We start from the raw sequence: 69,351 nt of genomic DNA on the forward strand, positions 1-69,351 counted from the left end.
AAGTGTGTTTTATATCCTCAGTTCTTCTCTTGTAGTCTTTTAAAGGTTATTTTAAATACAACAACAATATGGTTTAATTTTACACAATTTTTGTAATATTTGCTGCTTTATTATACTGGTGGAGAAAATACTTTCAGTTTCACTTTTATTTTTAATTGCAGTGCCTGGAGTACTATACAATAAACTTAGATTGGTTAAAAACAATACTTTCTATTTTTATGCTACATTTATATACTATGATGCCTTGTAGAAGTATAGACAACCTTCAAGATTTTACACTTTGTCACATAACATCCAAAAACGTTTGTGAATAGTTTTGTGATTTTTCCCCCCCTTTTTTGATAGAGCATTCTATTTATTACAGAATTAAAATGAATGCAGAAACCTGGTGAGAAATAACAAATGTTTTACTTAAACATAAAACTGTTTATGTTTTATGATGGATTGATGGATTTTGATCATTGAACATTCATGATCATTGATGCTCTTTGTCAAATCTAACTGGACATACACTAGAAAATTAACTACTGGTTTTTGTAAATGTATGTATTTGGAAAGTAAAATTGTGAGGAAATTGAAAACACTCCTTTTACTGTTTTTTTTTTTTTTTTTTTTATCTCAAAAATGTTTTATTATGCATAGAACTCCACTCCGGTGTTCTATGCATGGACATTAATATTTTCCAAGGCACCAAATCTGTGATTCTGTTTATTATTTAATTGTTGGCATTTATATACTGATTTATATTTTTAAACATGTTTTTTTTTCCAGAGATTATGTAATGGTGCAGCTTTTGTGCAAGAAAATATATACGTTTTTCGATAAATTCCAGAATTACGTCTCCATCTCACAAATGTTATTGGTTTGTTTATTTAACAGTATGAAAGGAAAAGTGATTGAAATGTTAAAAGTGACTTAAAAAGTAATAGCAGGATCTAAGGAATATTACTGAGTGTGAAACGAGTGGATAAGTTGCCCTCTGGCTCTCTCCATGGTGCTGATCTCATTGCAGCTCTTCTCTTATCATTCGCCCTCTCCTCCTCCTCAAAACCATCACCGTAAGGGTTTGTTTCCTAAAATACAACGTGATTCAGATGTGTGTAAACTACCGGAGCTGATGAAGCAGGATCGCTCCTGACACATTGTAAGGCTCGCTGCCAACCCCGAGCGTCGTGGGCGCTCCGAAATGTGAACAACCTCTCGTGTCTGATTGGAGACTCTTGAAGATCGCTTTGAGTCATCCTCTCTCTCGCAGATGGTCTCCATCCCACGCTCCAGGTTTTTTTTACAACCATCAAGTGAGCTTGCGTAAATCATTTTCACATGCTCATCGTAATCGACAGAATATTTGATCACTGAGAGGAAAGGGAGAAAAAAATTCAAGCACGACATTTTAAACAAACTTTTAATAAAGGATGCAATTACAGAATACAAAAAAAAAAAACAATCTAAATTAGTTGCACCGGTCCGGCCAGGTGCTACAGAGTATAACTCCTTACATTGTATGACATTGCAGCATACTACTACAATTTTGTTTTGTTGAGAAGTTTCATAATTCATTGAACCTGACGCTTCTCGGGTTTCTTGTGTTGGGTGCTTGATCCAAGCACCAGCCGCAGGTCGCTGGTGAAGCTCGGGCGGCGCGCAAGGGGGTCCACGGCGGCGCAGGGTGCGCCGAGTCCCCGGGAGTGTCTCCTCATCCTGATGCCCCGTTTGCCCGCGCACAGCGTCTGGTAGGTCAGCATGGGGATGATCTGATGCCGCGACGGGCTGGTCTCGTCGGGCAGACCGCCGAGAGCTGCGAGAGCCTCGAAGACATCCTCCAGACCGGCGCCGGTTTTAGCGGAGGTTTCGAAGGACTGCGCGTCCTCGCCCAGGATGTCCACCACCTCGGAGTTGCTCAGAACTCTCTGTGCGTCCAGGTCTGCTTTGTTGGCGCACACCACGACTGGCACCCTTGCTGGGTGGCTGGACTTTTGGAGTTTTGCCTTTGCGGCTTTAATTTCGTCGAGCAGCTCACGGACTTCATTCAAAGACTCTCTGTCGTCCAAGCTGAAGACCAGGAGAAAAATATCACCTGCAGAGACAAATTCAGTTTAAGGACATCGACTCTTTTTCTTGGTAAAACTAAGCCATAAAGTGTCCTTACCTGTCAGTATGGACAATCTCCGTTTGGCTGGAAAGTCTTTCTCAGATGCCGCATCCAGCAGATCAACCTGATATGTTTCCCCTCCTATGTGGAACATCTTACGATAAAAGTCCTCGACAGTTGGCTCATAGTGTTCTTCATAGTTTTCCCCTAAGAACCGCCGGAGGATGTTGGTTTTACCCACTTTGGGAGCCCCGAGCACCACTACTCTGTGACAGTTCTTCGACTTGGTCGCACCCAACTCTGTCAGGTCCGTCGGCTTTTTGGGTACTCGATCAATCGACACCTGCCGACGCCCAGAACTTGAGGATCTGCGGGAGATCACTCTCTTATCCTGCCGTCTCCAGCAGCCTTTGACAGTTTTGATGATGCCCATCCCCGTTTTGATTCTGTTGGAGACTTTGGGGAGCTGGGATCGCGGGATGAGAGCTGCACTCTGCAGTACTTGGTGCCCAATTCGTGAATGCTGATGCCCGGTGAAAGAGTTGAACACTTCGAGGATGCCATCAACGGGAAGGTAGAACTTCTCAGTTGTGTTCATCCCTTTTGCTCTTGCCACCGAGAAGCTTTGGGTCGAATCAGCGATCGGTTCCTCTCCCCCCTTTATGTATGCTCCGCAACCGAGCTGAGTGCTGTCTCTTATACTCCTGCTGAGAGCTCATGCAGTCTCTGCGTCATCGCTCTGGCTCAGAAAGTATGCCTTTTATAGAAGCATGAGGCACTTGCATAATGTCCAATAAAAAAAAATATATATATATATATATTTCTCTTTGGAAAAAAGTCTAGATTCATCTAGAAATATAGATGAATACATTACCTGCTGTACATTTGCTTCAATGTGATTAAAATCAAGTTAAAATGATGCATTTGAACAATATGTTCTGAGAAAAACACTGGAAGATGAAGGGTATCTTCCAGTCCTATAATTAGACGCACTCTATCTTTTTTCAGTTTCCTCTCTCATGATGGATAAATGGATAGTTTATAGGCTAATGGATGCAGAGCACTCTGATATCCCCAAATCCCTGCGGAAATGTCACTGTGGATTGTGGAGTGCTCAGAGTGATTAACAATGTTCTCATGTAATTTCCTGCAGTCGTGATTTAGTAACAAACATAATTTGCTTTCATATCAGTTTTTTCTCTCCACATGGTTACTGCATTTCACTGTGAGAAAACATAACAGACTAATACATTGACAATTTTGAACACATACAGCACACCCTGCAATAACAGCACCAGGGAAGATGTATAGATTTCCAGTTCTGTTTCTGTGGAAGTCCTCCCCCCCCTTATATTATATTACATTACATTATAGTGTCACGACTAGCTCTAAAGCACACTCCCTGCTCTGTGATTCACACAGCCTGGGGAAAAACGATTCCTCTGCAGTACTCCCAGAATTTTATGATGGAGGATTTTACCACTGTATAAAACCAAAGCCTAAACTTCTGTAAACTGGTGCAGCAAACTTGCTTTTATTCATTGTCTCATTCAAGCAGGATAACCTAATAAAACTTAATATTAACATCACCACTCACGAATTGCTTTGTAAACTGAGACATCCTTGAATTGCCTTGAAATTCTTGCATTGATTTGAAACAATCAAGCTTCAAGAGTTTGGACTCCATGCAAGATTACCACCCACACACACTCTTTTCCTGCACTCTCCGTTGTAATGGGCACAGAATTTGAAAGGGATCTTTCTGTTAAAGTTGTGCATCTGCTTGGCAAAATATAGCTGTCATTTGAAAACCCTCCCACACTGATCATCAATAAAAGTGTTCAGACACGAGCAAGTTATACATCCTATTGATGAATGCAGTTGGAAACGTGTTCCTCAGGCGAGCTTGATGTTATCTCTCTTCCATAGGCTGGAAGATGAGCTTTGTTTGGCCTCCACAAGAACTTATTTTAAGAGAACTTTTAAATTCTTCATTTCGGTTGACAAAGTGTTCCAACTTTCTTACTGAGGGGGCTGCACTTATATAAAAGAACAAAAATGAATGAAAACATAGACATGGTAGAGTGAGGACAGCACAATGGATGCTGAAGGACATTACCAAGCTCTTTGTCAGTGCAGCACAGAAGCCAGAACATGAGGTTTTCTTCGTCAATATGCCTTTCAATGAAACCAAGGACATGCTGAGTTGAAAAATCACAGAATGAATTCTTTTGAAAAGAAAATGATTTGAAAAGAGCCTATCTATCTATCTATCTATCTATCTATCTATCTATCTATCTATCTATCTATCTATCTATCTATCTATCTATCTATCTATCTATCTATCTATCTATCTATCTATCTATCTATCTATCTATCTATCTATCTATCTATCTATCTATCTATCTATCTATCTATCTATCTATCTATCTATCTATCTATCTATCTATCTATCTATCTATCTATCTATCTATCATCTATCTATCTATCTATCTATCTATCTATCTATCTATCTATCTATCTATCTATCTATCTATCTATCTATCTATCTATCTATCTACTATCTATCTATCTATCTATCTATCTATCTATCTATCTATCTATCTATCTATCTATCTATCTATCTATCTATCTATCTATCTATCTATCTATCTATCTATCTATCTATCTATCTATCTGTTCATTGCTTAACAGCTCATGTTAAGTGGTATATTTGAAAAGCATTTTTTATTCTTTAAGCCACATATTCAATATGATTGGAGTCTAAAGTTTGACTGGGCCACTTTCCCAGTCAAATGTTTCAAATCTAGTCTCCTGTTGTATGTAACAGGTTGCTAACTCAGGGTCGGGTGAACCTCTGACACAGTCACAAGTTTAGCTGCCTCTAACAGGTTTTCTTCCAGAGTGATCCTGCATTTAGCTCCACCCTTCTTCTCATCCTCTCTCCACCCTGGATTTGTGGAGTGTGTTTTACAGTCAACACATTTTCCCACTTGAGCTGTGTCTCCTTACACGCTCTTCAGAGTAAAAATGTCTTTTTTGTGCTTCTATGATGAATGCACTGTAGTTCAGGCGGGTGGTGTCTATTCTTTAATGTTCTATAATATATGTCTGGGTTTTTTTCTGTTTACCAGTGGACAGTGTTTTTCACTGATCTTTCTGTAACCTTTATATTTCATAACTACTAATTACACTCACTCCCAGTCTTATGACCATAGTCTTTTTTTTTTTGTTATGATGCATAACTGATTAATTTCCAACTTACTACTCCAAATTAACAACCATTTACTAAAAAGGTTCTTTTAACAAAAGTAGGTTCATGCAAATATGTGCAGTTCTTGCAAAAGTAGCAAAGATATTTAGATTATCCCTTAAATGATGTCTTCTAGTCTGAGCTATCTATTCATTCATGCTCCTGTTTGTTTCAAAGTCTTTTAGGTGGGGAATGATAGGTCATATTTTCCTCCAGATTTTTGTTCTCCTCACCTTTGAACTCTGTAAGTTTGTGTTCGGCCAACATTGAAGATGACGTGAGTGGAAATATTTGCCAGAATAACACCAGTGAGCTCTTAGAAAAGATTTTGCTGTGGTTTAACAGAAAACACGTTGAACTACCACCACTAGAGGGCAGTAATAAGTAGCAGTTGATTTTACAGGTTTTTAGTCGTTTTTTGATGCATTTCTCACATCATATTCACACGACAGCAAGTGTATTTCTGAAAACATTACAAATTTCAAAACTTAGTTATGAACCTGAAAAATGCATTGTTCATTCCTTAAAAGCAAATACTCATGTCAATGAGTGTCACTAAAATGAAAGCAACTGATGCAAAGCATTTGCGATTTGTTGCCACAGGTATGTGAAACTATGAAGCACAAATGACTCAATGTTGTGGACAAACAGCTGTGAGAATTTTAATTCTGATCAGAAAAATGAACCAGAGCAACTGAGAAAAATTGTAAGGTTCAAGTTGATGATTCTTAATCTCTGGCTGAATGTTTGTTGTAACTGCAAGTTATTAGAAATCATATAAGAAGTGATTCACCACATACAACCACAGATATCTTTAAATTATTATCTTTAATATCCCAGGGATTCCCTCCCACTAGAATCTCTTCTGTTGATCTCCAAAGTATGAACTATTTGGTAAATGGTTAATGGTTTGTATAACACCTTATCAAGTCCAGAGGACCCCAAAGTGACTCACACTACAGTCATTCACCCATTATTTAAGTTATGAGTAACTTCAATAAGTTACTTATAAACCTACAAGGAGCTTCATGTCCAGGAAAGCTTATCAAACAGACCCATACACGCCTGCAAACAAGAAGTCATATTTCCCCTTCTGCATGACGTCACTCCTATCCGTTTTTCTCTCTTCCTCCTTTTGCTCCTCCTCCCCTCCTATTTCCCAAACCTCGCCTGCATGTCCTCCCTGCTCTGACCGCATCACGCTTTTTGTTGGGAAACAAAGAATGTCCAACCATCTGTTTTGAGGAGAAATAAAGGCAGAGGGTGCCAAGATAGACAAGGAGGAAGGCGGGAGAAAGCGTGCACAGTGATTGGTATAACTCACACAGAAACAGACAGACCGAGAATTGTAAACAGAACCTGCCAGACTTAAACTGGTGAAGCTGTGACAGTTGAAATGTCACATGTAAGTCCTGGGAGTTTGTTTCGTTGATTTGCTTGTACCTAACCTCTATGCACCTTGGCCTTTTTTTTTTTTTGTCGTCTCAAAGAATGTCTTTGTTGTTTCAAGGTGGAACTGGTATTTCCTGTACATCCTGCTCAGTCAGCAGCAGGACCCACTCATCTCTCCCACAGCTTTATTCTCTCTCACTTAGGTAATCGTTTTCTCACTCAAGATGACAAATGGATCCTCCTAATCGTTCCTGTAAACAATTCAAATCTCAGATTCATAATTTTCGAGATTCCAAACAAACGAGTATACCTTCAAGGAAAAAAAAAAAGATTTTTTCGTAAATAATTAATGCATGGAGATGTGGCTCCACAATATCCCATTAGAGCCGATGAATAAATAAAGAGCAGAAAGGAAAAGATGAGGCTGCTGGAAAGGAAATGTGCTTTTTTTGGGGTTTTTTTCAGGGGACTTTCTGGGAGGTGTGCTGAGAAATTCTGTCACATTTTTTTCTATTTATAACTTCTCCAGGAAATAAGCAGATTCTTGTTAGGGTTAAACTGCTGCATTGTTTTACATCCACGTGAAAGATCTTATCCCTAGATAACCAAATGATGTATTATGAAATATTCAGAGATCCCGCTACTGGCTCCGTGTTCAGACGTTTTATGTAATTATTTGGTTTGAGTCTGCTGTGTGTACTGTAGCACCCCTAATGTTGTGGCGTGCCCATCTAATACAAATATTACCTGGAGATTCTTTTATTGATATACAAAAAGAAAAAAATATACAATTTGAAGTACAACAACTTAATTTATTTATGCCGATGCCTATCATTTCATTTATTACACATAGAGTAATCTAATGATGTTTAATTTTTGATAGAGAGAAACATGAAGACTTGAGTGGGCCATCACCCTCAGATATGATTTCCCTAAGTTATTAATAACCAGCTTCACTAAAGTTACAATATGTAACTTTTATTTTAAAAAATCTATATATAATTTTTTACATATTTGTTGAAATTGTCACAGATTATCTGTGGAAAAAAAATCGAGCTACACTTCCTTCTCTCAGTGCTATCTGGAAACAACCAATCAAAGCCAGGAGGCGGGTCTTAGCGCTGTCAATGGCAGTCTTGTGTGGTACTGATCAACCTTCCCTACCTTTGCCCCCTTGCTCCCTGCTAGCATAGCTTGTCTTGAATGCTCAGATTCATTAGCATGACCATCAGTTATGGCAGATAAACAGTTTGTCCTTTAACAGTAAAATGCTTCTCTACCATTAGCACATGTAGGAGCGAGTACATGTGCTTGATTGACAGTACTAAGACACTCCTCCTGACTCTGAATGGCATTTCTTCAGATTATAATTATAGACACACACGCACGCACGCACACACACACACACGCACGCACACACACACACACACACACACACACACACACACACACACACACACACACACACACATACATATATTATTATATATATTATATATATATATATATATATATATATATATATATATATATATATATATATATATATATATATATATATATATATAATAAAAGTCTCATACTGCATCTTTAATGGCTTTTTGTGGCCTATCCTTATGAAGATTGTCAATAACTGTCTTCCTCAAGACTATGGCGTAGCAAAGCATTCAGCTGCAAAAGCCATGTGTTGTTGTTTTTTTTCTTTTACTTAAAATAATTTGAGATGTCAAAAAACATATGTGTTTTAAATTAAATTGAGCTGGGGGTTCCCTCTGGCCAAAACCTTTTCATTTTCAGCCAGTTTCCCCAGTTTAACCTTGTTTGGTTTTTCCTCAGCAGGAACACCTGCTCCATTCAGACCACATACTTGTCCTGCCGGTCATCAAAGGGTTAAGCCTGACTCTGCATGCACCGAGCACTCCTCCCTCCCTCCCTCTCTGGTTCCCTCCCTTCCCTGTTCTCCATCCATTTTTTTTTTTCACTTTGCGTGTGTGTGTAGGGGTGTGTGTGTGTGTGTCTCTCTTCTGCAGCCCCAAAGCCCGGATTTGAGAAATGCACGCGCAAGTTTAGTTCGAAAACAAACCACCGCGCTCAGTTTTAGATCATTTCCGAGCGTGTTGGGATTTTCCTCCGCGCTTTTTAAACACCCACACTAGTTGTTCCCTATCGGAGAGGCAGCTCCGGGACATGTCGAGAGGCGGGGACCTCTCTCTTTCCTCCTAGATCCCGGGACCCTGCTGACGCGATATGACATGAAGGTAAGAAGGGGGGAGATGGGAGGAATTAGCCAAGTGTTCAAGGGTGATTTTGTTTGCTTAAGGTTCCGTCGATTTTATTTTAACTTTTAAACTCGGAAACATCGCTGAGTCACCGTCACATACTTTTCACCTACGCGATCGTCCCACTTGACGCAACAATGGCACCAATCAGCCGTCCTGGTTTGGGACAGAAAGGACAAATAAGTCAGGTTTAAATGTCTCCACTGGACTGATTTTGGGGATGATTTGATTTGGCTGCTGAACGATCAGGTTGATGAGAAAACCCGTGGCTTCAAGCGAGAATGGTTTTAGACTTCATCATGTTAGAGGAAACTTTTTTTTTTCCCCCCAAAAATTTTTTTTAAATTTCTCATAGAGCCATTGGTTTCACTGTATTAAAATGTGGACGTCTGAATCAAGTCGTCAGCTTTGTCACAAATGCTTTTAATATATAGAAGCACTCAGATTAAAATGAGTCTTTTGCTGATTCATTTCACTATGAAGAATGCTTCTTCTTGCTAGATATATTTCAACACAATTTGTCAACATTGTTTGCTTTGCTTTGAGGAAACGCATCTCCACAGGAAAGACTCGTTTTGAGACAGATTTAAGGCATGTTGTCTGTTACAGTTTGGTGACTTGCCTTTTAGGATTTAACACGAGGCCACTGTTTCACTCTTTCTACAATATAATCTTATTTATTGTCTTATTACACCTTCAATAAGACAGTAAGACAATAGTCACCAAAATGACAACACAGCTCTGCCAGAACAAGCTGTTCCATCTGTTTATGTAAACTGATAAACGTAGGCAAAATAGTCACCGTTCAAGAAAAAGTGACTAATTTGGCTTCTTTAAGGTTTAGTCTCTGTTAAAAGTTTTTGAAACTTCAGAAGCTGGAAACATGTATCTGCTGCTCTCTGATGTAATCAACCCAGAACAACAGGGAGGGTCAGTTTCTCTCCTTTCTGATAACACTCAGAGGTAAAACACAGGTTGTTATATCAGCACATTATGTGGTTGCCTCTGCAAGGAGGTTATTATTGGAGTTTAAATGGAAAGAAGAGTGTGTGGTTAACGTTGCAGGAAACACTGAACTCTTTCAATCGCAATTTGAAAGAGACACTTTAGCTGCTTTTAGCTGATAATTACAAAATGGAGTAATAATTGTCATATAGCAATCAAATTATCGCTGTGTTTTTTTTTTCTTTCTCCCCAGCAGGACCACAGTTGTGGACGCCACTGAAGTTGCCAGGTTGTGTCGACATTCCTGCAGTTGTCTGCTGAACTGAGCATTCACCTCGCCCAAGGCAGTGGGCTTTCCCTGCTGTTCGTTCTCCTCTTTGCCACACGTGAGACACTGCAGCCATCATGCAGAGTTCATCGCTTCGCCGGCAGATGAAAAACATGGTCAACAACTACACGGAGGCCGAGATCAAGGTCCGAGAGGCCACCTCCAACGACCCATGGGGACCCTCTTCCACCCTTATGGCTGAAATTGCAGACTTGACCTACAACGTGGTGGCCTTCACCGAAGTAATGGGAATGATTCTGAAGAGGCTGAACGATCACGGCAAAAACTGGCGCCACGTTTACAAGGCGCTCACGCTACTAGACTACCTGGTCAAAGCGGGCTCTGAGCGTGTAGCCAAATCGTGCCGGGATAACATTTTCACCATTCAGACGCTTAAAGACTTCCAGTACATAGACCGAGACGGACATGACCAGGGTATCCATGTCCGAGAGAAGGCTAAGAAACTGGTGGCTCTGTTGAAGGACGACGGGAAGCTGAAGAGCGAGAGGAGCCAGGCACAGAAGACTAAGTCACGGGTGGGGAAAGGCAGCGCTGGATACACAGTACGCCACAGTGGAGACGACGTCAACAGATGCAGATCACCATCGTATAACTGTGAGTTGCCCCAATTTTTGCAAAACACGTGTATATTTGCTTTAAGATGTCATAAGTTGGTAAAATATTAATTTTCAAACCTTACCACAGATTCACAGCTGTATATGTCCCTGAATTTTTACACACAGGCTATGCTCTAAAATATCACACTGTAGCTATGGCTATAAGATAAGTATTATTACCCTGCTGGAAGGTGACCTTTGTCCGAGTCTCAAGTCTCTTTGCAGCCGCTAACGGTTTTTTTGTTTCCCAGGATTTGACTTGCTTTTAGCGCCACTCTTCTAATCAAGTCCGATACAATGCTTCTTTCCCTGCTGAAGAGCGATTTCCACCACCTTGTTTCACCACACCACTGGTATGCGTAGGGAGAGTTGCAGAGTTAGCTATATGTAGGTCAGAAAGTTCAGTTGTAGTCTCCTCCAACCAGAACACCTTCCACATTTTTGCTGTGTTCACTACAATGCTTGTGGAAAACTCCAAATTAGACTTTGATTTTTTTTTCTTTCTTGCCACTCCTCCATAAAGGGCAGATTTGTGAAGTTCATAATTAGTAGAGAGAGAGACTTAGACTTGACTTTATTGATCCCTTGGGAAGACTCCCTCAGGAAATTATAGTTACCAGCAGCTCACAGGCAAAATGTGGCACACAGTAAGCATACACAAAAGAATACAAAAAATACAAATTAAATACAAAACAAAGAATATAAATACAACACAAAAGGAAATTATAGCAATTTGGTGGATAGATTGACCAGTGATATGGTATTGCACTGTATGGTTTGGCCTGATAAATATGAGTTCACATTTGTAGAAAAACTACTCCTTCTTCCTCTGTCCTGTGTCACCTCCGACCCCCCAGTGAGGAGTTGTACAGTCTGAAGACGTGGGGGACAAAGGAGTTCTTGAATCTATTGGTCCGGCACTTGGGAAGCAGCAGTCTGTCACTGAACAGGCTCCTCTGGCTGCTGATGACGGCGTGTAGAGGGTGGCTGCTATCGTCCATGATGTCCAGCAGTTTGTTCAGTGTCCTCGCCTCTGCCACCGTCACCAGAGAGTCCAGCTTCATGCCGACCACAGAGCCGGCACGCCTGATCAGTTTGTCCAGTCTGGACGTGTCCTTCTTGGATGTGCTGCCTCCCCAGCACACCACGGTGTAGAAGAGGACACTGGCGATCACTGACTGGTAGAACATCCACAGCAGTTTGCTGCAGATGTTAAAGGACCGCAGTTCCTCAGGAAGTACATCCTGCTCTGCACCTTCCTGTACAGGTGGCTGGTGTGTTTTGACCAATCCAGTTTACTGTCCAGCCACAGCCCGAGGTACTTGTAGGAGTCCACGACCTCAACCTCCGTTCCCTCTAGTACGACTGGTCTCGGCTTTGGTCTGGACCTCCCAAAGTCTATAACCAGCTCCTTCGTCTTAGAGGTGTTGAGTTCCAGGTGGTTTGTGTGGCACCAGAGAGCAAAGTCCCTCACCAGACAGCGATATTCATCCTCTCCGTCGTCCCTGATACATCCGACTATGGCTGTGTCATCGGCATACTTCTGTATGTGACACAGCTCCGAGTTGTAGTGGAAGTCAGAGGAGTACAGGGTGAAGAGAAGAGGGGCCAGCACTGTGCCCTGAGGGGCTCCTGTGCTGCTGACCACAGTGTCAGACACGGTGTCCTTTAGCCTGACATACTGCGGCCTGTTGGTGAGGTAACTATGGATCCAGGTGACCAGGTGCTGGTCCACTCCCATGCTGTTTAGTTTGTCCTGGAGCAGAAGGGGCTGGATTGTATTAAAGGCACTGGAGAAGTCCAAGAAAAGGATCCTCACTGTGCCACTGCCCTTATCCAGGTGGGAGTGGGCCCGGTGCAGCAGGTAGAGGATGGCATCCTCCACACCAACATCTGCCTGGTAGGCGAATTGCAGGAGGTCCTGAGCATGTTCCACCTGAGGTCTGAGGAGGCCGAGGAAGAGCCGCTCCAACGTCTTCATCAGGTGTGAAGTGAGTGCCACGGGCCGAAAGTCATTCAGCTCGCTGGGCCTGTTCTTCTTGGGCACTGGGACGATGCAGGATGTCTTCCAGAGGGTGGGCACTTCCCTTAGCTGCAGGCTGAGGTTGAAGATCCGCTGTAGTGGCTCTCCCAGTTCAGCAGCGCAGGTCTTCAGCAGCCTTGGACACACCTGGTCCGGCCCTGCTGCTTTCCTGGGCTTGAGCTTCCTCAGCTGTTCTCTGACCTGGTCTGTGGTGATGTGGGGTGGAGGTTGTGCTGAGGTGTGTGGGGGGGTTGTCAGTGTTTTGTTGTCTGTGGGGAGGTGTGTGGTAAGGAGCAGAGGTGGCTGCAGTGAGAGAGGGGGTTGGGGGGGCACAGACTGGTTGAACCTGTTGAAGAAGTTGTTCAGTTCGTTTGCCCTCTCCATTGTTCCCCCAACGACTCTGGTCTTTGTGTTGAGGCCAGTGATGGTCCTCACACCTTCCCAGACCTCCCTCATGTTGTTCTCTCTCAGCTTCTGCTCCACATTTCGCCTGTAGCTGTCTTTTGCTTCCCTCACACACTGCTTCACCTCCTGCTGTGCTGCCTTCATGGCCTCCCTGTCTCCTCTCCTGAAGGCAACCTTCTTCTTGTTGAGGACAGTTTTGACTTCCCGTGTTACCCAAGGCTTGTTATTAGGGTAACAGCGGACAGTCTTAGCAGGGGATACCACATCTGCGCAGAAGTTCAGATAGTCCGTCAGGCAGTGTGTCAGCCCCTCTATGTCCTCGCCATGCGGGCTGAACAGTGCATCCCAGTCCGTGGTGTTATAACAGTCTCTCAGAGCACTCTCCATCTCAGGGGACCACCTCCTGATGGAGCGAGCTGTTGTAGGCTGCTTTTGGACCAGGGGGGTGTACAGTGGCTGTAGGTGAACGATGTTGTAGTTAGATAGATAGATTTAGGTGACCTCTAAAGGTGGTTTATTGCACTGGATTTTATTTAGCGATATCAGAGTTGAGGGGACTGAATTCAAATAAAATCTTATCTATTTTTTTGTAATTAATTTTTAATTGATTTGACCTTTTTTTTGATCAATTGTACTGTTTCGTGTTGGTCCATCAATTAAAAAAATAAATTCTACTAATACATGCTGAATACTGAAGTTATAACAGAGCAACTTCTGTAAAGTTCCTGAATACTTAACTCAAGAAAAATTATCTCGCAGTTCACTAAAGTATTTATCTCATACACAGGCAAAACCTTGCTCATCACACTAAATTTAGTTGATGAGCGATTAAATGTTGAAAGTTTAGATTAATGTACTTTGTATTAGCGTGAATCTAAAACAGGCACTTCAGCTGAAGCTTAGTAGTTCATTAAATTGTTATTGTAATGCCACTAGTTTTATAGTTGTCCTTCATAATTCTTTTTTTATCTAATCTTCTCAGTTACAACTCAGCAGTTTTATAAACATTCTTCCTTTTGCCCCCAGTAACAAATAAAAAAAAGATTGGTGAAAGTAAACTAAACAATAAAATCCAATGCAAAGATTGGAATTTGCAAATTTTTTAGACATATACAGTATTCATAAAATTAGAATTAAGCAAAGAAGTATTTAAGAAAGTTTAGAGTTAATTCATTATGTTTTGTTGAAATATGGTAAAACTAAAGGTTTATTTAACAAAAATAGATGTACCCTGCCTTTTAAATGAAAATTTTAAATCTCTGACCTTATTAGACACAGAACAGTGGGATAAACACTGAATCAGTCAGTTTTGGCTGTAAAAACAATGATGAATCAACATCAAACATAATCGACTATTTCAGTGTGTTTTTAGTGACAGTAATCAATATCTAAGCCAAGTGAGCTTTCAGTGTTGATTTAATTGCTGTTTGGTTTTATAGACAGACTAAATCTCACTTCAAACACTTTTTACTTCAGATTTTTTTCCTTGTACTGAAAGTTTCTCTTTGCTTGATCTGTAGAAAGCTTTGATGTCACTGATTTATCAGCGACTGCAAACAACTCAAACCACATGATGTGAAAACCACAATCCCCTTGTAAACATGTTTTTCTGTGGTATATAATTATACTCGTGTTGTCTATATGGTTTTTATGAAGGTTGTTGCAGCAGATCTTTGTTTTCATAAAACACCGCTTTCCTCCAGTGATTTCCTCGGCTTGTTTGATGAAATGAACACAGATGTGTCCTCAGAAAATATCTCAATGTTTACTAATCAATTTTTCTTTTGTCCAGCGAGTCTTCGATATTCCTTGTCTGTTCTTATGCGGGCTTTAAGCTTTGGGTTTTGATGCTACAGGATTGGTTTGTTTCATCTTGTCAACTCCATAGTTAGCATGGATCCCCCCCCCCAGATAGAAATCCATTTATCCATTCACAATTGTTTTCTACATCTGGGTAATCCTAGTGGGGGGAGGAGGGGCGGTGCCGATCTCCAGCAGACAAAATGCTGATGGATGTTGTAAGGGTTAGGATTTTAGCAGATATTCATTTTCAGGAAGTAATTCAGATCAGATTGAGCAGCAGTAATGTGAAAATGATTGGTTTCGGAGATCTCAGTTTGCCAGCATTTGGCCTACTTCCTTATTTTAGCCCAGTGACCTACAGCCTGCCACCCAGACTGGTATAGTGCCAAACTTTCCTCAGTGAGTTCCCCAAATCTACACATGCGTCCTGAGACCCTCTCTGAAGTTTCGGGGTAATAAGGTGGGCCCGACTCCAAATCCGATGCATCCGTGCCTCTCCCCCCACCAGCAAACTCACTCTCCACACAGCAGCGCCATTGTTTTCGGCCCAGGCAGAACTGGGCAGGCTGTGGCGAGCCATGCCAGCTAAGGCCTTAAACAAGAGCCAATGGAAAATTAACATGCAACAACAGTTCTGGCTCTTTCCTGACCTTAAAAATCAGATCTGTGGTTTTGTTTCCCTTTCTTTTTCCCTTCAGTCAATCATTCTGCTTGCAAGCAAGTGTCCCCAAATCTTGGATAAAACTCACGCTGCTCTGTCTCTCCTTCTAGCCTCCCTTGCAGCCTCCCCTTCATCTCGACTTGACCCAGACCTCGAACAAGCCATTCCAGCATCTAGTGGAGAAGAAGAGCTGCAGCTGCAGCTGGCTCTGGCTATGAGCCGAGAAGAAAGTGAAAAGGTACCTCAAATGGACATAACACACACACGCACACACACACACACCAACAGAATACCAAACCCCGTCCTTTCCAGCACACGTGTCGGACAGAGAGAGATTTCTTAGCTGCACTGCCTTCTAAAATTGCTTCGCCCTCATAAAACATTAAACAGCTCCTGCTCACTCACTTCTCCTGCCTGTCGTCCGTGCCACCATTTCCTAGACATGAAAATGATGCAATTGTGCGTTTATCGTTGATGGGACTTTGACCAATCAGTGTGAGTGATGCAGAAGAATGAGAAATCTGAGAGTGAGCAAGTGAGGAGCCAAACAGGAAATGTGCATCGATCCACTCCTGAGGACCCACAGTCTGCATTAGTCTGCATAGCGAAGGCAGCGATTGAGACATTTATATGCTAGTTTATGCTAAAAAAAGTTTAGCCTAAAAGTTAAGCTCAAACAAGGTGAGCGCTAATGAGAAATTGATTAGCATTTTTGTGTTAAAAAAACAAAAAAAACTTATTGCATTGTTCAAATGATTTCCCCATGAACTCAGTGATGAATCGCCTGTAATGTCTCCTTTTGATCAGTCTTCCTCCTAATCATTCCTACTCGACTCTAGCCACCTCCCACAGTGGGAATTGATGAGCAGACTCAGCTCCAGATCGCAATGAAACTCAGCAAAGAGGAAGCGCAGAAGGTAAAGGTAAACCTGGACCAGGGATGGGCCTTCCTTTGTCTTGCAGCTCTTCACCTGTTGCTCTGCAACAACCAGCTCCACGCACTCTCCGCCTTCTCTTCCCCTACAGATTTGACTCATAATATCCATCATTTTGTCACTTTTTAAACGAGATGTCATCTTTCTCCAAAGATTAACCACCCGACTCATAATATCCATCATTTTGTCACTTTTTAAACTGGACAAGGTCATCTTTCTCCAAAGAATAACCACATCTAACCTCATTCTTCTTTACACACTAACCACTAGATTTCTGCTTTTAATTCACTTGGTTGAGGTCAATACATCAGATACTCTGGCCTATGATAGTATCTGATCCTGAGAGGATTGAACCCTTCACTTTCATTTGAATGCTTACTCAGTAAAATTGCATGCAATTAAAAAAGAGGATGTCCAAGCTTTGTTTTTGCACTGATCATAGTTTATATCATGCTTACTTCCTCCTACAGCCAGTGAAGCGTGCTCCCCCTCCTGCCATGGAAATGGACGAGGATGCACAGCTCCAGTTAGCCTTGAGCCTGAGCAAGGAGGAACATCAGCAGGTAGTCATCACTGTTTTAACTTTTGGTCAACTTTAACTTCCTTTAGGTTTTCAAATAATATGTTTTCGGCTGCATTTCCATGAGTCATTTGTGTATTTCTATTCACTTTTTATGTGTCTGGGCTAACACACTGCAACACAATGGATCTGCATTGTCACAGTGATGCGCTGCACTCGCCGCTCTTTAACCAGAAAACTTCCTACTTTGTGCCAACTGTGTGCATAGGCCGCCCCGGGACAGCGTAGTCATAAATATAGCATAATGTGACAATATGCTTATTTTGCCCAAAGCCATCCTGCTGAAAGGCATCCATGTGTCTGTATCTATTTTTAGGAGCAGCGCACTCGCCGAGGAGATGATTCTGATCTCCAGAAAGCCTTGGAGGAGAGCAAACGTGAAATGGAGGGGAAAGGCGGGGTATGAATAGTTTTGACATTTTATTTCCTTAAAGAAAGTAGAGGGTGATAATTTTAAATGTAAGAGTACGTATACACTCCACTAAAAAAAGTTTTTTATTAGAGTAAAACTTAAAATTGTATTATGGCACTGATTAAAAATGTACAAACAAGTGAAATAAACTACAACAATAGAAATAATAGGTTTATCAACTGTTTCTTTTTCTTATTTTGTGATTTCAGACAGCCTTCATGGACCTGGTTGATATTTTCGCGGCACCTAAAGATGCGCCCCCTAGTGACATTCACTGGAATAACACTTCACACAAGGCAGCAGCTGGAGCCAGGGCCACAGACCCCTGGGACTCTCTAGGTGAGCCTTGAGTCCACCTAGAGAGCATCAGAGAACGACCAAAACATTTACTTATTAGATGTTATTAGAATGTAGAGACACGCCTTAAGGAGCTACAGCTGTGACTGAAATCAGAAGTGGTTCTAGAAAGTACTGATGGAGGGGAGTAGTTGTCAACTAATGTCGTAATCGATTAATCATTAACAGGGGTATACAAACTCAAACAAAAGGCTGTTTGATTAAGAACAACCTACTCGGAGCAGTAACTAGGCCAAAACACTATAATAAATACATTTATATTTAAGAGTTAAAAAAATCAGCATAAAAGAATCCCTGTTCTGTAAATATATTACAATCAGAAGTCCTCAGTTTAGTAGAAAAAAAACTTCTACTAAATGCCTTTTGCTATCCAATCATTGCGATCCAATGGGTTAGTGCAAAAAGTAATGAATTAATGTACAAATGATGAATCATATACTCTAATGGGTTGCTGTTGCATTTTTTGGCAGTAAAATATTGATTTTGTTACTTAAAAAAGGAAATGAAAAATTTGACTATTTACATGTTCTAATGTATTTTTTATGTTGAATAAAAAGGCTTAAGTGGTTACAAGAAAATTCTGCACAAATGGGCAATTAAAAAAAAATCTGATTAATCATCTGAATAATCAATAGAATAGTCCATTACTAAACTAATTGTTAGTTGCTGCCCTAAAGGGAGCACAGTCTACACTTTCCAGATTTTTAGTTGCAAAGCATTTTGAAAACCATACATTTGAATTATGTGCCACTTTGTGTTGATTTATTACAAAAAAATCCACATATCTATTTATGTTTGTAAACATAAATAGATACATTAACAAACATATCTATTTGCTGGGAAGTTTGAAGGGTATGAATATTTTTGCAATTGTGTCAAAATATCCTTGCACAATCAGTGTTTTCTTACATAAATATATCTTTTTAGATGCAATGTGTGGCTAGACTCTGTTGATGGCAATTTTGCCCTCCATTTTGCTAATGAAAAAATATTTTACTGCCATTTTCTCAAAAGAAGACAAGACTCCCAGAGCTGATTCCCCCTGGATGGTGCCACCTTCTCAAAGCCCCCCACCTCCGTGGGAACCTCCAGCGTACCCTTGGGATGCACTCCAAGACAACATCTCCAAACCCAATGCCCAAGATTGGACTTCTGGTAAGTGTGGGTCATCAGACACACTCATACATCTAAAAAAAAAGTCAAGTAAAAATGTCACAAGTTGTGGTTTATCCACAGCGTCCTCTGGAGTCGATCCGTTCTTGGCTCCATCTGACACAGCAGCCACTAAAGGAGCATTCATGCATCCTCCACTTCGAAGTGGAAGCCCTTCAGGTAAAGTTTTTCTGTCACTCAGTCTGTACTGGGTTTTGTGTCCCACATTCTTACGTTGCTTTTTATCTCTCCTGCTAGATGGGGATCTGTTTGACGAAGCGATGGATGGCGGCCACGCGAGTATTAACGGTCAAGATGAGGACAGTTCTGACCTCTTCAATATGTCGGGTCTTAGAGACAGCCTTGCCAACACTAAGCCTCGTACATGCAGGACACCAGAGTCATTCCTCGGTCCCACTGCTGCTTCCTTGGTAGACCTTGATGTGCTCATTCCAACAAATCCTCCTCCAAAGACCACAAACCCATTTTTAGCAGGTACTTTGGCACTACAAATGTTTGCACTACGGCTGAAGGCAGATGGTACCCACCCTGTACATTTTTACTTGCTGTTTGGCATTCAACCAAACCAAAAAAAAAAGAGTAAACTAATGACTTTTTTTTTGTTTTTGTTTTTTTTGTTTAGGTCTTAGTGCTCCTTCAGCTGTCAATCCATTCCAAGCCGAGCAGCCAAAAGTCAGCCTGAATGAAATGAGCTCTAGCTTTGCCTCTCCAGTTTCCCAGAGCACCTCTCTGCCGTACAGTGCCTCACTGCCCCTGCCGACAAGCCACCAGGGTGCCGCCATACCTTCGTCACTCACCCACCCCACTCCGCCTGGTCTGGAGCTGCCAGTGAAGCTCCCTGAGCCTTTGTTGCCCTTCTCCTCAGCCACCAATGAGGAATCACAAGCTTCACAAACCAACATCAACCCATTCTTATAAGGACCCTCCAAACTGGGCTAGAAAAAAAATGAGGAATGCTCTTTGAATAACGCTAATTTTGCAAACCAAACCGCCTCACTAAAGACTTGTCCGAAAAGCGTATTATTAATGGTTTTTATATCGTTGTATACAACAGTAATGCTTATATTGTCGCAAGCTAGTTCTGCTCCTCCACCACAACCAATGAAAGCCGTTGTACTGTTTTTAATCGGTAATAATTTCAAACAAAACAGAAGCACACTTTGATATTACTTTGTTGTCCATGAGCTTTGTGGTTAGTGCTGAGCCTCAGATCTCTTGCAACAGGCAACACCTGCCCAGTGCCTGCATCAACTCATTTACCCAGTGAACCTTCTCTGAACCAGAAATGATCGGTTTATTCAACCTACATATATAAAATAATTGTGGGATTAAACTACCTATTGTGTTGTGAATTCCCAATATGCAAGATGGCATCAGGAATGTAAAACCATTTGCTTGTTAAAACACTAACTAATGAAATACAGTAGCAAATCTGCAACCATTTATTTTTATTCAGAATTATTTACTCTTATTTTTCCTCATCTCCTCTGTTATCAGAAGTACATTTAAACAGAAAATGATCACCCTAAGTAAAAAAACAAGCAAAAACCAGTTTGAGTCTTTGTTTTGCCTTTACATGCAAGTGGGTAAAATCCTGATAAAACTTAAAGGAACATCTAAGTCTTTTGTAAATCTCTCAATATTAAAAGAATAAACACAAATGTACAGAATTAGTAGCATCAGTTTAATTAAATCAGAGCGCTCCAGATACCAATGGAGAAAAAAAGTATAGATATTGCCAAAGAATACATAAACATTTATGCTGTACCGCAATACTCATACCGTTATATAAACAAGTTGCCTTATAAATGAGAGCATCTTATTAAATTTTAGTGTCACTGAAAAAAAAATACTTTATAAATTGGAATATAAAAGAAGCTTATATAGATTTGTTACATTCATTAATAATTTCCACAGTTTACTTATAGCTAAAGAAAACCTATAGAAAAATAACTTTAAATATAGAATTACAGAAATGTAATATATGGACTGGATAGCTGATTCAGCAGCTGTGCAGCAGACACTGGCACTTCACCATGAGTGAACATAACAAATGGAAATTCCTACTGAAAAGTAGGAAAACTTAATTTAAGGAAAAGGCTCACTGACCAAATCCTGACCATGAGCAGTTTGTTTTATTTGTCATTTTATTTTGGGTTTGCACTAGCTCTTTGCTACGTTTAACAGAGGAATAATCCAAGGCCAAGTTTTAAACCAGCCCACTTTCTCCCCTCAATGATCCCTTTTTTTGTGCTTTATGTGCAATTCAAGTCATTGTTCTGCTGAAAGAACTTAGATTTATGCCAGAAACTAATTTTAGTGATGAATCTTCCTCTGCACTTATATCAACACCTAAAAAAAATCATTAATTTCATCCATAGGCGTATCTTTATCTAGCTCTGTATTTTTTTTATAGTGGCCTTCATTTTCTGGCCTATAAATAGGCATGAAAAGTTGTACTTTGCTTTCCTCTACACAGCACATCATCTCAGAGCAACTGTGACCTACTTCTGACTGTTTCTGCAAACATTTATACTTCTTTTTGTGTCTTTCTCTGCATAATGGTTTCCTCGCTCATTAGTTGGAATGTTTATAATAACAATATTCTAATTATATGCAAAATGTGATAACATTAATTTTATGCAATATGTATTTGAACAAGTGTTTAATAATTTGTAATTCGAACCTCTAGAGCCATTGTTTTTAAGTCAAACTCAAATCATATTTTGATTCATTATATTTAGCCTTAGCATGTGGTTCTATTACTGCTCATCAGGCAAGAATGAATTAGTTGGAGCGACTTGTATGAAAGAAAATTGGCAGATGTAACCTAAATGATATTACTAAACAAACATCACAATGATTATTTCATTCAATCATGTCCATTTCCAGCAAATAATAGGACAGATTTCCCTCTTAAATTTCACTTCTTACAAGGTTTGCAGCCCATTTTCTTTGTCTTTTTTTTTCTTTTTAAATGTGGCATCAAATCGCCTGAAATCAGAGTTGATGCTGTAGACTGAGAACCTTGATGTAAAGTCTTTAGACGGCTTCTCCGAGTTCTTAGAGGAACGTCTCAGTAAAATCTCAAACACACATCACTTGACGACTATGATAGACTCCAGCCAGCCCAGCACCTCTTGCAAACCCTGTCCAGAGCGGGCACTAGCCTCCAGTGTTGTGATAGGCTGAGGAGCCGATGCAATGATGTCATCCATTCTGAAAAGTGACTTTATCTCTGTGAGGCTCATAATACAAGGCATGTCCCTGGAAAACATTGGAGTGAAACATCAGCAAATGCAACATAACCCTATCCAAGACACAAGGCTGGGAAATTGGATCTTGAACTGACTTTATGTGACAACTTGCTTATCTGGACTGATGTGGATGTTATACCTCTTGTTGAAGAGAATAAGCACTGAGGCACTGTGCAGAGGCTCAGCAGAGAGCACAGACAGCAACTGGATACAGGAGGAGGATATCTGGACAATGTTGGCTGAATCCACCATGAACTATATAAAAAAGAAATAAAGATTCTAACTAAGAAAACAGTATATTTTCTTAAATCGTTAAAAGTAAATAATGCAACATGTATACAAAACCCATACAATAACAGAGAAGCAGTCCTGGAAGTAACTGGGCCATATAGGCCCCATGCAGCCTCCAAGTTCCCTCACTGTCACCTTCTTCTTTTTCAAGGTCAGGTCTGTAAGGTTGGTTCCTACCTGCAGAAGAATAAATAGTGTGTTGACATTGTCGTGATAATGTGCAGTCAGCGCTGATCCAAGAGTTAATGCATGGCAACCAAAACAGAAAATGATCATAGAACCTTACAGCTATCATTTCTTATTTTTTTCTGCACATCAGACATAATTGAATATTTGGATACAAAATTGGAGACAAAATTATTATCCCCTGAACATGTCATTGTTTTGAAATGACTCCCTCAGTGATGGTAAAAGAATTTTAAACAGTTTTTTATAAAAACAAAACAAACAAAAAAACATTCAAGGTTTATTTTGGATGCTTAGGAAAATTTTCCCGCAAGAAATACTGCTGACAGTTTTTGGTTGTCTTTCATTCACATATTTTTCTTTCACCTTGACAAGAACACATTAAAACCCTCATTCACTGTAGATGGGGTGTTCTTTGGGGTTTTAAGCCTCTTCATTCTTTCTCCAAATATAAAAAATATATTTATGGCCAGACACCTTTATTGTTTAGCAGAAACACCAGAAGAGATATAAATATACTTCTTGTAACCTGTTAAGATATAAGTTTGATTATTATTTGACCCCGTTAAGAATGGTGTCGCATGAAAACCAAGTCTAGGATGTTCATATAATATAAAACAATATGCTTACTGTCGGAAGAGTCGATGGAGGCGAACCCATTTCGCATGAACCATGTAAACTGATCAGTTCATAAACCTGTAAGGAAAACACAACCAAAAAGGAGCAACTGCTGTGGTTTAAATTTACCTGTCCTGTAAAGACAACTATTTTTCATGTTAGAAATGTCCAGGTATTATGTTCAGAGTTATTGCTCGAGCTATAAAACATATTCAATAAATTAACAAGGTCTGTCAGTCAACAGCCGTTTAAAACCCATTTTACAACAGGCTAATTGCAATAGCTACATTAGCTATTAGCTTGTTGTAAATCCTGCCTGACTTTAAACGTTCAAACGAGCATAAAGGATATTTTGTAGGCGTTTCAGTAATAAAGTCTTTCCGACACCAGTTGCCCCAAGAAGTAAACACACTTCTTTGCTGGTCATTTTGCGTTTTTCTGCATGGAGGTAGCAAGTCAAGACCGTAGTATCATGTTTTCATAGTCGCCTCATTTGGCAACCATAGTGACGCTCACGTGATTCTAGTACTTAACCGTAATAGGTCGGGATAGAAATCAATCGTCTCATGGCGCCCTCTGATTGGTCGTAACATAATCCGTAAAAATAATACGGAAACAAAACAATTCTCTCCACTGTTCTCTTATGCTCGAAAGAGTGCTGGTTGATTTAGACGACAGAAGCTGTCAGGTAGACGGTCTCTGGTCTCCTGACCTGCTGCATTGGCATTAATTTGTAATAGTTTTGTGATTTTACAAGGACAAGCTATAGAATAACACAATGGAAGCTAAATTAAAGAAAGAGCTGGGGACAAATATGCTGAAGTCAACTGGACACGCAGGCGGGGGATGCATCAGTGAGGGCCATAGTTACGACACTGATCACGGCAGAGTGTTTGTGAAGATCAATCACAAAAGCGGGGTATGTCGTTTTTTTAAATGATTTTAATTAATAAACTGTTGTTTAATTTGAGTTTTAATCTCGAGTTTGCAATCTGTGCCAAATTCAGACTAGAGAAAAAACAAATGTGTTCCAACTCTGAATGCATTCGCAGTGCTGTGCAGTTACTTTTCGAATGATAATAATGCACACCGCGACCCTGGAAAATACTGGAAACTTGTCGAATGACAATGATCAGCGACTAATTTTGCTATTTTTTTACAGGCCAAGTTGATGTTTGATGGAGAGATGTCGAGCCTGGAAACAATTTTAAAGACAGAAACTGTCAAAGTCCCGAAACCACTGAAAGTGATTGAGCTTGACACAGGAGGCTGCGTATTTGTGATGGAGCATCTGGATATGAAAAGTCTTAACAAGTGAGAGCTCCCTACTTGTATTTGCAGGGCTTTGTAGAAAAAGGAGGCATTAAAACATGTTGCCTGGTTGCAACTTTAAACTTCAATGTTATTTTTGGCATTTATGCTTTTTTTTTTTGTAGATGAATACGATGTATGATTGTGTTGGGGGAAAAAACTGTTTCATTATTTTTCCCTTTTTTTTTTTACAAACTGAAATGTGTTGTGAATTTGTATCAAGCCATCTGGGTCAGTGCTTTGTGGAGCCACTGTTACTTTGCTAGTTTTGCTCTTGTACTTTTCTTTACTGTAGATGGGGCTTAACAATTATGCACTATTTTATGTTGGTCTATCCTAGAATTAGACAGTGAAACACTTACTGTTTGTAGGGGAGTAACTTTATGTTCTTAAAAGTAATCTGTGTCAAATCCACTGAGCAGGTACTCTAAACAGCTGGGAGAGCAGCTGGCGGATCTGCACCTTCACAACAAAAGACTGTTGGAAAAACAAAATAAAGAGCAGCAAACAGTGGGTAATTTACTTGGACTGTATTCCGGTGCATGCAAAGAACAGGCCACACTGCATTCACAAGCACATTTTCAATGCCGTACATGTCCATGATTTATTTTTTTCAAATTACACTAAGGTTTTTTTTTTAATTATATGTCTCCCTTTGCAGGTAAAGGGGCTGGACACACCAAGACCGATCCTGTTGAGAAATTTGGCTTTGGTGTAAATACTTGCTGTGGATATATAGCACAGGTAAAAACACATGTCTACATAATGTATTGATGAACAATGGCATCAAAATCCTTATTGGTTTTCCATCATGTCTTTAGAAAAATGAGTGGCAGAGCGACTGGGTGCAGTTTTACTCCCAGCAGAGGCTGGAGTACCAACTGAACATGGTGGAGAAATCGCATGGAGATCGGGAGGCCAGAGAGCTGTGGGCAAAACTGCAGGTGCATTGACTACTAGAACATTTCTTTAAGTCTTTGTATCACCTTATGATATCTGTTAATGTGATGCATAAGTTGTCCCTTTCTTAAAGCTGAAGATCCCTGAGTTTTTCACCAATGTGGAGGTCGTCCCAGCCCTCCTCCATGGAGACTTATGGGGGGGCAACGTGGCAGAGTGTGCAGATGGCCCAGTCATCTTTGACCCAGCTTCTTTCTATGGCCATTCAGAGTTTGAGCTTGCTATTAGTGGGATGTTTGGTGGCTTCGACAACTCTTTCTACTCTGCTTACCATGATAAGATTCCTCAAACACCAGGGTTTGCACAAAGAAACCAGCTCTACCAGCTCTTCCATTACCTGAATCACTGGAATCACTTTGGAGGTAGCTACAGAGGCTCGTCGATAAGGATTATGAAGAATTTGCTCAAATAAAAACTCTCTCAGTTCCAATTAAAAAAAGGCTTTAAGTCTTATCATAAGCAAAGTAATATCTAGATTTTTTTAGATAAAAAACAACATGGCAAAGAGTGAAATTTACTAAACATTCTCAAAGATTCTAAAATATCTAACTGCATGTTGGAATTTCTTAGATGTTGTATTGAAAATGGAGAAAAAAACATTGGGATAATTAAAATAAATATGTTGCAACACTCTGCTGTATTATACACTATGTGTAATTCCATGATTTAAAACTGTTGCTAAATAAATGAAGTGTAGGTTTCTTCAAGGTCATTAAACTTGGCAGAAGAACAAACACAAAGTATTCATCTGCTGGGGTGCAGATATGAGAGGTGTTTCCTCTCATATCTATTATTTCATTACATGCAGTTGTCCCAAAGTAAATTACACTCAACAAGGACTGTAGCTCCTGGTATTTTAAAGATTTGACATATGCAGTCTTACAATCTCCATAGTTTTTTCTGATGATCCTGATATGCATTGGCTGTCTTTTTTTTTTTTTTTTTTTTTTTTTTTTGCTAATAAACCAACAATACATTATGCAATGATTCCAAGCATTTGTCTGAACTAAGTTTTCTTTGTTATTATTGTTTAATAAAATAAAATGTCTTTATTTGTATTCTGCACGGCCCTGGGCAGGACCTAAAACATCTGTCCGAGAGACACAAAAGACATTTCATATTGTAATTCTCAATTCTGCCACAGGATGGAGCGATTTCCCCTGTGGGGTGACAAATTCATAAAAAGCTGAGGCACATCTAAAAGTTGCAGGACAGCGACCCTTCAGGACTGGAGTTTGACACCCCCGCTCTACAGCATTCACACAAATTACACCAGAAACAAGGTTTTATCTATTATGTGAACATATGGAACCATTGGTGTTCATTTGCAGTTTTTGACAAGGGTATTAATTCAGTTCAATATAATTTATTTGTTCCCAAGAAGCAATGTATTGGCACAAAAAAGCAGCACAAATATAACGCAGAAATTAAAATGCAAAAATCGACTCATAAAGAACAAACAAACTATAGACTATGTAGCCATGTGCCCCGGCCCCTCCAAAGGTCTCTGCACGGCCCTGTTGGCGTTGTGTCAGGAAGACATGGAGTAGCCAATCTTTGAGAAACCGCAAGCTGAGCTCGGCCCTGCTGCAGTTTGTCTTTTTTGAATCCAATCACTCGCCGTAGCAAGGCGTGGCGTTTCGAAGCACGTCCAGTAAGGGGAATTCCGACTCTTGCTTAGGATTCGGATAATTTGATTCAGTTCAGTAACAACTCTTCCAAAATGTCTTTTTAATTCACTAAGACCTCTACCTCTTACAAAGGGGTCGGATTTCGAAATTGAATTAGTATATGTGCAAAGACACATATGAGGATTATCCGCATTGTGCACAGGAATAGGTTTTTGGCTTGGATAATTTAAATGTCAGATTTTAAACTGGCATGGGTTTGATTTTTTTTTTCTACTGTACTGTAATAGGTGAATCACAGTGTCTAAAATGCAAATGATATGTAAATAAATATATAATTCTAATTTTTTAAAACGGACTCTTTGTAATTATTCATCTAAAAATATCTCAGTTCTCTTAGCTGTATACAAGTTTTCAGGAAGCACATCATAGGCGGACCGTATATGATAAATTGAGGGCTCTCCTTTTTTAAGAGTGGATATATAATTAAAAACTATCGGAAAACTTGAGGATATTTCTATAGGTTTAATATACAAAAAAGTGCGAAAGGGTAAAAGCACACAGGAAAACATTGTGAACCAGCAAAACTCGGCTCCCGTCGTTCATTTCAAAGAGTTTGCAAATCCGGTCGACTCGATTGCGATCGGCACATCAACGTGCAGGGGTGGGGAACGTGACTACTGCTGTATTGTGCGCCATCACCCCAGCAGTTAAGATATCACACTCGTTTTTTGCAAGTAGAGTTACTTCACGTTCTCTCTGTACCAACACAAAATGTAGTATTTTGTTCTTAAACGTGTTTTTCTTGCTAATCCTGTTGCCTCGTAGCTTTTACCAGTTGTTTTGCTAGGGTGAGATGCTAATATTAGCTAGCTAGGTATTGTAAAACTTAGTAAAAGAATACCCTGCTACAGAGGCTTTCAGTAGCTAAAAAAACACCAGCAGTATGGACTTATCGGAAGCAGGAAACGGTTTCCCAGAAGGAGGGGAGGAAGAGGCAGATGCTATCATTAAAACATGTGTTTTGGGTGGCTTCAGTGAGAGCAGTGAAACCAGAACACTCATCGGTAGTCTTCCAGAAATCCACGAAGACGAGAGAGCAGGGGAGTTTGCAGTTCAGAAGTTCAGAGGTGCTGCAAATCACAATAAAGCTTTTAACTCACGTTGGGTTTGAACCTCAGTCCTTAATAGTCTGTATCTTTTTTTTTTATGCCAACAGTAATAATGGACAGGTACCAGGACCAGCCTCATCTGCTGGATCCTCATCTAGGTACACTGCAGACATCACTAAATACTACTTTTTGCAGAAAAAATGAAAAGTCTATTCACTTTAATTTTTTTGTACTGTTATTAGAATGGGTAACGAATATGCTGCTGAACTTCATAAAGAATGAAAATTCACCCCCTTCATTGTTTCATCTGAGCTTCCAGTTCCTTTATGTCGTTTGCAAGGTCAGTTAAAATGTTATTATGCGAGTCACCCATCCTGCAACTCACAGATTTTTCATACATTTCTCTAACACATAACTTAGTCCTTTAGTTGATTTATATAATTGTTTCTTCTTCTCGTTAGGTGAGAGGCTATAAAATCTTCATGCAACTTCTTCCTCATGAGGTGTCTGATGTTCATCCAGTTCTGGAGATGATATCCAGACAGGATCCTCAAGATTTAGAGGTAAACAATGTCAAAAAATAATATACAGACATTCTTCCATTCTGTCTGTATAACAATAAATGATTTAAATTGTATTAGTGTCACATTATTATATGCATGGCCATTTAAACTTATGTTCACATAAGACTGCAATTTAATAGTTACATTGTTTTGTTTTGCCTATGTAAAGCACTTTGTGAAGGAAGGTGCTGTAGAAACAAAATGTACTGATTTAGTGTTATTGTGTAGCAATTTTGTTTGTGGCTGGTTACAGTTGTATGCAAACTATATGCTTTCTACATTACATTAGTAAGATTTATTTGTTTCACATTTCAGAATTGGGAAACACGCTACATGTTGTTGCTGTGGCTGTCCATGACCTGCCTGATCCCGTTTGACCTTTCTCGTCTGGATGGTCATCTAGAATCAGAGGGTGTTAGAATTAAAGAGACCATCATGGAGCGTATTTTAGGTGTTGCAAAGGTAAGTGACATGAAGACAGTGACAAGGTCTCAAACACACAAGTTTTTCTAATTGAATTTTTTTTTCACCTGTTTAAAAAACAAACGAACACTGAGGCTAAAGAGAATATGACAAAAGTTAGAAAAGACTGATTCTCATTGCGATAAAAAAAATACAAAAAAAGAGAGACAAGACCAGGCTTATTTATTTATATGAGTTTTGTTGTTTTTTTCGATCAAACTGAAAGTTACAAGCTTGATTGTGTGAATCGTTTTACCAAGATATATATATATATATATATATATATATATATATATATATATATATATATATATATATATATATATATATATATATATAAAATTCCCTTCTCACCCACCGCGGGTGGTTCTTATCCTCTGAGCTCGGGTCCTCTACCAGAGGCCTGGGAGCTTGAGGGTTCTGCGCAGTATCTTGGCTGTGCCAAGGACTGCACATTTCTGGACTGAGATGTCTGATGTTGTTCCTGGGATCTGTTGTAGCCACTGCTCCAGTTTGGGGGTTACTGCCCCGAGGGCCCCGATGACCGCAGGTACCACTGTGGTCTTCACCTTCCAGGCCCTCTCCAGTTCTTCCCTGAGGCCCTGGTATTTCTCCAGTTTCTCGTGCTCCTTTTTCCTGATGTTGCAATCACTTGGTATTGCTACATCTACCACAACGGCTTTCCTCTGATGTTTATCCACTACGACAATATCTGGTTGGTTTGCCATTACCATTTTGTCTGTCTGGATCTGGAAGTCCCACAGGATCTTAGCTCTGGTGTTCTTTGGGGGTGTTTCCCACTTTGATCTTAGGGTTTCCAGTCCATATTCTGCACAGATGTTTCTGTACACTATGCCTGCCACTTGGTTATGTCGCTCCATGTACGCTTTCCCTGCCAGTATCTTGCACCCTGCTGTGATGTGCTGGACTGTCTCAGGGGCCTCCTTGCACAATCTACACCTTGGGTCTTGTCTGGTGTGGTAGATCTGGGCCTCTATTGCTCTGGTGTTTAGGGCCTGTTCCTGGGCGGCCAGGATGAGGGCCTCTGTGCTGTCCTTGAGTCCAGCTTTTTCCAGCCATTGGTAGGATTTACTGATATCAGCCACTTGGGTTATTTGCTGGTGGTACATCCCATGTAGGGGCTTGTCCTCCCATGATGGTATCTCTGGCACCTCAACCTCCGTTCCCTGTTGTCTGAGACATTCACTGAGCACATTGTCTGTTGAGGCTTTGTCCCTGATGTATTTATGGATCTTAGTTGTTTCGTCCTGGACAGTGGTTCTCACACTCACTAGTCCTCTGCCTCCGTCCTTGCGGCTCGTGTACAGTCTCAGGGTGCTGGATTTGGGATGGAACCCTCCATGCATGGTTAGTAGCTTTCTAGTCTTAATATATGTGGCTTTTATCTCCTCCTTTGGCCAGCTAATTATTCCAGCAGGGTATCTGATTACTGGCAGGGCATAGCTGTTTATCGCACTGATTTTGTTCTTGCCATTGAGCTGGCTTCTCAGGACTTGTCTTATTTGTTGGAGGTATTTAGCTGTGGCTCCCTTCCTTGTGACCTCATCGAGGTTGCCATTTGCTTGTGGTATACCTAGGTACTTGTAACTGTCCTCTATGTCTGCTATTGTTCCTTGTGGGAGTGAGACTCCTTCTGTGTGGATCACCTTCCCCCTCTTTGTGATCAGCCGACCACACTTCTCTAGTCCGAATGACATCCCAATGTCAGTGCTGTAGATCCTGGTGGTGTGGATCAGTGAGTCGATGTCTCGCTCGCTCTTGGCATACATCCATGTCATCCATGTAGAGGAGGTGACTGATGTAGCCAGTCTTGTTGATAATTTGGCTGAGGGGGTTCAGGCCTATGCAGAACAGTAGCGGGGACAGAGCATCTCCTTGGTATATGCCACATTTGATGGACACTTGTGCAAGTGGTTTGCAGTTGGCTTCAAGGGTGGTTTTCCACAGCTTCATCGAGTTTGCAATGAAGGCTCTCAGAATCCTGTTGATGTTATACATCTCTAGGCATTCAATGATCCAAGTATGCGGCATTGAGTCATAGGCTTTCTTGTAATCGATCCAAGCCATGCACAGGTTGGTGTGTCGGGTTTTGCAGTCTCGGGCAACTGTGCGGTCTACGAGGAGTTGGTGTTTGGCTCCTCTGGTATTTACACCGATACCTTTCTGTGCCGTGCTCATGTGTTTATCCATGTGTTTGCTTATCTTGGCCGCTATGATGCCTGACATGAGCTTCCAGGTTGTGGAGAGGCAGGTTATTGGTCGGTAGTTGGGTGGGACTGGACCCACCCAACTACCTCGTTTGCACATTCACCACTGCCTCCTCTTATTGCACTAACCGAGTTTCAGCATTCTTATTTTGAATGCTCAGGGAGGTTGATGTGGTCCTCTCATAGAGAGGACCACCTGTTGCTGTTGTGGGACGCCTCCCTTTCCCATATGCCTTTCCAGTATTGTTCAGTCTCCAGCCTTGGTGGGTCTGCTCTGTTGTTATTACCCTGCCATTACACGGCTCATTGGGGCCGTGTATCCCCTCACTGGGTGGGGACTTGTAGTTAAGTCCCCACAGTCCTGACATCCGGGTTCCTCCCTTTTGCCGTAGCATTTGTGTTGTATCTCGTCAATCTCAAGTTGTGATAGCAGTTGCCGTTTGCGGATGTTGGAACACTGAGCTACTAGTTGTTTAGCGCTTAGTGTTGACTGGGGATGTCGAAGTAACCATTCCTTCCCCAGTCTTTGCATGTAACCTCTCTCACTAGGGTTACTTGAGTAGTAGCATTCCAACAGATCCACAGAACATTAGCATGATGTAGAACAGAAACAGAAGTCCACTGTGCGGCAACAGATAAAACACTGTGGATCCAAGCAGCTGTGGATGCTAGTATTTAAAATCGGTATCAGCTGAAATCGGAATCGGCAGGTCAAACCTTTTAAAGATCGGTGACAGGGAATTGGCCAGAAAACTGCAATCGATGCACTCCTCGTTTGCACATTCACCACTGCCTCCTCTTATTGCACTAACCGAGTTTCAGCATTCTTATTTTGAATGCTGATAAGTTGTCTTTCAGTAGCCTTTTTCCCGCAGAGGAAGGTGAGACCGTTAGCAGCTAACGGTCCCCGCCGGGCGCTAACGGCTGTATGATTTGGGTTTCCCAGCTGATATCCATTAGTCTCAGGGGACTTATCACCAGTTTGCGCGTAGGTACCGAGAAGGACGATTCTGATTGCTGGTAGCAGAAACTATTCGTGGAAGTCACCGTCGATTCTCGACCATGAAAGCGAAGGTTGTTCTGAGTCTCCGCACTGACCCAGATGCTTTCCAACTGCTCCGCTGCGTTCCTCGTGTCCCGCTCCTTGCGATTTATTGTTCGTCTCGTTTCAATGCGAGCGACATTTTTTTATATCTATACGCCACCTGCGTAGAATGTCCCAGTCCATTTAATCAAACGCACCAATCTCATTAGCAGCCACCGCGTTTTGGAAGTAGACGCGAATTCGCTCTCGTGTGATGTAAGTAAAGTCTGCGCTCATACTGTTGAATCTCCCAACAGCAGAAAGTCTTCAGAAATAATTCAGAATGACAAAAACACCGATTTCTAAACAAAAATCACTTTATGGTACTGGGTATAGAAGTACTAACTTGGCATTAAATGCGTTAATTACAGGTCTTACATTTTCACGCGGCAGGGTTATTTATTTTTCGTATATTCGATGTAATTTATTTTTGTCGTCAGACTTTTTTTGTCAGGCAGAAGTTTGATTCGGACGCAGACATCTTCATTATGTTCAGTCTCATTAGCTGCTGGACTTGAGGCGGTTGAAGCTACTGCTAACTAACTGCTAATACATTCTTGCTAGCTAGATTTGTTGTCCATTTAAACTTAAGTGGACAACAAACAACAACAACTTCGTTTACTTCAATTCAACAAGTACTCTGGGCACAAGACAAAGCTTAATCAAAAATCTTTCTTAATAATGCAGATTCCAAAATATAAATGTTTTGAATTGTTTGGGCATTTATTTGTCAATATAAATTGCCTCCTCGCTTTTTTGTGTGTGTATTTCAAAGTCTTTGCAGAAAAAGAGCAACTCGAGATCCATTTAGTATTATTTTTTTCCTCCATGTCTTTGTAATAATCCAAACAGAAAAAAAGAAACTGTACCAGTGATGCACCGTGGTAAAAGTATATAACCTTATGATCTGTTCCTATTTTATGTTACTGTACATAATCAGCCCAAGAACTGTGGTATTGTCTGTGCTTTTCCTGTGCTGAGGTCTGTTGTTGTAGTTGGAGAAGTGGCACCACCAGCTCTCTAGAGAAGCTTAAGTTTTATGAATTAATTGGTCATTAATTAATTGTTCTCAGTGTGTATTTTTCTTTGCAAAAAGACATAATTATTTGTTGTTGGTACACAAATGAAATGTGTTCAAAACAAGTCATTTATTAATATTTTTTTAATTATTTAAATTCTTTCTTTTTTATGAAGGAATTTCTTATATACTTTAAAGTCTATTTTGTGCTTGTTTGGTTTTATAGACTTATCTATTTGCCATGGGTAGTCCTAGAGATGCTGCTCCAGTTCTTGTTTCAAAGTAAGTGCATTTTTTTTGTTTTTTGCCTTTTGCCTGTTCTTACTGTTGTTTTCAAGTTAAATTTAAATGAAATCAGATTTCTAGCACCACTACAGTTTATCCAATCCACTTCATTTATATGGCACACTACAGAGAACAAATGGTTGCCAGAGTGAAATCTCATTCTGTTCTTGTGGTTTAAGCCTATTTTTTAATAAGATGTGGCTGTTTCTTTTCCAGGTCTTCTACTATTTTGTACTTAAATTGCAGTTTGAAATGCTGTAGGAGCTCTGATGTTTTAACTTCCAGTACAAGTCACTGTTATTGTCTTATAATCAGTATTATAGCACAGTCAACATAAGTGTAAATAGGACATTGTCATCATACCACCTTTAATAGAGTTGAATGAATATGAAAAGTTTGTGAAATGTTGTTTGTAATTACATTTAGGCCAACAATTACTTAAAAATGTTTAAACATGCATAAAATAATTTCCAAGTATATAAGAATGCATTTTTTAATTAAAATGGCTATAAAAATGCAAATTAAGCTATAGTAAAAATGTATAGCCTATTTATTTAAGCAGAAGTTGCAGTGACATTTCTTTCTTTTAGAATAAAATAAGTTTTGTTCTATAACATGTAGCATTATTGTATAAATATGGTATCTTTTCTCATATTTCACATACTAGCCCATACTAAATCAGGGCATAATTTATTGTATGCTGAAATTTGAAATCTTATCATTTTTTCATGTTTGAAGCTACTAAGCGCTACATAGCAAGGACTTTGTATTGCTGAAAATGTACTATGTAAATAAAATTACCTGAAAAAATATATATAAATATAAAAAAGTCCTTGGCTAATTTTTTAAGAGATAAACTTGGTTTTAAACTAAGCTGAAAATTGTGTTGTGTAACTGAGCTATTTGTGTTTTTCTTTAATGCTTGGAATCATCACAGTTGCATCTGAATTGTTCAAAAATCAAAATCACTTAATGATCATTAAGTGATGAAAATAACCTCCATCATCACTAGAGGGCAATGTTGCTTTTGAAGTATGTTTGCCGTGTCAACTTGTGTTTATCCTCATAAAACCTCTAATATTTCTTCTGTGGGTTACTACGCGTTCCTACAGGTTTATGACACGCCCAGACGTGAAACAGAAACATCTTGGGTGCTTTCTGGACTGGAGCCTCACCTCTATATCTCAGAGCAGTGGCGACTCAATGATAGAAATCAGGAAGCTGGACGGTGTCCTGCAGTCTTTGGTAAAGTCTGCACCTGTAATTCAGAGTTCATTTCCGTGTGTGGGGTGGGTATTTGAGGACGAAGTGTACGTCCTCGGATTTATTCAACCTGTAATTTACAAGAGCTGACATGATTGGTATGCTTTTCACAATAGTTAGTGTGGTTGTAGCAGGTGCGTAATGCACCTGCTGCTTGTGTGGGATATGTTGCTTCAAGTAACTGAGGAGAGTTTAATCTGCAGCTTTAGGCTAAACGGTTTTCTAAGCAAATGACAGTCTTGCTGAGGTAATCGCACTACATTCAGTTTTTGAGCATAATGCCTCACACATGACCTCACTGAAGATATATTATTATTGATAAATTATTTCAAAAAAGGTTTCGTTGTGTAATAAGAATTTTTTTGGACCCATATAAAGGACAGATTTTATTTATTGGAACATACATATACACAACATGTTCAGAAGTGTTTCCCTATGAGGAAATTTTGCTTTGAGGCTTTCAAAACTGGCCAAGTGTTCTCCGTCACCAGAATCCATACAATTTCTAATAAAACTCGTTTGCAAAGAGCTCTAAATGACTAAGATTTTAGCAAATTACAAGACTAAAAATGTAAAGGATTATTATTTAAATAAAATAGTATTATGTGGTCCTTGAGAAAACTATTAATTTTATTTGATATTTTTTTTCTTATGTCAATGTCTTATAGGCAAAACTTTTTAAACATGGAAAACGAGATGACTTTCTACAGTATGGTAGGCTCCATTTCCCACTGAGGCTTGCTTGGATAGTGAGAAAATTCTGATGTTGTGATAATTCTCTGTTAACTCTGATTTTCCAGCTCCTATAGTTCTGTGTAATCTAGAGAAAAAACGTCTGTCAGAGAGCAGCGAGGCCATGCTTCGAAAGATTCACATCAAGCTAATTCAGAGACTCGGCCTTACATTCCTGAAGCCACGTTTGGCTGCTTGGAGGTCAGATATTATGCTATTTTATTCCAGTTATCACAGGTTTATTGCACGATTGCCTTGGATTTCACTTTCTTGGAACTAAATAATGGAATGAAGGATTTGACAGTTAGATAAACTGATTCATATTTTCAGTTTAGGCATTTGTACTTTTTTTCCCGAACTGAATGAAACATTTCTGCTCGTAAAGGATGCAAAACTTGTGTGTTTTAAAGGAGGAATGTGTGTATTTCCAGGTACGAGAGAGGCAGTCGCTCACTAGCTGCTAACCTTTCTGTGTCTCACACCACTGCGACTGTCACTGCTGCTGTCACAGAGACTCAGGAACAGGAAGAGGACTATGACATTCCAGAGGAGATGGAAACTGTGATTGGTAAGTAATCACCTGCACCTGCAGTTTTTTAGTGAAATACTGCTGCATAAGAAACACTTTGTGGCCTCTTTTTCTTCTTTCAGAGCACCTACTTGTTGGCCTGAAAGATAAGGAAACAATTGTGCGCTGGTCTGCAGCAAAGGGGTAATAGTGTTTTTTTTTACGACATCCAGAAAATCTGAATGATTGATTTAAAAAGGCTTCCTTGTTGTTACTTGTCTTTGGAATTTTTTATGCAGAAACAAGTCATTGTGTGTGTTAAAAATTTATTTGAACTTTTACAGCATTGGGAGGGTGACTGGGAGGCTTCCGAAGGAGCTGGCAGATGATGTGGTCGGATCAGTTTTGGACTGCTTCAGGTTGGTTTATGCTTTGGGCAGATTGGCTCCATCCATGAATTACACTTTCCCAATTATTTTAGTATTAGTATTATTAGTAATTTTGCTGCTGCTTTTTTATTTATCAAACAAGTAAAAGGTCCTGGGAAAGGTTTACATTCAATTTTGTATTCCATCGTGTTGTTTGTTTTTAAATGTAAGGTTGTTTTCTGTAGTTTTCAAGAAACGGATAATGCCTGGCATGGAGGCTGCCTCGCACTGGCAGAGCTGGGAAGGAGAGGTCTGCTGCTTCCATCAAGACTCACTGATGGTATGTACGCTCAAGTGGACTTCAATAAATGGACAAACAATTCAATAAATCATGTTTTTATTTATTTCTTTACATTCTCGTATTTACATTGATAACACAATTTTACATTTGTATTTTTTGCTGATGTTTATATAAAGATGACAGGGTTTAAATAAACTCACTTTTGCCCTTGTAAATCAAAGGTAAGCACCAGATACTGACTGTATCCTGATACCTGTAACAGCACGCCTGTAGATTAAACAAGTCATTTTGATTTTCTTTTTTTCCGGGCTTGTAGCAGATTAGAGATGTAATCTCATTGTATCTTTTCTGCAACAGAGTGCAGTTGTTAGGAGCGGGTCCTCCTCCTCAGAGTTGGGCCTATTACTTTTGTTTTCTTGCTCAGTCTTTGAAATTTGCTCTCACTCTGGCTATTGCTACGTCTTTTCAAGCCACTCTCTTTAGCTCTTTTAGTCGACTTGGTATTTTTTGGAGAGCGGGGAGTTGTGGAGTCCATTGAGTCTTCAGAGGGCTGGACTGTAATGTGAAAATCACCTGAAGAAGTTACAGAGCTTGCAGTGGCAAGTTGGCAGAGAGCCAGAGCTGCAGTCTGCCTCTGGTCACACGGTTCTTCGTCCAGATCTTCGTCCACTTTAGGTGGAAGGTTCTCTGAAGAGCTTGGAACAGAGCTGTAGGTTGGGCTGCTGTGAGGAGCTCGGAGGCTGAGATTCAAAGGGAGCTCTGTGCCGTTCATGTTATCTAAATCACAACCCATCGTACTCTGTTTAGATCTCTCCTCATTGTTCTGGTTTCTTTTTGACAGATTTAGAGGAGCTACATTGTCTGATTCTTCTTGATGGTTCTTATCAGACAAGGAGACATGTAGACCGCTTCCATTCGATCTAAAAAGGACATTTCAAAAACATTAGAAATCAATTACTGCAGATAGAACCATATCACTTGATAAGGAAAAAGGTAAGCAACCAGAACTTCTTACCCTCCATCCAAGAGATGGCTTCCTAACTGAAGCAAGGTTTCTGCCGACTCTTCTTGTCTTGAATCTTTTGTGACCGGTTCCACAACTTTAGATGCGTGTCCAAGCTGGAGGGAGGGCTCCGACTCACCGGTAGTCATGTACTGGGAAGACTCTGAGTCTCTCAGGACAATGTTTGCTTGACTGGGTCTGTCAGGTGACCCTAAGGCTGAGCAGCCCTCTTTAGGACTCAGCCTGGTTGTTTTGTCTCCACTTTGGTGACTCTCCCTTTGGGCGGAGCTGTGAGAGCTGTTGTGATTGGAATGTGAATACATGTAGAAGTCGTAGTCCTTCTGGCCAAAGCCTTGACCGTAGCCATCCAAAGAAAAATACCTGTTTCCAGTAATTGGAATGGAAAGCTCATGGGGTCTGTAAAGGGTGTAAGGCAGAGGAGGGCCTGGGTGAAGAGTGTGGCAGTATCTGTAAGGATAAGTGGGGAATGGGGTTCCATGAGGTGGGGCAATGGGTGGTTGCACCAGAGATCTTTGGGTATCTATAAACTCTGGTTGGAAAGATGGGACGTTTGGATCATTTACGGGGATGTGTCTGGATAAATAGTAAGGCGGATACAGGGGTCGTTCAGGCATGAGGTAGGGAGGGTATTCGGGAACCATGAGAGGGGTGAAAGATTTGAAAGGAAGAGTTCTGGCCCATGGGCTGCTTGAATGGCTGATGTTAGAGGCTGGTGAATCCTCTCTTCGTTGCACAGTTGCAGCCAAGGCCTCGGCACCGTCACGATTGGGAGTGACTGGGGAGAAAGCAGATGGGCGAGGCAGAGCCTTGGCCTCATCAGTCTCCGTGAGTTCTCTGTCGGTGAATGTATTTGGTATTGCCACATTCTGGTTGTCGTTGCTCACTGGACTGTCACACCCAACATCTAACTCTTCTGTGTCATCTCTGCTCTCGTCTTTCTTCTCTTCCACTCCTTGTTTCTCAGAACTAACGCTTTGGACTGCTGGAAGGACATTTGTACAATCCTTAGGTTTGACAGAGGTCACTTTTGCCACAGTCTTCAATTGTCGGGGTGCTAGTCCATTTTTTTGAGATACCAAGGAGATTGAATTTTGACACAAATTGTATTTCATATGATTGAAGAGATGAGACTTTTCATTACAGGTGAAAGGACACTGGAAACATTGGTACTTAAAGGGCTTGCCTGGTGGCCGAGGGATGTAGTGAGGCCTTTTTGGCTTGCGCTCCTGATCCATTTCCATCCTGATGCTGACTTTCCTGAAAGAATAACATAATATATTCTAGGTGAAGTAGTAATGCTGCAGAGCTATCAAAAACAAAATGTTGAATCAGTGAATGTAACCTAAAATCTATTTGTTTTCACTGAAGTCGTTAGTTGTCCCCCAAGTGATGGGCTGTCAGACTGGTTCAGAGAAAGACCTTTTGTCATTTGAAGTTTTAGCAATGTGTTTTTTTTAGTTGCATGGCTAGAAAAATCTCCTGGTGCACAAAACACCACAGCCTCAGGCTACATTTGTTCCTTTTCAGTGGAATGGCTACTAAGCAGAGAAATATTTAAATTTGAAAACCTGTCTGCTTTATGCAAATCTGCTACCACATTTTTGCATATATCCCGGTCCAGTCTTGGTTTGGCATTGGGTTGTTGACATCAGCCGACACGTCTCAGCTAACGCTGCCTGCTCACCCATCAGTCCAGTTTCTATAACTCTCTAATCATCTCCCTATAAAGTTAGAGAGGCTGCTATATCACTAGACAGACGGTTCATTCTTTTAAGTTTCGCAGACCTTGAGGGCATGCAGAGACTTGCTTTCTCTTACACCAAAACTGTGTGCTGTCAGCGTGGGAACTACGAATCAACCTGCTTACCAACCTGCTTCCCATGACTACATCTGCGGGATGCATTCATCACTTGATAAGCTCACTGCCAATGAAGATTGCAGTGAGATGCATCTTTGTTCATTGTCAGAACACTGTAATGTAAGAACTGAAATTCTTCTAGTAAATACAAAAACATCTCGATATGGTTTTTGTCTGTAAGATTTGCATGTTTTCTCTTGAATTAAACATCACCTAAAGATGTTAGTTTAGGGCTGCTGGGTGTGCATTGAGAAACCGGCTTGTCGTGCACTGTCGCAAGAAGTTGTCACTCAAGTTTCAGCTAAAGCAGCATGCATGGACACTCCCTTTCTAAGGAACATGAATTCTCTTTACAATACCACTTTAAGGCATTCGCCTTGTGAATATGGAACAAATCAAAATTATTTCTCATATTTAATTGAAGATAACATCCAGAAAACATAATGTAGAGGCATCATTAAAAAAAAAGATAGACAACTTTTAAATTCTGTAGTTCTTTGTTCATTATCAATGTAAGCCTAACACAAAGGCATGCACACATCAATTATGTATCGCTAATAGCAGCAGACTTAACAGAGGTTAGATAGGATCTGTTTGTAACAGGTGCACACCTTGTACATATAAGTGCTATGCACAGCCAAACTGAAACTGTGTGGTGACATAGTCAAACTTTGAAAGTTATTTGTTAAAAGAGATAACATTTTGCTACTTTTATGTTAAATAAACAAGACACAAATTGGACAAAAATTACCTTTTTTGAGTAAAGCAGCAACGTCTGTTCCCGTATGTGAAGCCCACGAAGATGAGATCCACAATTCACAGCAAATGTCAGTATCTGGTTTAAAGAGCTCGTTTTATCAGCTCAGAGTTTAGAAAGCATTTGTTGGATGAGTGTGATGGGAAGTGTGATCTTAGCTGTGTGCTGAGTTCGTCTTTGTAAGGTGTTTTCTCTATAGTGGGTGGTGCTTCAGCCCAAACAGCAGGGCCCTCGGGCAACAGTGATGCATCTGATATTAGTCAGGCCTCAAGCAATGATTTAAATGTTGAGTTGGAGCTATAACTCTTTTTGTATCCTTATCTAGCTTTTGTTAAAATGGTCAAACAAACTTTATTCCACACTGACTCGACATGCATTTTGTAAAGTGAAGTTATGGACCTGCAGGTGATTTGCATTTACTGCTTGGTTCTTCTGTGTGGTGTTCCAGGATTAGTTTACATAAAATATGAGCTTAAAAAAACTGAATTTGCTAGTTGTTCCTCTCTAAGAAATTTGAATAATATTTCTCATAATTACTCAATGTTTTTGAACCCAAGATGTGAAGTTGGATAAAGTACGACTGTTTTTAATGAAGCTTTTATTATCTTATTTCTGTTTTGAGATATTCATCTTTGTTGTTGTATATTTCAGTCGTGCCACTTATAATGAAAGCACTGACCTACGATGAGAAGAGGGGAGCCTGCAGCGTCGGCTCCAACGTGCGTGACGCTGCCTGCTATGTCTGCTGGTCTTTTTCCAGAGCTTATGACCCTAAGGAACTCCAGCCATTCGTTACCCAGATTGCAAGGTAACGCCTGTTACTAATAATCCTCCTGAGACAAAAATACATAAATATCACCTGAAATAATTTTTATTTTGTCTTTTGGTTGTAAGGTGGTCCAAAAAACAATGAGTGTGTGAAGATTGATGGGTCTTCTATTTGAACAACTTCAGTTTTCAGAATTAAATATGAAAAAAAAAAAAAATCAGTTTTACAAGGCTAAAACATAAGTTATGCCAAATCATGTCTGCTGATGGGGCAGTAACACTGCATAAAGAACATGACGAATCTCTCAGCATTAGATTATTGTGTTGATAATCTAATTCTAACTGTAGAATTAGATTAGACACTTTAAATGATTTGGAACCAGTGAGCCTCAATGATATCAAAAACGGTGTCATCATTTGTTTGTCTTAACAAACATGTTCAAAGTTATCAATGGAAATTGATCAAGCCTCATGATTGGGTCGGCTCTAGTTTCTTGAATAGACAACAGCTCGTAGAACTTCTTTGAAGTGGCAGCTTTCTAGAGAGGCCTTATTATGAGGTCTTGGTCAGCCAGTCAGAAACAGACTGTGGGCTGGTGCTGTAATGACTTGCCGGGGTAGGGAGTCATTACAGCACCTACAACATCAAGGAGTCAGAACTTGTATCACCAATCAGCAATTACCGTTGTCACGGTAATGATTTTTTTGGCAAAAGCAGCATATTATTTTGAAAAGTCACTCCAGCTAGAAAACTAAACATTCAATTTGTCTGAAACATAATGTCCAACTAGCCAGCTTAGAAGGATGGGCGAGCAAAGTGTTTTTGGTCAAATGTAAAGGTTAGATGATGTTCTATAATTATGTTTTTACATATTAACTCAAACATGGATGTTTTGCAGTTTGATCTTGCAATTGTCTATATTTAAGTTTTTTAGACAAAAAAGCTGAAAAGTCGAGGAGAGTTGTAAAATCCTCTATTGGGAAGAAAAACACTAATTCTTTTGGTTGTGAAAGATCTCATCAGTGAGATTTGCATAGAAACTGAGCAGCCTGTAAGCTGTAATTTACTGCCTCAAACCAGTTTTTCTGTGACACGTTGGTACTTCTACCTGTCCAGCTCCAGGTCATTGGGTACATTGCTAAATGCATATTAAATAAAGCTGGAGGGTAGAAGAACTGCTTTCAATTGCAATGTGTCATGCAGTCATTTTAGGTGATTGCACAGTATTTATAAACTCTTCCCTGAACACATTTACAGTAAAGCCAAACTTTCTTGCCCAACATCAAATGACAAAGTTGTAATAAACTAAAAGTATGACTTAAAATAATGTTAATTTAGCTGTACAAAGGCTATACTAATAATAAAGAATAGTGGGTACTATTTGCTATGGAAAATAAGCATTTGGAATGCCAAGATGACCTTGTAAGGCTTATGTGAATACATTTATTTAAATAACTTGCTTCTCTTAGATCTTTGTGCAGACAGTCACGAAGCTATTCAGACTTTTCTTCTTGTCTTCAACCATGGATGCTGACAAAGCTGTCTTTTATTCAATTAGAGGCTCCTGATCCACTGTAGAAAGTAAAAAAAGTATTATCTCAGGATTTCGCACATGTAATCTCTAACCAGAGCACAGACGTAGCTCATCACCCAGTGAGCTGCACGCAGTCTTTGTTAACAGTAACGGTTTATGTCATGCTTTCTTGCCTTGCAAGTATGGACCTGCGGCCTCTGACTGTGCAGACCAGATCTGCAGTGTCAGAGTTAACCCCTTTGCAAATCATCATCAGTGCCTGGGACTACACCCTCCCTTTCCCTGGGCCACAAGATTGCCAGGTTTCGCCTGCTGCTGTAGGTTTCGGTCGCCGTTTGGCAGTAATGCTGGGACAAGCTGGTTCCTGCTCTATTCATCAGAACTTGATGACAAGTCCTGAAAATGTGTTTTTGTGAAAATGGCCTTAGTGACTTGGGGGCACATACAAACAGTTGTGTTCTCCTGCAAAGTTGCAACTTGCATGAATAGACCTGTTGCAACTGTAGGATTTTCAATATGTTCTTCTCACCGATACCTTAGGTTTAGATATTGTATGGAACTGTGTTGTTTTTCCAAACCCTCTGGGTAGAAGCGTTTTTTTTTTTAAGGCAAACTACATGCTAAGAAAGTAAACAGGGTCAACTGCATTTTCTTTTTTCTCAGTGTGTCATTGTCATGTATATGTAAGCAACCCCACATCCCCATTCTCACTCACACCCCCTGAGATTTTCAAAAGTAATGTAGTGTGAAGGGATGAAATCTCTTATGTTGTTCAAGAGTCATGGGTCATGATATAGCCGGTGTTGCATCATTAAACTGATGCACTGAGGAAACAGAGTTTGTTTTGTGGTTATGGTCTGCCTCTAATTACAAAAGTGTGTGTTAAATCTGGATTATCACATAAAACACAATCTCTTCACAGCGCCTTGCTGATCACCGCTGTGTTTGATCGCAATATCAACTGCCGCAGAGCTGCATCTGTAAGTTCGCTGATAAACTTTATCATGTTGCTTTTCCATAGATGGTGAATGAGAAAGCTTTTATTTTGTGTCTCTTTTTGTCCCAGGCTGCCTTCCAGGAGAATGTCGGCAGACAGGTTTGTGACTGAAGCTTTGACGACCGGAGCATTATGACAGTATTAGCCTTATTTGACGCTTATTTGCAGGCAGATACCCAGTTCATGCTCAAACTTGCCTCATTAAGAGCAGCTTTTAAAGAAAATGGCCTTCTAGTGTAGCTACAGGGCACCTTCAAACACTGAATGTGCCAGTAGCCCGTAAGCAAGAACTCTTTAGATTTGTCATTACTTGAATTGGGAACTCTGTCACTGAATGTAGACATCTGGTTTGTGTTGCAAAACAGTCCATCCTAAGGTAAAAATGTTTTATGCTTTTCTTCATCAGGGCACCTTCCCTCATGGCATCGACATTGTGACAGCAGCAGACTACTTTGCTGTGGGAATGATCAACAACTGTTATCTGAACATTAGGTGAGAACAGTGTTAAAAAGCTCATGCAAAGTTGTTTTTATGTTCATTGCAAACTGCTCAAGTACACAGCATCCCACCAGTATATTCATAACACGGTGATGCTCACAAATACGCAAGGGATAGTGTTCTCTATTCAGTTTCAATCTGACATAGCGTAGATCTTGTTGCCATGAGGCACTTCAAGACATTTCTCTTAATTTCAATTTTTTGTCAGTAAAACCTCATATCAGTAAATTACAATAGCATCATTTAAAATTGATTTCAGTAATTCAAAGAATATTATATTTTCATTTTCCACAGATTGCTATATTCAAGTGTTTATTTTTGCGAATCTTAAGAATTTTGTCATAAACTGGTGCAAATTCATACTATGCTTTACAGGACAATTTCAATAATAGCATATTAAAAGGTACAAATAGATATCCAAAAATCTAAAAATTATGCATGTTTACGTTGGATCTCTAAGCAACAGTCTGTTTCCTCTTGAGCTCAGGTAAGGTGATTCTTACAGTGTCTCTGGTTCTGATTGAATTCTATGCGGTGTTTCTTGAAACACAGTCATAGAGCTGCCTGCAGATTTTCCAACGCTTCAACAAGTTTAGCTTTGCAATCCTATCAAGTCCCTTTTTTTACCACACATATTTTCCTTCCACTCAATTTTTCATTCTGGGATCTCCTTAACAATGATCTATTGTGGCTTATCCTGCTGATGGAAAGTGTCAGTTACTGTCATATAAGCGGCTGTCAAGTCAGCTCTCTTCCATTGGATCATGTAGGCCCAAACATGGTCATATCATTTCTGCATCAAAATCATTCCTTAATGGTCTAAAAAAGTATTAATATTTTTTGTGAAGCTGGATTAACTATAAGACATTATTGTCCAAATTAACAGAAATAAATGTGTGCTTACATGACGCTTGAGTATACACCTATGCAAGTTTTATTTTTCACTTGAATGTAAGAAGAAAATTAAACTTCTGAAGATTTTTCCAATATACCAGGATGGACCTTCACAATTACTTTTAATAGTTTTAAAAATATGAACATTTGTTATTTACCTCGTTTTGCATAATTGGTCAGATTTGTGTCATAAATGAATCACCACAGAGAAAGAGGGTAGCCTTAGGACATGACTGAACATAGAGGAATATATATATAGAAAAGGAGTTCAATATAGTTTTCTTCTTTTCCAGATTTTATGCAGACATGTAAAAAAAATGGCTTTCATTTTTTTGTTTGTTTTAAGTCTGTTGTTTTTGTTTATTAAGTGTCTTTATAGCTGGTTTCCCAGAGTACACCAAATCCATGATCGAACATTTGATATCCAGGAAAATCAACCACTGGGACGGGTCAGAACCTTCACCATTTGTTATTAAAATCATTGCGATGATCTTTTACATTTTAATATCTTTAGGAAACATTCTTTATTTTGTTTCGTAGCGCAATCAGACTGCTTGCCACAAAAGCACTCCACAACCTGACGCCTCAAGCACCTGATTATATGGCAACAACAGGTAAACAATGTCACCTTACTTGTTCATCAGCAGTTAAATAGACCACAAGAAGAGGTTTTTAAACACCGACTGTAAACCTTCGCTTAAAAATTGTGACTAAAGACAGTGCTCTCTTTCATTTTAATGCAGTTTTGCCACAGCTGTTGACCACAGCAGTGGGTGTCGATCTCCACAGTCGTCATGGAGCAATTCTGGCATGTGGAGAAATCACATATGCGCTGTACAAAGTGGCTCTTCAGAGCAACAGGTAGACTTAAAATATATGAAACATCAACCTAAAGTTAAGTAAGAAACATCTCAGTGCCTTTAAAGGCTAAAAACGTAAATAATAAAGTGAGTTTTTTTTTTCAATAGGACTGTGATGGATCTAGTGTCTTCAGAATGTGTGGATGCACTAAAGAACATTCACAATTTGGTGAGTGAACGTGGAGTTCTTAGTAATACTTGCTGTTTGTGTAAATTGTGGTCAAACTATAATGTAGCTAACTGAAATTTGCTGGCACTTTCAGCTTCATGAAAGAAAACAGTACAGGTAGGCAGAAATGCTCCTTTGAACATTTTTGCTTGTAATGTCATAAGAAAGCAAAATATTTTCATATAAAATTATTTTCCTTTCTATAGGGGCTTCGGTGGAGCACTAATGAGACCAGCAAGTAGGTCGAAGTCACGTGAAAATTTAATCACTAAAAGAAGATATTGTGAAAACTATGGTTAAACCTGATATGTATTTCTACTACTATCTTTCTTTCTTTTTTTTTTCCAGTTTGCAGCCTCATAGAAAAGTTGTCCCTGTCGAAAATGCCTTTTAAGAACGACCCCATAATTAGTAAGTAAAAGGACCAACAGATTTTGCTTTATAATAATTTTTTGTAAAGTCAAAGCTAAAGGTTTCTGGTATGTTTCAGCTGCATGGCAGTCACTAATTGACGACACCATAAAGAATCTTAATCTCTTTTCTAGTGGAGTAAAGGAGGACGTTATTGTAAGTTGACACATTTATTAATATGTATAAGGTTCATAAATTAATGATGATTTATCCATAATTTTAGAGGTTTCATAGCTAAAACCTTGCCTCCGTAAAAATATCTGTAGGTCGACTTTGTTTGTGTGATTTCAATTTGTAAATGTGTCAAAAATTGACCGAGGACTGTATAAGATTAAGAAAAACTATGGATTTGGACATTTGTTTGGGGGTAAAATTTGAAAAAGTAAAAAAAAATAAAACCACAATTCACATCTTGTGGAGTGATAATACAATATATAACAGACTATACTTGTATGGCCTTCAACAGCTCAACAAGTTTTCTCTCCTCCTGTCTGTAGGTCTCCGTAGTCACAGCCTTAGCTGCTTTGTCTGAGGAGTTTTACCAGGATCAAGAAAACCAGGCTGACACACAAATACAAGGTGGGATTTCTTGTTTTCCTCTAGACCCTGAATGAAAACACTAAAAAGTTTATAAAAGCGTTTAATAACAACAGTTTATGTTCCCATGCTTAGATGCACTCATTTCCCAGTACCTGGAAGGACTAAAGAGTCCACACTTGCTCACCCGTTGCGGATCTGCTCGCGCCCTGGGCTGTCTGCCGAGATTTATGATCCAGAGCAAACTGAAGCAGGTGGGTGTTTAAAGTACAAATATGAATTCAGAGTTAAAAAAATATATATATATTTTGCTGCCTTAAATTGCTACAAAATATTGATTCTGTGTTCTTCTTTTTCTGTTTTAGATATTTGGAGGGCTTGAGGAGATGTGCACTGTCACCCAGAAGGAGGGGAATTTCACTGAGGCAAGGAGAGATGCAGTCAGATCAGTGGCTCAGTGAGTCTTCTTACACACTTTTCTTAATGGTTCAGGTTCATGACACAAAGGTACTTTATGTCTCGCCATAGTTCCTCATGTTTTCTGCTAAAACATGTAGCTCTATCAACACTAATGCCAAAGTAAACTATGGACTGACTCTACCAGAAGGACCAGAATGACGTATCCTTCTATTAACCAGATTGTATTTTGCACATTTTGCATCGCTTTTTAAACTTGTTACATGTCTTTTGTCAGGGTCTTCTTCAAGACAGGTGTTTGTCCCCATGGCTCCCCTGACTCTGTCCTCTGCTCGGAGAATGTCGTCGAGGTGTTCAGCTTTCTTCTCTGCAGCATCAATGATTACACAACAGACAGCAGAGGGGACATAGGAGCCTGGTGAGCCCTGGATCCTGAGATTTGCTCTCTTGCCTGAGGCTTCCTGTTTTTTTTCTGACCCTTCACACACACAACTAAATCAAAAATACTTCTCTCACATGTAGCTTCAGGCCATGCTTGAGGAATGGCCAGGAATGTCACCTGGCTTGTCACTTGTCTTCGCAAAAAGGGATAGGCTGCCTCTCAAAGGCTGTCTAGTAATGTTTTTTCTTTCCTTTATTTTGTTTTCTTCCTTCCTGCCTTTTTTGTATTATTTTCACACAGAATACTCTTTTTTTTTAAATAAAACATTTTTTTGCACCACCCTCCCAAAAGTTGATTTGAATACAAAATTATTTGCCAGTGCAATGTTTGCTAACATATGCGGGGTTAGGTTTTTATCTATGTGTACAAATATATCAATCTTTCATAATTGGAGCCCAGTGTATTTTCGTATTTTTATGTTATGTCTCACAACTCTAAAGCCACTTGCCTCATAATTAAGTCTTAAATGACTTCTTGCCAAATAAAACAAAACAGTTCCTTCCATTTTCTTAAAAAAACAGAGGCGCCTTCCTGCAGTGATAGTGAAAGGAAAAGTACACCTTCTTCCACATCTGTGGCTTTGATCTGAATTTATTTTAGTCCGCCTTTTACTTGGGGCCAAAATATGTCAATTGATCAATTATTGAAATATTTATTGCCTGATTTAGTAACTGATTAATTGCTAACTGGAGTATGCATACTCTAATAAAAAGCATCCTCACATGGGTTTTACTGAGTTAGCTGTCCTCTCTCTGTCCCAGGGTGAGGAAGGCAGCCATGACAAGTCTACAGGACATCACCTTGATGGTGTCCAGCAGTGCTCCAGAGATCCTCTCACCACACCTGTGAGTAGTAACCTCAGAATGCTTAGCTCCTTATCCTTACACTCTCATTTATAAGCAGGCAGTGACTTTCTTTGCACTAAGTGAATGTGACAGTGAGACTTAATTTCTGCTTCATTTGTCTTTAATATCTTCTCTGGCTTGTCTGCAGGGTGAAGTCTATGATGTGCTGCCTGGCTCAACAGGCTGCAGAGCAGAATGACCACTACAGAGCTCATGCTGGAAATATCTTCCTGCACCTCCTTCACAACACTGAGCCTGAAGTCCCTCACATACCCCACAAGGAGGAGCTGTTAAGCATCTTTCCAGTGTGAGCTGCTCAAGTATATTACAGCAGCATTATAACTTGTAACGCATTAACGAATGTGTTTTTTTAATGCAGCTTTGGTTACTTTGGGGGAAAATACTTCAGCCCTGATTTAGAGGCACTTTTTGGTGATCTTTAATTTTGTTTGGTTTTCTTCCAGGGAGACCATCACCAGCCTAAACTGGAATGCCCCATCCCAGGCTTTCAAGTACATCACACAGCTGCTTGGATTGCCTGAGTATCAGTACCACACCCTGCTGGGGCTCTGTGTGTCAGTGGGAGGGATCACCGAATCCACAGTAAGTGGAAGAAGCAGAAAATTGTCAAATCACAGCCGGAAGATAAAAAGACTGGCAATAAATGACGCAGACGAAAAGATTTTGTTTTATTGTGATACTCCAGAGGCTTTCGCAATAGATCTCTGTAACACAGAGATCTATGTTACCCCTAGTAGCACTGAGGGACACTTTGCCTTTGGTTTGACACAAGGTTTTGTCTGTTGCAGCGCCTTTCAAACTTATAATGTGAATTTAGTTGAAGCCAGAGCATTTTTTATGTCTGGGGCATAAATAAAGCAGGTGATTAAAGCAAGCAAAATATGTAAACATACTAAAATAAATTGATGTTTCAGTTTTGTTTTAGCTCAAAATGTGGAAACAAAACAGTTGAGATATTTATTAGTTTATGTTGTGTGACAAATAACTTTTGTGTTTGATTTCAGGAATTTAGATTGCATAGTTTCACCTCACAAAATCCGACCACATGCTTTTTTTTATTTAGCAGCAATCTGTTTATTATTCAGGTTGTCAGACCAACAGGGGACGCTGTTTGTCTACCATTGTCTTCTGTGTAACACCTGCTTTTCAGTGTGCTCTTATAATCTCACAGTGCAGTTGTCGCTCCTCAGCCAACCTTTGCATAAATACTGGACTTGAAATATTGATTGTGTTGACGTTCGTTCTTTTTGCTGACAAAGAAACTTTTCTCATGGTTTTATTTTGCGGTTTATCCTAAAAGCATGCCTGTGAAACTCCTCTGCAGCCTTTTTTAAGCAACATCTCTCTGGAGGTCCAGCCTGGGCTCATAACTGGGGTTGATCAAGCCCTCATTCCTCTCCCACTGGGATTTAACCTGTTAAAGCCAGACATTCAGAAGCAGCCCAGGCTGCAAAAGTTTGAGCTTATTTTTAACTTTGAATGTTTATGGCTGGAATAAAGAAAGTATATTTAAAGCCTGCAATAACAACCTCGAAGCCAATGAAGGTAAACCAATCTGCCATTGGTGCTTTAAAGCAAGCTCCCTCAGAGACCATCCAGCTCCGCTCTTGTTTTTATCTCCTCCTCTTAGAGTTTTTCTACTTCTGCAGAAACGTCCTCAGAGACGAGAGGTACCGATGTATTTGTACAGCATTTAGAAAAAGGAGCCAAGATTGTTGCAATGTATGGGCCAAGATTATGATTCTCACACTGCAGGGCCGTTCACTCACAGGCCGGAGAGAAACAGTCCTTACTCTTGCTTTTCAGAAATCAACCTGGCATAGTTCAATCACAGAAAATTAGAAAAAAAAAAGTTTTGCCATTGTTAACTTAGATAGTTCTTTAAAACACAACATTTCTTAGAAGCCTACATAACATTATTTATAGGGTTATGTTACAAGTGCAAACAGCTAGACTCTTCACTAAATATCATGATCATTTATATAATTACAGGTCTGATTTAACATTTTTTAATCTCCATGCCATTTTGACTTTTGACATTATTTCCCCACCATCTTCACTGCAATGGATGACTCTTCTGTCCTACTGCTCAGACTCCTGCAATCTTTTGCATTTGTTCAGGCGCATCACTCCTCCCAGTCTCTGTTTACCTTCCTGAAAGGGATTCAGAAGGACATCGATGCTCTGACGCAGTTTACGCAAACATTGCTGGGGATCTTTAGGAATAATCTTCAGAATGACAGGTACATTAAACTAAACCAGATTCATCTCTGTAGTGTAACTTTAAAGCACTTCTTTTCATCACATTAATATCTATGACATTTCAAATTTGTTTCCCCTTTTTCTTTAAGAGTATCTGTTCCCCTACTTATGATGCTCAGTCAGATGCTTGCCAACAACTTTTTTGAAATCTTGACCACACAAGAAAAGTAAGTGATTTTTATTATAAAACAGTGCCTACATACCTCAGGGATGACCAGAGTTTTCTGTCTCTTTGCTTCATAAGTCACCAGGTCTGTGTGGATCTTTTGGGTCTTTGCAAAGAGCTCAGGAAGTCCAGGAATGTGGCCAAGATACGTGCCTGTATTTACGTGTAGGTTCTCTTGTGCACATAAGCTTGCAGCTGCACCACCAAAGCAGCAGAAAGGCTTATTGTTGGTTGTTTTCCAGATACTGTGGACTGATCCAGTTTGAGGGAGATGTGAGGAAGAAAGTTTTGTCCCAGCTTCTGATGCTGCTCTGTCATACGTTCCCAATTGTAAGTTCACAGAGCAGGACTGCATGCTTAACCCTAACGGGGGACTACATTCACTTCAATGCAGATTTATCATCCCTAATTCTTTTAGTGATTTTCTTTTAATTTTAATGAAGATCAGCTTAGTGTGTAACAGCTTTTTTTTTCACATTTAAAAATGAGATGAATGAAACTATTTGTTCATAGACCTTAATATCTTAATATTACCACACTTCAAATGACTGGCGAGTGTATTTTTACAAAATGAATCAAATTTTATGTAGATAATTGTGGTCCACAGATGAAAACTTGTAAATCAGAAAGTTGGATACTTTTACATTTAAGTATGCTGTCCCTTTTTAGATTGATAAAAAAGAGAAATATGTTGAGACTGAGAACTTTTTCTTTAGAAGTCAAATATTATAGCGAAATTGGTTGAAATTTGAAAATGTTTGGACATTTGTAGTCTCTGTTTTGATGTAATTATTCTAAACCACTATTCACATTATTATTTTTATTCGTGTGTATATTTTTATTGTGTGTGATGTTAATTGTTTTCATTATAACTCCAGATAAGAAAGACTACATCAGCCGAGATGTATGAGATGCTTCTCACCTACAATGACGTTGCTGATCCAGACGTGCTCGAGGATGTCTTAAACTTACTAAGTGACACTCAGTGGTTCGTATTGTAATCAAGTTGTCCAATTAGTTGTGAAAACATCTTTTTTTTTTCCCCAGAGAATTTACTTTAAATTGAATCTATTTAAAATATCAACGGTTTTATTATCCATTTAAGGGACAGCGACCTTGCCACAGTGCGAGAACGCAGGAATCAGCTTTGTGATTGGCTGGGAGTGCCCAGGCCACGACCAATAACCAAGGTAACGATTTAACATTATTACCTTTTTCTGCTTCTGAATATTTTGAGCGGACTTAGGTTTGTGTCTGTTTTAAGATAACCTGGACAAATTTCTTTTCATTTGCAGGACCCTGCCCAGGTTTTGTGATTACTGATGTTGAATTCAGCAGAAGCTCTTTAAAAAAAAAAAACGGACTGAGCAGTTAGTGTTTTCTTCTGAATTTGTCAGGACATTTGTCCATCTGCCAGAGAAATGCACAGCATAAATTGCAGCTTGTTCGAATAATTTAACATGAATGCAAAAAAATGAAAGAAAAATGATCTGTCCCATTTGTTGTGTTGTAATCGCTAGAGGCGTATCGCTTGTAGCAACCTTTTTTTTCTGTTTCTGTAGCTGTAAAACAATAAATGACCTTAAACTTACCTGTTGCAAGTGTTTTTTTTGTTATTTTCTGTCAATAATACTATTGTTCGATGCTCTATTTAGGACTCGGACGAGCTGTTTACATGTAAGCTGTACCTGGAACAACACAGGGATGTGAAATTTAAACTGTACTTTGCAAACACTCCAGGGAAATGGTTACCATTTAAATGTTTTGGCACACAGCGTGGAATGTCACTGAGGCCTCTGCTTCCCCTTAGGGAAGGCAGACCTACTTTTTCTGCGCTGGCAAAGGTACCAGCGGTTGAAGGAGTCTGAGGCCTGATAGTGGAGTCTTCATGCTCGCCTGCAGAACAGAGGCTGTTGTGTCACCATTGGTACGGTCTTGTCTAATTAGTGGCTGATAGTGGCCACATTGTGCCACACAGTCTTCAACAAAGATGCAATTGTTGCATTATTTTAGAGTTAGGTGGTTTCGCTGGCTCGTCAGACACAGCAGAAGCTTCTTAAGCTAGTAATCAGTATATTGCATTACACTTTACGGCATGGTTCACATAACTCAGTTTAATCCTTTCCCATGGACGCCGGGGTTCGTTTCAGTTATGTTTATACCATATGTTAGCATGCTGCACATGAGTGAGGGCTTTACCACATAATTATTGGAAATTACTTCTAAACATTGGCTTCATGAAAGTATAAATGTTGATTTTTTTAAAATACTTTGAGTGTTGATGTGATGCTTGAGGTCAGTTTACAAAACTTGACTTTATTATGTAGCAGTTTATATCCGTATGAATTTAAGTAAAGTGATATAGTACTTTATATGTCTTATAAAATTTACCCAAGTTTAATCACTTTAACCTGACAACAGTGAATTGCAGTGGTAGGTCTGGACTTTGACTGGGTCATTCTATTAGGCTTTGATCCAGTCTTGCTATTGTTGGTCTGGCTTTGTGATTATGGTTATTATCTTCCTGGAAATTGACATTTACCCAGGTCTGCAGTATTTTGCTTCCTCTAAAAGGTTTTCCATCATCTATGACCAGCTTAATGATCCTGAAGACAGGATCGTCTTAAAGAGACAGAGGCCCAATTTCAGGGAGTTATTCCTCAAATTACTTTTAAGTCATGTTTGATAACAACTGGATGTAACACGATTGATTGTTCTATAAAATGGCATTGTGTGTCTGAAAAATATACAACACTGCCCCTTTTAATGATATGCAGGTGGTGAAAATTGGTTTGAGATCATTTTGTTTAGAGGCGTCAGGGTCAAGGGGCTTGAAACGCCCGCACCACACCTTTTCCTTTCAGTGCCTCATTGTGTGCCACTTCATGTTGGCCCATGACATAAAGTACCAAACAAAACAATTTTGTGGTTGTATAATCTGCAACATATTCACAAGATTCAAGGTTAAGAACGCGTTTGCATGTCACTATATCTCCATTCCATTGTTCCATCACTTTGTTGCCTTGTAGCTCCTCATAAGTGGCCAAGCTTCATCATCCTGCCCATGAACTAGGAAACATTCCCCGTTCACCCGCCTCATCGGGCGTTGTTCAACTCCGTCCGTGTCAGCCCAATATTGCCACAGGCCCGTAATTCGACTTTAATTAATTCCCAGCCACATGTAAAATTCCCGCAGTTGCCCATGAAAGAAATGGTGTGTTTCTCTTCGAGGCAGATTGACGGGAAAGCGAGCGGCTTTGCTACAGTGCTCGGGGTTCAGAGGAATGCTAATAATTCCGAAAGGCTTACAGTTCGCTGGCAGTATCCATGGCGATTCCTCTCACACAATGGTGGCCTTTTTCAGAGGAGTGGAGCGGGGAGGGCCCCGCTCCCTCAGACTGGCTTCTGGTCTGATGTTAGGAGGGACCTCCTTCAACTTTGGGGTTAAGTGTTTGATTATTGCACTTTTTTCCGGGTTAATAATGGAGCTGAAGTTGTAATCTAAAATACAGCCAAGATGTTTGCATTTATTTGCATAAGTGTTGTTTTAGGTGAGCGTATCCAGTCTGCCTAAAAGGCGTGGTGGCATTATAAGATGAGACCATATTACGTCTCTGGGATCATCACCGCTTTTCTTTACCAAACAGCAGATTACTGAACTCGTGGAGCAAATGATTTTGATTATAGTTCATCTTAATTTTGTGCGTCATGTTCCTTGTCCTGGTGATGGGGTGGGGGTGGGGCAAGCTGTGAGTACTTACATGTTATTTTACCATAAATAAAATCAGACTCTGAAGATAATTGTATTGTTTTTTGCCTTACAAAGCTAAATGTTTGTGATTTCCCCTATGATGGCCTGAAAGTACTGATTACCAAAATCCCTTTCTTTTTTCACAATCAATGAGTCCACTGTGGCAAATAGAGGCACATGCTACCATCCATTGCCCTCTGGATAACCTTTCAATTGAGTTTTCTTTCAATTTACCAATTATGTAGCCTTCCATAAAACCAATCCAATGCCTTTCACAAAGCATGAATAAAACAATCACACTCATTGCAAAGAAAATGAAATAGAATACAGTTCTTTATTACATGTTTGAAGCTTTTTTGCTATATTATTTCAGTACATTTGTGAAATTCACCTTTAAAAGTTTATTGTTCCCAGGTGTCAAACCTTGCTGAGACTTCCTGTGTATGGCCTAGGCACCTGGTATAATAGCTACAGCCCTCCTCCTGCTTGCTTGCCAGCTTCATTAGTGGAGCTCAAGGTCTTAATTGCCCTAAATTTATGGAGTGGACGTACTGTGGAGCAGCTGCTACATCCAGACTGGCTTTTGAATTCAAGGCTCCTTCAAGCATGCCAGCTGAACCGTGAGCATTTTCTGAGAAGTTTTTTGGTTGATTTAGCATTACTCCGAAGAAAGAAAAAAACGTTAACATTAAAGTACTTTGTTTCAGTTTATCTATTTAGGCCCTTAAAACTAGTCAATTAAATCCAATCATATGGACAGATTCCAAGACATGGACATTCATCCTTTTCAGTGGATCTTGGTTACTAAACAATGCAGTTGAGTTCAGTTAATTATTCAAATTGGTGAAAAAATGTTTATTATGTAAGGAAACCCAGCAGATTGCATCGAGTCACTGAATTGCAACATTAATTCTCTTGGACGAGCATGCAGTGTCCATGGACAGTCACACACAGTTTCTCATACCTGCATGAAACAGAAACTCCTCATTCACAGGAAGAAACCCCCAATAGTTCCAGAATCAGGTCATCTGTCATGTCCAACCTTGGGGGACTGAGAAGATGGCACATAAAAATAGAACAAAGAACAGAAGCACCGAACTTGGAGTATTTTCTATTTTGAAGAAAAGTCAAAAGTAGCAGCAGTATGTACTTTCATGGCTTCATCTAGGAGAAGAACAGAGCTACACAGATGGTCTCTGAGCCAGTTCAGTCTATAGGATAAAAGAGAGTATGGTGTGGCGCCATAAGGAATCAGTTGCAGTGAAAGCTCTGCCAAAGCTGTGTCTATGAGAGAAGCAGGGTGAAACACTAAAAGAGAGGGCCAAATGTATAATCTGTAGAAGGAGAACATGAAGATTTTGGCAGTAGTAGCTCAGCCGATGCTCCCTTTTGTATTCTCTAAAGTCCTGTATAACGGTCATTTTCCAGTGAAGTGACCAAATGAACTGAATAAAAAAAAAAAAAAAACATTCTTACATGCCAACGAGCTCCAGCCTCATGAAAACCTAAAGAAAAGTTTAACTAGAAATGACTGAAGATGATAATTATATGACAGATAAAAATAGCGAATATACAATAATTACATGACTGATAGAAATAGTAGAGAAGCTGTAATTATAAATATGACAGCTGATGCGGTCTCCCTGCAGGAAACCACAGTCTTTATTTGTTTCCAGCGTTTTCCACCAGGCATGTGCTCACTGCTGGGGAAATTACCATGTTGTATGGGATTATAGTCATTTTGGACTGCAGGGCAGCTGGATAGGTTTTGGGAATGTGGGTTAATTGCTGAGCCCATATGCTTTTATAGACCACAGGTTAATGAGGGGAGTGTTTTTATATCAATTTAACTAGCACATGCTCCTAAATAATTGTCCGAATTGAATAAACTAGGGTGATTCGTAACTTGGTACTAATTGTTTGGTAGAAGGGATTGTTCACCCATAATGTTTCTATTTATTTTTGTAAGAACAAACTTTCTGTTATGCTGTCTCCTCAGTAGAATATTGGATCATCCTGTTAAACATTTTTCTTTCCATGTTTTCGGAAGACTGATTGCCCTGTCAGAGAGCTTGCAGTATCCGATTAGCCGCCTGTCCTTATCGCGGTTATTCTGAGGGAGTCTGACAGCTTTTATCAGCGCTAGCACCTCCCAAATTCCACAGAGATTTACAATATTTTTATGCACAGACTTCAGACATTCGCTGTGTGTATTTTGATACAATAGCACCTTGGGAATGTATTTCTGCCTTTTGGACTTCATTGCATTTCGTCATGATGCGACTACAGGCCTGAATGTATTTCATTGGTAGACCAAGAGAGTACGATGAATTATTGTAAATAATCAACTATCTTACAAATAAAAGCCTGTAAAGTTAATGTGTATTCATTCTCTTTTACTCTGATTTCCTACATATAATCTGGAAGTCGATGTTTAGAGTCTACATGTGTCCAATGCAAACGCGGTATAAATACACTTGTTCGTAAAGCCTTTATAGGTTTGATATTGAGCGAACATCGTTAAAATTACCAATAAACTCAATCCAAGCTTTACAATTAAAAGGAAAAAATAGTGTGGTACATTTAAACTGACGGGATGGACAGAAGCAGTCAAGAATCCCATTAAAACTCTGGGATAGGGTAGAGGCTTGCAAACTGTTGTCAAATGAAATACATAAATGCTTAGCATTTCCCACAGGCCATCTAGACAACAAAACCAACATGTAGAGGAATGTGATGTGGTCAGATGAAACATAATATAAACTTTGGGGCCTACAAGCAAAACTAACAGTCTCTTATGGGAGACTAATAAAATGATCTGATCTTTTCTTAAAACATGGTTGTGGCAGTATCATGCTCTGGGGGATGCGCTCATTCAGAAGGAACATTTAAACCAGTCAGATGGAGCTAATGTAAATACAGATGCAACAAGAAGTAAACTGGGTGGTTTAGAAATTTAAATGTAAAACATTCTCAGAATCAGAACACATGATTTATCGTCATAATAAATTTTATATAATACACCATATAGGCATATGCACCCCATTGGTTTGAGTGAAAAATATCCACAAACGCATATGTAAGTATAGCAACACTTATGTTATCCTAAATAGATGTGGTATTTAGGAGAGATGAAAGAATGAACATCTGGAAACCAACAATTACAAATTACTCTGAATGGACATAGTGAATTGTATTTTTGTTAACATGTCTCTTCCAGAAATGGTTTGACAAGTCCAGTCAAAGTTCTGACCACAATTAAAATTAGCATCTGGGCACTTTTTGAAAAGAGGAAAAATCAAACATTTCAGTCTCTTGATATGTAAAGCTGGTAATTCAGGACACCATAACTGGGATATTTCAGGATATGTGTTTCTTTCTGTGATGTAGGAACTAAAATAATAGTTTCTGGGTTCTTTGGACTTTTAGTTTTCCTATAAGTAGCTCAAGGCTGCTAATTTAGAATCATTTGGAGTCATCAGGCTTCTAATGGTAGATAAGATTTGAAGTTGTCCTTTCACAGTAGCCTGGATACGGATGTGAAGAGATTAAATTTAGCCTAGGAAAATTTATTTCCCCTTTTTGTCAAGCCTCATGGCAGCAATATCATTCAACATCTGCCAGTGAGCACATTTAGCTTTGCTCCAGCGACAGGCTCAATGTACGTCCTCTTCCTGTCATCATTCTGGCCTTGAATGAACCCTTATGACTGTGTTTATGAGCCTGCCTGCAGAGGCTGTCTTACTGCTGCTGTTTCTCGCTAGATGCTTAAGAGTGACCTCATGAAGACAGCCCACACGTCAGGGGTCCGGCGTGCCTCTCTTCTGGATGCAAGCCAGAATGAGCTCATCCATGACAGTGCCTCCAGCTGCTTGGTCGTAGGAGTGTCGTTCTTACTCGACCTCCTCGCCCGACCCGGGCGGGTGTAAGAGGATGGGGGGGTTAGTGCGACACCCTTCCCAGAAGCACCATTGCTGGCTGACCACTGGCAGCCCGCCTCCCCCTCAGCGCCTGCGAAGCAGCACGGCCTTAGGCCTCCACTGTTCCCTACGGAGAGCCTCAGTTTGTTCTGGACGCACGCCAGAGCTGAGCGATGGAGGGAGGGGGGGCACGACCAGGTCAGCTCTCCGGGGTGGTCTCGTAGTCAATGCATGTGAATGTATTTTGTGGTGTGTTTGGAGCCATAATGATTAGTTTGTGTTTTTTTATACTTTAATTCTGTTGTTTTTGCTTTGGCGCTGAGCTGTCAGGATGTAAGATCTCTTTGTCTTCTTGAAGCCCAGAGTGTACAGAGAGGTGGACAGTACAGACATGATTGTGTTTCTAGCGCTTTCCTTTGTTTTCTATAACCAAGGTTCTGATTCTGATCGGTTTCGTCAGCTATAGGAGACTAAAACAGCATTGAGAGCTATCAGATAGCCACACTACAGGCTGTGTGCTGGACTCATTCACCCACACATCTTCTTTGCTAACAAAGTCAATCTGGTCTCAATCTGTGGTAAAACTCACAAGCGTGGGGGCAGCTGAAGGTCAGAGCCTAAGAAGGAGTCGTATCTCTCGGCTCGGCCTCCTTCTCAACGTCTGTGGCCTCCTCCTTTTAACGCTTCAGCCGCTGCTTCCTGAGCCAACCATTTGGAATCAATTATCCGACACAGTCAGAGGTTTGTGATAATTAAAAGGAGATGTTCCCCACGTTCCATTTCAAATTACCAGGTCTTGGATCACCTAGCTGGAGAAAGTACTCAACAGGAAGAAGACCACCCTTTTTATCCCCATTTTCCTACAGAACTGTCTTAATTCTGTAGTGATACAACAAAGTGTCGGCAACATTCCTCAGAGATTTTGGCCTATATTAACCTGATAACGTCAAAAGAGTTGCCAACTTTTTGAGGAGAGCTTGGAGAAAGATTTGGTCTGCGGATGGGTGGGGTGTAGTTGTGTACGTGTCAGAGGTTTGGATATCACTACAGCAATTATTGACTTCTTAGAAGTCCTCTTTAAGCAACAGGCCTCATTGTCCATGTTTTGTGGTTCACCTTAAAACCCTGATTTCTATTGGGGTTAATATCTTTAAAAGATCATTGGACTTTCACTTTGCTGCCATATATTTGCACATACAGAATTAATGTGGCTTGTTCACTGATGTTGCATCATGCAAAAGGGTAAGTCTGATAATATGGTGTGAAAATAACTTTCTCAATGTGAATAAAATCTCGATTATTTTGGACATAAGATAATGTAAAAAAAAAAAAAAAGCACCAAATGGACCGAAGCGGAAACAGAAGCATTCACGCAACATATTATCAAATGTTAAGTGTAAGGTTTTTGCTCGTCCTTTTATAAATAATCTATAAATAGATAGATATTACCCATATATTGTGTGATATATGGGTATTTTCTACTTCTCTACCATTCTTTTCTGCCTTGCTGTGAAGGAGGAAACTTTGTGTGCCTTTGTAGTGAAATAGTTTTTACTATGCTCTGCATGCACAGCAATAATATGCACACAAAGTCCAAAATGTTTATTTATTTATTTTTTTTACAGATCAACTTCAGGCTTTGATGCTTGAAGTTGTTCTTTATGAAAAGAGCTTTAACTATTGTAAAATGATGTTTTAAACCCTATAAAGCACTGCCAGCTCTTCCACCTCTTCCCTCCTCATTGCAGAATATCAGCCACTCTAAATTTAAATTTTTAAGAAAATGGTTTGAGATGTCTTAAGACTTGTGACAAAATGCATTGAGCCAATATTGGTACAATATGTATTGTAAAGTAATGGACATAGTCAGCGACAATACTTGGGCATTCAAACAATGCTCAATTTGAGCAAAGGAGCAAAAGAATCACCCAAAAAAATATTCCCCACACCATTATACTAACACCACCTACCTGAACCGTTGATACAAGATGTTTTCATCTTGCCTTTAAATTCTTCACTGAAATGACTTAGCTGAACTCAAGGTTTATCATGATATTGTTGTCTTTCAGTCATCAGAAAACAACTTTTCAGGACTGAGATACTGTGTACCTTGTGAGTTGGATTTGTAAAACAAAATAGTTCTTAACATCTGTCACTTTAGGATTTTTCTGCAAGGTTTACCAGAAAGGACAAGAACCATTCAAAAGAACGGTTAAAATTATTTCGTACATTTTCTATCAAACATTTCCAAAAATGCCCTTGTGGTCAAGTTTAGCTCAAACTCTATTGAAAAGGAATGTTTGTGCTCAAGTTCTCTTGTTTTTCATGATGAAAATGTTACTTGGTGAAAATATTATTGTTGCGTGCCAGTAGAAGTTCCAGATATTCATCCGGATTTCAATAAAATTATTAAAAACATTTCTTTGAGCAGACATCATGCTAGACTGAGTCAGATATTTAACGTCACAACATCTAAAAAAGCATTGAAAATTTGTTTTTCGAATTGTAACTGATCTTATCAGACTCGATGCAGTCATATAAAACCAGTCAGCAGGAACTGCACCACCAACAAGTTTCATGTGATTTGAGTCATCTCCCATTCATACATCCTCCGTATCTGAGTGCCTATCTGCAGGACTCAGCCATGTGCCCTCGAGTGACTCTTTTCTGTCCATGAAATGACACAAAGTTTGTACTGTTTTCCAGCAGTTTTGAAGGTTTATGATTATCAGAAACAACCACATCACACACATTTTTCCAGATTGAGCATGTGATAAAGGATTATTTTGTGCGTGTGTGTGATAAATTCAGCCAAAGATGGTTTTACCACGGCAGTTGACAAGCTGTGGATGGTCTTGAACTTTTGACATTCAGCTAGTCACAGGGCTCTCACGTCGGATGATAATGTGCCTAGTAAAGTCTTTTTGTTTAGTGCTTACAGCTTCTTTAAAGTTATATTTGGCTGTCTTGTGATGGAAGATGCAGTACCAATTTTGCTGTACAGTTTCAATTAGTTCTTTGTTTAATCCACAGCTGTATTTTTATAATGTCACCTTCTTAAAATAATGGTCATTTCTTCATGAAAGTGACTTTTTTTATGCCTACTTCATAAAAAATTAGAAAGGTGACAATATTACATTGTACATGTCATTTTCTGATTTTTAAGACAAAAATTTATATATCTCACATACACTTTCTCTCATCATTGTGAGATTTAGCAAATAGAAATAATTTTGGTAATTCCAACTGACCTAAAACAAGAGAAATTTGGTCTGATTTAACTTCAGACAGTGAGAGAAAAAGTTTTGTCTGATATTGGCTTCACAGCAATTATGCTCCTCTTATTTTTACTGAACATCTCTTTGCATGTGGCTCTGGTATTTTTGATGGTTTCTGTTTGGCCAATTCGCCCCAATTGAGGTTGGAAGATTTCAAGGCCATCAATCTAGAGGGTCTTCCACAGATATATCCCTCATATACAAGTCAGGAATTTGTTTGAGCCACTTCAAAATGCTATTATTACATCCAGCCTGAAGAATCATGTTGGTAAAATAAAAACAATTACTAAGGCCCTATATTTGATGGTGCTTAAATAATTTTTAACTTAACACATTTACTCAAAGTATTTACTCATTCACCAACTCACTTTATCAAGTTATTTCTGTTTTAAGCTGTCTCTCTAGAAATTCTCCTTTTTGTAGGTGTTTAAAGCTCACTCTGGACTTTCTATGTGTGTGTACATGCTGCGCATGCACCCACCCACACACACACACACACCCCCCCACACACACACCCACACACACACACACACACACACACACACCCACACACACACACACCCCACACACACACACCCACACACACCACACACACACACATACCCACACACACACACATGCACTCAAGCAGTCCTTCTTTTGAAAGCTTCCAGCTGTTTTTGCCTCATTTCCCTCCATCCTTCAGTGAGCACAGTGACCAGAGCTGTTACCCTGTGCCAGACGTGTGTAGTTTATTAACATGATAAACACTGCACCAGCTACATAGCTGCCACTTGCTCGCAGCTTGGAGTGGGGGAGTTAGACAGATGGTTCATATAAAACAGGCTCTTCCTGCTTGATGTGAAAAAAAGAGCGAGAGAGAGAGAGAGAGAGAGAGAGAGAGAGAGAGAGAGAAAATCGAACCAATTAGATTGTGTATTCTAAATACAAGGCATCTTCTGTTGCAACTTTGTGTTTGGGATCAGGTTCAGAAGCACATTGGTATGTTTTCATTTCGATTAAAATAGCTGTTTGAAATCGATACTCACAATGAAATGAAAAGCTGCAAGTTAGCAGTGCAAAATTGGGGAGGAGAGGGCCTCTGAGACTACGATACCACATGGCCAGGCCTGCTGCCGTAGTCACAAGCTGAAATCTGCCTAATAACAACCTCCAATCAGAGGACTTCAAATATGCACCAGGCCAGTCACTTTCTTCTCTATTTCTCTATTTTAAGAGCTAGACCGAGGGGGTGGAATTACACCCCAATATGCTTAATCGTTTCCATCAGTGATGTGAGCTAAAGAGTAGCAGGAAAGCTTTCCCCCTGCTGCTTCAGGGCTTTTTCCATAAGGCACATTTGCGATCCACATCAGTGTCCTCAAAAACAGCTAGCACAAAAGGCTTTGAGACTGTCAGTGATGTGCGTCATTCCTGCTTTGACCCAGTGAAAGCAGTGCAGCGTGCACTGAATAACTGGAACGCTGGAGAACACAGGATTCGGGATGAAAGCATGGGGTAGACGGAGGACAGTTGATGTGGTTGCAGTGGTCTACCAGTAGCTGTCATCCTAAAAGAGTGACTCAACTCAAGGGAAGTGGCTTTTGACTTCCAGTCTCGAGTAAAGGAAGTGTTTGTTGCTCTAGGATGGTTAGCAGATTGCTTGATTCGATCCTTCGCTCTTTGTGCCTTATGGTGCTGCTTATGTCTTATTCATCCCATTTCCCCTCCAACCCAACCCTTTCAGTTGAGGTAAAGTTTTCCAGGGCTTCTAGCAGAGATAAAGAGATGAAAATGCAGGATGTGGGATTCCCCCATGAAATAATCATCTGTCTTCCTGCCCGACTTTTTATCTGTGTGGTGAGGGGAGAGAGGAGGAAGAAAAAAAAAAACACGACAGACAAGCTTGCATGCTGTTTGGAGGATCACAAAGAATTTTTTGAGTAAGGCCAGCTGTGATGTGATGACCCCAGTAAGACACGTGGACACAACTGTGTCCCTGAGGGGCAAGCAGTGGAGTAATGTTCACCGGAAATCCTCATCTGTTTGCAGCAAGACACGGAAAACGCTGCGAGGATGACCATATATGTCCTCCCCTCACCTTCCCGGGTCTCACCAGGAACTGTGACATAAAGCAACAGACGGTTTTGACGTGATCCATCACACTCTCAGCCTCCTCTCCTAAACCCGTCTAGAAGAGGAGCACGATCGTTGCCCATTTTATTTCTCTCACTACCTCCACTTGTATTTTCTTTGAAGAAATTTCACATCAAAACTGTCCAGCTGACATCCTGAACGCAGCGCTCTGTTCGCTAAAGAATGCGGGGGCAGCAAAAGTGTGAAGCATTTGTAGCTGTTATGGGAAACACCAACTGATTCTTATAAAGAATGAGTTTGAATGTAGGTGAAGTATTAGTATTAGTATTAAATGTGAGGGGTAATTTTCATATCATTGTCATCTTTATCAACATAAAATTAATACTTCTTTTGTGGTTTTTAGTCTTGCATAGTTATAGCTCCTAGGCACCGACAGACACCTGGAGGAAAAAAATCCAGTCTTTGAAACTTCACTGATAAAATACTATATATATATTTTTTTTCATTTTGAAAAACTTCCAAACATCATACAAGCACCTGGAAGAAAAAAAAAATCAAAATAGTAATTGCAAATGTGTTTGAGTTTATTTGCAAACCCTGTGTTTTGTATGGAGCGTGGAGTTTAGATGTAAAAGTATTTCTGAGTATTTAGTTTCAAGGTGATTTAGTTTCAGTTTTGGGTCTAGAAGGGTGACATTAGATGGATGAATGCACATAAAATGCCACCAGATTTTCTGAGTTTTATTCTCTTTAGACTTCACTAACAAGGTTCCACTATACTTTCATTAATTTTTGTTTTATCTGTCTTTGCATTGAGAACAAAAACTCCAACCAGATCAAAGAGGCTGGAAAAGAGACTCCCTCTTTTTCCAGTTGTCTGCCTTCCTCTGATCTTCAAATTTTTTGGCAATTTATTCCACAAAAAACAAGCCGGATACATTTGAATGGCAAAGTTGAAGTACTTAAAAGTGATTATTGGATTTTGCTTGAAAGAAAAATACATGTTTGAAAAATGCTTGAAACATTTATTTATCAAATAACTTTTAATATTTAAATCTAAATGCAGTGAATAACATTTGACCAATTGATAATTAAGAGGAGAAATTAGCATTTGAGGATAGAGTGAAAAAATAAAATAAAAAACTTTAAAGTGCACTACAGAAGTCTTTGAACTTTACTCTTTCATCTACTCAGTCTTGAACTTCAAACTGCAGAGTTAAGCACCACTTAATACAGTGAGCCGCTCCACCAGAACAAAAGTGTTAAAATAGGTCGCATCATCTCAGCTGTATGAGTGTTTAACAAGGACTTAGAAGTGAAACCCTGGTTTTCTCCCTTCCAGAAAGCCGCCTCTGCATTATAGCAGCTCTGTTGTTTACATTCTGCGATGGCCTTTGACCCCGTCCCTCCTTCACTGACCCACCAAATCCTGTATTTATTAAACAACCTCACCACCTGTTTGTGCAGGAGGAATGTGTGTGCTTTCAGGACTTAAACCACTGCTGCTGCTGCCGGCCTCTCTCTCAGTATCGAAGGAGACATATGGTGGCATATAGAGAGAGAGACGACAAAAGATTAACCACTGGACTGCTGTGGTTTTGAGCCTCCATTACTGGACTGCTCAGCCCACTGGTTCGCTCATTAGACTCCCTCTTTTTCCTTCCAAAATCTTTCTGGCCCCTCGCTGTGCAGTCATGTGTTGGTGGGGTTTTGGAGGACTGAAATAGCCTGTGTCTTATTTTATTTGTCAGGCGTTCAGTGAGAATTCCCCCTCCAACCCACAGCTGGTTCAGGAATGTTCACCGACTCCCCTCTAAAGTCTCTGCTCACATCCTCACCTTCTTATTCCCCCAAACTCACTTTTACCGCTCCTGCTCTCTTAAAATGCCCCTCTGTTCTCTTCCTCTTTGCTCATTTTATCTCCCTGCCTCATCCTTTGTTTTGACCGTTTCTATAATGGCCCTTGGGATATAAAAAAGAGGTGCCAAAGCTCACACACTGTTCACAACAACCAAAGAGTTGCTGTGGAGATTTCATCATGTATGGTGAAACTGGATTTGTTCACCTCTTCTGACACCATCTCATTCCCCTTGATGATTCTTTTGGCAGTGTGAATGTTATATTTTATTCACCTCATCGTCTGAGTTCATTTCTCTGGTTTTTACATTTTAACTTCCAATACTTTAAAGTAGTGATGACTATATGTTGTCACAAGTGTTGGAACAAGATCCCAGTCAAGACATCTTGAAGAGATTGTGAGGAGAGAGATGTTTGTTTGTTTGCATTGTAGTAACGATGGTACCTTATAGATTTTGATTAAAGTTTTTAAAAACACATGGTGAACCTCATACTCAGTCTCCAATGTGTCAGCATTGGTTGCTTCTTGAATACTCCACAAACAAGTATGTGGATGTGGCAGTGCTAAGCATGTACTTCCTTTCAAGCTACCGCCATTCAGCAGATAAAAGTAGCCTTTCTGAAGCAGGTTGTTGGAGTGCAGTAAACTCAACTCCTATGAACTACACCTAAAACCTGTGACTTCATCTGTTTCGAATGATTTACAGACTGGGACCTCCTTCGTGTTCCACTCTTCACACGGGGAACAAAGGCAGCGTTGTTCAGGACACAGAGACCACGGCGGAAGCAGGTTTATATCGACGAGGTTAGGTCAACGTTAAGGTGGCTAGGCGAATGTGCTTCTTTTCAGTGAACAGAAAAGAGTCCGTTTGTGGTGAGCTTCAGACCTGCTTTTAATAGCAAGAGATTATAATCCTGCCCACTGTGGAGCGTGAAGGAAAATTGATTCCTTTCCACGGCCGTAAAAGGTTTGCCAACTTGCACCCACAGTTTCCAGCTCTTTTGCATCCCACTTTCCTCTAAAAGTTGAGTCACTGAAGGTACTCCACAGAAATATTAACAAGGATTCTTTCACAGCAAATGACTTCATACAACTATAAGTGGACTCATCCTTGGGACGACAGCTGCTCTTTCAGAGCCTGTGTATGGTGCTACTCTATTGTTTTCCTCCCGCGCAAAACAACAGAGGAGCAGACCATGAATCCTGAAATATACATTGATAGACGCTTCCACGGTCCTACGTTCCTCTTATGAGCTCTCTTTGTGTGCAACAAATAGGAAAAGCACGCAGCAGCTCTGTGCTAGTGGAAGCACTTGATGCTGCAGATAAAATGATCCAGATGTACTGGATGGGATGGGACAAGCTGCGTTGCTCTGCGCTGAGGTCATTTCTGAAATCCAGTTTGGAATGGTATATAATTTACGAGCTTGTGATGGAGTAAACTTTGAAGATGAATAGTAGTAGCAGGAGAACTCTGTGCAGGTGTTTGGAAGGTAGGAAGCTTTTAATAATTCCAGGGAATAAAAAAAAATCATACATCTGGAAAGGAAGCTAGTATGGTAAAACGATATACTGGAAGCCATACTTTCTCTGAACTCGGTTTTTGTCAAATTATAGGATTATTTAAAGCAAATAAAAGGAAGGTTTGAATTTATATCCTATTAATTCCTTGCAAGAGTAATCAAAGCAACACTGAGAGTCCTTCTCCCATCCCTAAACATGCTACTCATGTCTGCCTACTACATCCTGAAGCATAACATTTATAAATAATATGTCTTATATGTCAAAATATGATTATTCTTTTAGAAGCACAACATTCATGTTGGATTTCAACATACTACATTGAAGATTTTGTTGATCAGATGTAAAATGGATGAATTTGGATGTCATGCCAAATACAATCTGCTGGCATGACACATTCATTAAAAAACCTGTGGATTTGATATGTAATGCTTGAGCAAGGAAAAAAACTAAATAAAATAAATTGAGAAAAAAATCACAAAAGTTCTCACCCACAGTGTTCTTCCCTCAATATAACCTTTCACTTAACTCCTTGGTAATCAGGAACACAACATGACAGAATAACACAGGTGCCCAGTGTTTGCATTGAAAACATATTCACTTGAAAGAAGCAATCTTAGTGATTTATAGTTTAATGTTTTCAGTTATTTTCATTAATTTCAAAAATAAGTAAATCATTTCACAGCTGTGAAGCGGTTTCATGTTTGAGAACCTTGTTTTGGTGTTTCTGAACGGCCCTTGTCTGGACATTTTACACATTTGCAGCTCGCATGCGTTTCCTGTACAGCAGGGATTTCAATACTGTCTCACCCATTGATCATCCAGACGGGAAGCAGGGTGGAAAACTTCTGCAATACTTCACAAACCAATCCTGTGGACATTTGTTTTCCTTCAGAGCAAAGACTGCAGTGCCTGTGTGGAAATAGCTAATCTCTTTGATTTGCATACAGTTTAAACCAGATATTTACATACGCAATAGAAAGACAACTTTTTTTCTCACTGTCTGACATTAAATGAGACAAACTTTTCTGTTTAAGAACATTCTTTGGACAATCT

At 39.8% G+C, this 69,351-nt stretch overlaps 7 protein-coding genes across 16 annotated transcripts in view; 4 read left to right on the forward strand and 3 right to left on the reverse strand.

Moving 5' to 3' along the window:
• The window catches only part of rsad1 (radical S-adenosyl methionine domain containing 1), a 4,983-nt gene extending 4,848 nt beyond the window's left edge, over positions 1–135 (forward strand). For both annotated transcript variants that reach the window (XM_055035064.1, XM_055035065.1), the window contains one exon: positions 1–135. This exon is cut by the window's left edge and continues 374 nt beyond it. The gene's annotated coding sequence lies outside the window, so the exon portion shown is untranslated.
• A 1,366-nt stretch (positions 136–1,501) lies between these two features.
• rasd2a (RASD family member 2a) lies at positions 1,502–2,835 on the reverse strand. The gene is made up of 2 exons (XM_055035904.1): positions 2,150–2,835; positions 1,502–2,077 (listed from the first exon to the last, which is right to left on the reverse strand). Exons 1-2 carry the CDS (start codon positions 2,688–2,690, stop codon positions 1,557–1,559), a joined length of 1,062 nt encoding a protein of 353 aa, XP_054891879.1. The 5' UTR covers positions 2,691–2,835; the 3' UTR covers positions 1,502–1,556.
• Positions 2,836–8,741: 5,906 nt separating this feature from the next.
• On the forward strand, positions 8,742–20,940 carry epn3a (epsin 3a). 6 transcript variants are annotated; one of them, XM_055035439.1, is made up of 11 exons: positions 8,742–8,995; positions 10,215–10,904; positions 15,909–16,036; positions 16,638–16,721; positions 17,204–17,296; positions 17,630–17,713; positions 17,935–18,064; positions 19,097–19,237; positions 19,319–19,414; positions 19,493–19,729; positions 19,878–20,940. In XM_055035439.1, the coding sequence occupies exons 2-11, from the start codon at positions 10,367–10,369 to the stop codon at positions 20,171–20,173; spliced, it is 1,827 nt and encodes a 608-aa protein (XP_054891414.1). In that variant the 5' UTR covers positions 8,742–8,995; positions 10,215–10,366; the 3' UTR covers positions 20,174–20,940. The 6 variants fall into 6 exon arrangements, with proteins under 6 accessions (XP_054891414.1, XP_054891416.1, XP_054891417.1 ...); XM_055035441.1 differs by having other exon boundaries at positions 19,100–19,237; XM_055035442.1 differs by having other exon boundaries at positions 16,638–16,715.
• Positions 20,926–24,102, reverse strand: arl16 (ADP-ribosylation factor-like 16). 2 transcript variants are annotated; one of them, XM_055035446.1, is made up of 5 exons: positions 23,959–24,102; positions 23,620–23,675; positions 22,864–22,980; positions 22,652–22,767; positions 20,926–22,522 (listed from the first exon to the last, which is right to left on the reverse strand). In XM_055035446.1, exons 1-5 carry the CDS (start codon positions 24,032–24,034, stop codon positions 22,354–22,356), a joined length of 534 nt encoding a protein of 177 aa, XP_054891421.1. In that variant the 5' UTR covers positions 24,035–24,102; the 3' UTR covers positions 20,926–22,353. The 2 variants fall into 2 exon arrangements, with proteins under 2 accessions (XP_054891421.1, XP_054891422.1); XM_055035447.1 differs by having other exon boundaries at positions 23,620–24,073.
• A 121-nt stretch (positions 24,103–24,223) lies between these two features.
• Positions 24,224–26,816, forward strand: fn3krp (fructosamine 3 kinase related protein). Its single transcript, XM_055035445.1, has 6 exons — positions 24,224–24,526; positions 24,770–24,921; positions 25,341–25,432; positions 25,580–25,662; positions 25,740–25,862; positions 25,952–26,816. The coding sequence occupies exons 1-6, from the start codon at positions 24,386–24,388 to the stop codon at positions 26,288–26,290; spliced, it is 930 nt and encodes a 309-aa protein (XP_054891420.1). The 5' UTR covers positions 24,224–24,385; the 3' UTR covers positions 26,291–26,816.
• A 1,359-nt stretch (positions 26,817–28,175) lies between these two features.
• On the forward strand, positions 28,176–53,482 carry tbcd (tubulin folding cofactor D). 3 transcript variants are annotated; one of them, XM_055035708.1, is made up of 39 exons: positions 28,176–28,636; positions 28,726–28,776; positions 28,861–28,958; positions 29,080–29,181; positions 29,497–29,643; positions 34,200–34,255; positions 35,371–35,503; positions 36,190–36,235; positions 36,322–36,454; positions 36,685–36,821; positions 36,905–36,965; positions 37,106–37,180; positions 37,375–37,469; positions 41,721–41,877; positions 44,295–44,352; positions 44,439–44,468; positions 44,776–44,861; positions 46,130–46,210; positions 46,302–46,375; positions 46,505–46,622; positions 46,730–46,790; positions 46,885–46,907; positions 46,997–47,028; positions 47,139–47,201; positions 47,281–47,357; positions 47,699–47,780; positions 47,874–47,992; positions 48,104–48,195; positions 48,433–48,573; positions 49,359–49,442; positions 49,591–49,749; positions 49,907–50,045; positions 51,585–51,706; positions 51,815–51,892; positions 51,970–52,056; positions 52,134–52,221; positions 52,770–52,879; positions 52,997–53,081; positions 53,187–53,482. In XM_055035708.1, exons 1-39 carry the CDS (start codon positions 28,453–28,455, stop codon positions 53,205–53,207), a joined length of 3,585 nt encoding a protein of 1,194 aa, XP_054891683.1. In that variant the 5' UTR covers positions 28,176–28,452; the 3' UTR covers positions 53,208–53,482. The 3 variants fall into 3 exon arrangements, with proteins under 3 accessions (XP_054891683.1, XP_054891684.1, XP_054891685.1); XM_055035709.1 differs by lacking the exons at positions 28,176–28,636; positions 28,726–28,776; positions 28,861–28,958; positions 29,080–29,181; positions 29,497–29,643 and adding an exon at positions 32,665–32,859; XM_055035710.1 differs by lacking the exons at positions 28,176–28,636; positions 28,726–28,776; positions 28,861–28,958; positions 29,080–29,181; positions 29,497–29,643 and adding an exon at positions 32,867–33,171.
• On the reverse strand, positions 37,752–41,254 carry znf750 (zinc finger protein 750). Its single transcript, XM_055035711.1, has 3 exons — positions 41,064–41,254; positions 38,446–39,711; positions 37,752–38,350 (listed from the first exon to the last, which is right to left on the reverse strand). The coding sequence occupies exons 2-3, from the start codon at positions 39,693–39,695 to the stop codon at positions 37,798–37,800; spliced, it is 1,803 nt and encodes a 600-aa protein (XP_054891686.1). The 5' UTR covers positions 39,696–39,711; positions 41,064–41,254; the 3' UTR covers positions 37,752–37,797.
• Positions 53,483–69,351: the final 15,869 nt, after the last annotated feature.

The sequence above is a fragment of the Poeciliopsis prolifica genome, unplaced genomic scaffold (assembly GCF_027474105.1).
Source record: "Poeciliopsis prolifica strain line A6 unplaced genomic scaffold, Auburn_PproV2 SCAFFOLD010, whole genome shotgun sequence".
Taxonomy (NCBI): domain Eukaryota; kingdom Metazoa; phylum Chordata; class Actinopteri; order Cyprinodontiformes; family Poeciliidae; genus Poeciliopsis; species Poeciliopsis prolifica.

Bases quoted from the DNA above. Each gene is read 5' to 3' on its own strand.
- fn3krp (XM_055035445.1), top strand. From the start codon at position 24,386: ATGGAAGCTAAATTAAAGAAAGAGCTGGGGACAAATATGCTGAAGTCA. The intron at 24,922-25,340 runs GTGAGAGCTCCC...TCCACTGAGCAG, and splicing joins GATATGAAAAGTCTTAACAA to GTACTCTAAACAGCTGGGAG. The intron at 25,863-25,951 runs GTGCATTGACTA...CCTTTCTTAAAG, and splicing joins AGCTGTGGGCAAAACTGCAG to CTGAAGATCCCTGAGTTTTT.
- tbcd (XM_055035708.1), top strand. From the start codon at position 28,453: ATGGACTTATCGGAAGCAGGAAACGGTTTCCCAGAAGGAGGGGAGGAA. The intron at 46,623-46,729 runs GTAGACTTAAAA...TTTTTTCAATAG, and splicing joins GTGGCTCTTCAGAGCAACAG to GACTGTGATGGATCTAGTGT. The intron at 49,750-49,906 runs GTGAGCTGCTCA...GTTTTCTTCCAG, and splicing joins CTGTTAAGCATCTTTCCAGT to GGAGACCATCACCAGCCTAA.
- arl16 (XM_055035446.1), bottom strand. From the start codon at position 24,034: ATGACCAGCAAAGAAGTGTGTTTACTTCTTGGGGCAACTGGTGTCGGA. The intron at 22,981-23,619 runs GTAAGCATATTG...ATTCTTCTGCAG, and splicing joins CTCCATCGACTCTTCCGACA to GTAGGAACCAACCTTACAGA. The intron at 22,768-22,863 runs GTATGGGTTTTG...TTTTTTATATAG, and splicing joins AGGACTGCTTCTCTGTTATT to TTCATGGTGGATTCAGCCAA.
- epn3a (XM_055035439.1), top strand. From the start codon at position 10,367: ATGCAGAGTTCATCGCTTCGCCGGCAGATGAAAAACATGGTCAACAAC. The intron at 10,905-15,908 runs GTGAGTTGCCCC...CTCTCCTTCTAG, and splicing joins CAGATCACCATCGTATAACT to CCTCCCTTGCAGCCTCCCCT. The intron at 16,722-17,203 runs GTAAACCTGGAC...TTCCTCCTACAG, and splicing joins AGGAAGCGCAGAAGGTAAAG to CCAGTGAAGCGTGCTCCCCC.
- znf750 (XM_055035711.1), bottom strand. From the start codon at position 39,695: ATGGAAATGGATCAGGAGCGCAAGCCAAAAAGGCCTCACTACATCCCT. The intron at 38,351-38,445 runs GTAAGAAGTTCT...TGTCCTTTTTAG, and splicing joins AGCCATCTCTTGGATGGAGG to ATCGAATGGAAGCGGTCTAC.
- rasd2a (XM_055035904.1), bottom strand. From the start codon at position 2,690: ATGAACACAACTGAGAAGTTCTACCTTCCCGTTGATGGCATCCTCGAA. The intron at 2,078-2,149 runs GTAAGGACACTT...TTGTCTCTGCAG, and splicing joins GAGATTGTCCATACTGACAG to GTGATATTTTTCTCCTGGTC.